This window comes from Apodemus sylvaticus, chromosome 3 (assembly GCF_947179515.1).
Source record: "Apodemus sylvaticus chromosome 3, mApoSyl1.1, whole genome shotgun sequence".
Taxonomy (NCBI): Eukaryota; Metazoa; Chordata; class Mammalia; order Rodentia; family Muridae; genus Apodemus; species Apodemus sylvaticus.
Genome location: NC_067474.1, coordinates 19,563,492 through 19,635,580, shown reverse-complemented (window position 1 = coordinate 19,635,580; position 72,089 = coordinate 19,563,492).

Below are 72,089 nucleotides of genomic sequence, written 5' to 3'. Positions count from 1 at the left end.
GCAGTGAGTAGTTAGGTTCTAATACTCGACATAATTTCCCTTTTTTTGATGAGGCCTGAAATTCAGGTAGAGTCGTAGATAGGTATATATGGGTGCTGCCCATGGTGCCATATTGCCTTGATTTCTGTTAGCAATGCTCCCACGTTTGCCTTTTGCCATCTGGTTATCTCTGGTGTTAGTTGGGCCTGCTGTCACTGGCTGGAGATTGCCCCTCCTGTGTGTGTGCCTATAGGCCTATCTCAGCCACCCTGGGTGAGCTGCTTTCTCCTGGCACAAATTGCTCTGGTGCTGTAGAGTTTCTGGGTGCAGGTGGAGTCCTGGTGAGGTGTGTCCCAAGTGATCCTCTACTCTGGTGAAACCTGCCTACCAATCTGTTGCACAGTCACAGAAGCAAAGCTGGCAGCTGAGACCCACTCTCTTGTGGTTTTATTTGGGTATGCACCTCTGTGGCCCCGATCAGCTCTGGATACAGGCTGTGCTGGCTGTCTCCTCCTCACTGGCTGCTGGGTGTATAGCTGGCTTCCTGCACTGCTTCTGCTGCAGCATCCTTACAGTTATTGTGCCATGCTATTGCTTGATGATGTTCACAGGCATCGTAGTTGTGTAGACCATTGAGAGCTTCCCTCTTTTAAAGCTTACATGGTGCCTTCTGATACCATGGAATCTAATCATCAGGATGGAGCATTCTGGTCAGTTCCAGCTCAGGGGAGTCTTGCTGAGTCCTGCTTCAAGAGTGCACAGTGTCTTTCTTCAGCAGTATGGATTTACCTTCCACCCCTGAACGGTAACCAAGGGCAACAAGAATAGGCTAGATGTTTTAAGAAACTCTTGGACAACACTGGCCAACAGCCTCAAAAAAAGGCTTCTCATACCTGGTATTGGGATTTTTGTTAATCATCCTTGTCTCTTGATGTGAGAACTAGCAGATGAGAAAAGATCATTAGGTCCAAGGCCCAGTTTTCAAACAATAATAGGTACAGGTCAGATTTTATTCTTTTACTTTGTTGACATTCCAGCAATATTTGTCTTTTGAATTTTTTAGTTTTTTTTCTGTTCATGGTGTGTGTGTGTGTGTGTGTGTGTGTGTGTGTGTGTGTATGTGTGCATGTGTATGTCTTTGTCAAATAGTGGCTGAGGTTACATTATTAGAGTCTGAGAATTTTGGAAACAATCCATTATGAAAACAAATTTGAACCAGTAAAAATGTCCTTATTTAATTTAATAACTGATATATCAGGGAGATAGCTGGGTTCGGGATCCATCCCATGTTAGTGAGGACAGGACAGTAGTGAGGACAGGACAAAAGATTGGGGAAGGGTAGGGGGAACCAGTCAGGCACATGCATATTATGTTTCCAACCATTTTCATACCTGACATCTCGAGTGAGTCATTACTCATCAAGTACCTCAGGTACATTCCTAATAACTTGGTCTGAATCAAGACCAATCAATTGGAGTCTCTCTGGCAGCTGCTGGGTTTCAGTCCCAACTGGGTGCCAACCCACAAAGCATATGTGGTTTAAGTTCATAGGAGGCATCTGAGACCAGAAGACATTTCTGAGAATTTACCTGTTTCTTAAAATTCAGCCTAGTACAAGATGAAGACTATATAAAAGATGGGGGTCTCTGAGCTAAGTGTCCCCCAATAATATAAGCACATGTTTGTGTTGTCAATTTTGTTCTGTTGATTTACATTTTTGTTTTTGTACAAATATTTGCTTGCAGAAATCTTATTTGTCTTTGACTGGTTTGGAAATTATGATTATGGCTTTGAAGAAGAAATCTGGAAGTTCTCCTTCTGTTTCTTGTTTGTTTTTGTTTGTTTTTGTTTTTTTCCTCTTGGATAGTTTATGCAGGATTGGATGTAGTTCTTTGAATGTCTGGCAGAATTCTGCTGAGAATCCATCTGGTTCAGGACTTTGTTTTTAAGCTGGAAGATTTATTATTTTAAATTTTTCTTTTGTTATGGTTCTGGTTAAGTTGTTGATTTTCTTTTGGTTTAATATTGGTGGTTTGGCTGATTCTAAGACTTCACCTATTTATTTTAGGTTTTCCAGCTTAATAGAGTGCAGGAATTAAAATATTCCTCTATAATATCCTGAATTTCTTTGGTGTCTATTGTAATGTTTACATCTTCACTTTTGACTTTGCAGATTGGCTTCTCTCTTTCTCTTCTTTGGTTAGCTGGAACAAAGGCCTTTTAGTTTCATCTTCTTAAAGAACAATCTCTTAGAGCTGGTGATTTTTTTTTTGTATTATTTTTTTGTTTGGTTGTTTGTTTCAGTTTTGCTGATTTCAGTGCTGGTGAACTGGTTTGTATTTGGTTTGTTTTTCTTTTCTTTTCTTTTTTTTTTTCAAAAGTTGGGAGTTGTATTATGAATCATTCATTTGTGTTCTCTCTGATATTTTTAATATAGCCACTTTCAGCTATAGATTTCCCCCATAGAACTAAACAGTGTTCCAGAGGTTTTGTTGTGTTTTGTTTTTCTTTTCATTTATTTCTAAAACGTTTTTTTTAAATTTCTTTCTTGATTCTTTCTTTGACCCATTCACCATTCAGTAATGAGTTGCTTGTTCTCCAGAAGTTTGCATATTTAAAATAGGATATTTTTTTCTGTCAATTTTAAGTTTTAGTGTATTTTAGTAAGATATAATGCAAAGAGTTATTTTAATCTCTTTGAATTTGCAAATATTTGTTCTGTGTCCTAGGATGGTTTTTGTTTTGTTTTGTTTTTGTTTTTGTTGTTTTTTTTTTTTTTTAGAAAAGCTTCTATGTGCTGCTAAGTGGAATTTTTGGTGTTTAGGTAGAATGTTTTTAAATGTCTGATTAGTCTATTTGGTGTATGATGTCAATTAATTCTGATGTTTCTCTCTTAGATTTTTTTCTTTTAGAGAAAGTGGGGTACTAATATCACATACCATTAATATACTGATGTTAATCTATATCTTTAAATGCAGAAGTAGATTTTTTATATAAATTTAGGTACCACAGAGTTTGGGGCATGCATCTTTCCTATAGTAATGTCTTCTTGGATGACCGTTCCCTTGATTAGAATGCAGAATCCCTGATTATCTATTCTGATTAGTTTTAGTTTCAGGTCTATTTTGTCAACTATGAGAGTGACTCCTACTCACTTCTTGGTCCTTCTTGATTCATTGATTTACTCTAAGGCAGTGCCTATCTTTAAAAATAAAGTGTATTATTTTAAGGCAACAGGTTTTGTTTTTTAATCCATTCAGTTGGCATATGCCTATAGATTGGATACTTGGAGCCATTGATATTTTAAATTAATATCAATATGAATATGTTAATTGTCATTATGCCATCAATTTTTGGTGGTTTCTTTTTGTGTGTGTTTTCTCAGTAGTATTTTATGTTTTAATAATTATGTTTTCATATTTCTTTTCACAGTCTTTCTGTTCTGTTGATTTATTTCTTCAGCTCAAAATAATGCTTCTTGTATTGTCTGTTTGGTTTGTTGGGTATAAATTATTTTAGTCTATTTATATTACAGAAATTCTTTCTCCTTCAATCATAACAGATAGTTTTGTAGGGAAAGTTAATTTAGGATGGCTACCATCGTAATTTAGGACTTGGAACTTTGTTCAGGCCCTTCTGGCTTTCAAAATTTCCATTGTGAAGTTTCTGCTATTCTGATGGATTTTCTTTTCTATGGCCTTGTTTTATTGTTTGTTTTGTTTTATTTTATCTTGTTTTGTTTTATTTGTTTTTGTTCTGTGTTTGTTTTTCTTTTGCAGCTTTCAATATGTGTTCTTTGTTGTGTATATTGAATGATATTGTACTGTGGGGTTTTTTTTTCTGGTCTTGTTTGTTTGATGGTCTGTATTCTTCTAGGATAGGAGTGACTTATCTGAGTTTGGGAAAGTTTCTTTTATGATCTTGTTGAAACTCTTGTTTATGCCATTAAGTTGGTATTCTTCTTTTTTATCTATCACTATAATTCCAAGACTTAGGGTTTTTTTTTCATAGTGTTCTACATTTTATGTGTATTCCTTTCCTGTGTTTAAAAGAAAATGTTACATGTTCCTTGCTCATTTGTTCTAGATCCTCTAACACTAAGACTTCATAGACTGTCTTCTGTGTGGCACGGTCTACTTGTAAGGTTTTCCTTTGAGTTTTCTAGTTGGACTCTTGGACATCTCAATTCTAACTTCATTTTAGCTTAAATTCCCTTCAATGTTTCTGTCTCTTGATTGAATCCTGTTGCCAAGTTTTGGACTGTGCCCATGATTTTCATCAGCATTTTGTTTGTGTTTTTTTCTTTTTTTCTTTCTTTCTTTTTTGGCTTCACTCAGGGATTTATTCTTCTTAAGCTCTTGATTTTATTGAGCATTTTCTTTGCATCTTCTTTAAACTCATGCAATTATTTAATGATTGTTCTTTTAAATTGTGTACCTTAGGGTTTATCTGTGATATCTCATTAGTAAGCACTTCTACATGACTGGTAGGGATTTGAGGGAAAATACTGTCTTGATCTTTCATTTTGTTGTTACTTTTGTAATGAGATCTCAGCACGTGGTCTTCCCACGTTAGCTCTGAGTTTGTTATAGATAGAAGAGGTTGGTGAAGAAAAGAAGGTCAGGGCAGGTTAGGTGGGTGTAGATTTTGAAAATTGGCTTGAGTAGAATGAAGTCATGTAGACAGAGGACTGGTATAGAGGACAGGCTTCCTGTTCCAACCTGCATTACGGGGATAGATCTGTCTGGATGGATACAATGTGTATCCTGTACACTTAGCTTAGGGAAAGGTAGTGAGCATCCTAGCCTAAGCCTTAAGATTCCTTTTTTTTTGTTTCTTTTTTGTTTGTTTTTTGTTTTGTTTTTTGTTTGTTTGTTTTTTGTTTTGTTTTTTTTTTGGTTTGTATAATTTTTTTATTTTATTCGATATATTTTTTATTTACATTTCAAATGATTTCCCCTTTCCTAGCCACCCCCACTCCTCGAAAGTCCCGTAAGCCCCCTTCTCTCCCCCTGTCCTCCCACCCACCTCTTCCCACTCCCCATTCTGGTTTTGCTGAATACTGCTTCACTGAGTCTTTCCAGAACAAGGGGCCATTCTTCCTTTCTTCTTGTACCTCATTTGATGTGTAGATTATGTTTTCGGTATTCCAGGTTTCTAGGTTAATATCCACATATTAGTGAGTGCATACCATGATTCACCTTTTAAGTCTGGGTTACCTCACTTAGTATGATGTTCTCTAGCTCCATCCATTTGCCTAAGAATTTCATAAATTCATTGTTTCTAATGGCTGAATAGTAATCCATTGTGTAGATATACCACATTTTTTGCATCCACTCTTCTGTTGAGGGATACCTGGGTTCTTTCCAGCATCTGGCAATTATAAATAGGGCTGCTATGAACATAGTAGAGCATGTATCCTTATTACATGGTGGGGAATCCTCTGGGTATATGCCCAGGAGTGGTATAGCAGGATCTTCTGGAAGTGAGGTGCCCAGTTTTCTGAGGAACTGCCAGACTGATTTCCAGAGTGGTTGTACCAATTTGCAACCCCACCAGCAGTGGAGGAGTGTTCCTCTTTCTCCACATCCTCTCCAACACCTGCTGTCTCCTGAATTTTTAATCTTAGCCATTCTGACTGGTATAAGGTGAAATCTCAGGGTTGTTTTGATTTGCATTTCCCTAATGACTAATGAAGTTGAGCATTTTTTAAGATGCTTCTCTGCCATCCGAAGTTCTTCAGGTGAGAATTCTTTGTTTAACTCTGTACCCCATTTTTAATAGGGTTGTTTGGTTTTCTGGAGTCTAACTTCTTGAGTTCTTTATATATATTGGATATTAGCCCTCTATCTGATGTAGGATTGGTGAAGATCTTTTCCCAATTTGTTGGTTGCCGATTTGTTCTCTTGATGGTGTCCTTTGCCTTACAGAAACTTTGTAATTTTATGAGGTCCCATTTGTCAATTCTTGCTCTTAGAGCATATGCTATTGGTGTTCTGTTCAGAAACTTTCTCCCTGTACCTATGTCCTCAAGGGTCTTCCCCAGTTTCTTTTCTATTAGCTTCAGAGTGTCTGGCTTTATGTGGAGGTCCTTGATCCATTTGGATTTGAGCTTAGTACAAGGAGACAAGGATGGATCAATTCGCCTTCTTCTGCATGCTGACCTCCAGTTGAACCAGCACCATTTGTTGAAAAGGCTATCTTTTTTCCATTGGATGTTTTCAGCCTCTTTGTCGAGGATCAAGTGGCCATAGGTGTGTGGGTTCATTTCTGGATCTTCAATCATGTTCCATTGATCCTCCTGCCTGTCACTCTACCAATACCATGCAGTTTTTAACACTATTGCTCTGTAGTATTGCTTGATTAGGGATACTGATTCCCTCAGACTTTCTTTTCAATATTGTACTTGAGGTACTACCTTGGGCAATTAGACAACATAAGGAGGTCAAAGGAATACAAATTGGAAAGGAAGAAGTCAAACTATCATTATTTGGAGATGACATGATAGTCTACCTAAGTGACCCAAAAAACTCCACTAGAGAACTCCTACAGCTGATAAACAACTTCAGCAAAGTGGCAGGTTATAAAATCAACTCAAGCAAATCAGTGGCCTTCCTATACTCAAAGGATAAGCAGGCTGAGAAAGAAATTAGGGAAATGACCCCCTTCACAATAGCCACAAACAGTATAAAGTATCTTGGGGTGACTCTTACCAAACATGTGAAAGATCTGTATGACAAGAACTTCAAGACTCTGAAGAAGGAAATGGAAGAAGACCTCAAAAAATGGGAAAATCTCCCATGTTCATGGACCGGTAGAATCAATATAGTTAAAATGGCCATTTTTCCAAAAGTAATCTACAGATTCAATGCAATACCCATCAAAATCCCAACTCAATTCTTCACAGAGTTAGAAAGAGCAATTATCAAATTCATCTGGAATAACAAAAAACCCAGGATTAGCTAAAACTATTCTCAGCAACAAAAGATTCCTTTTAGTAGGAAATGGCAGAGTATGACCGTGGGACTCTGGTTAGATCTGGCAGATTATGATAAATCGGTGATGGAAAAATATAGTTTGGAGTACATACCAGGATAGACCCTGGAGGTGCTGTCCTCACAAAGGGAGGTAGATGCAGGTAAGATCAGTCCTGGTGGGAGCCTGGAGCTCAACTGGCATGGTGAAGTTTTTATTATTGAAAGAACACAAGGGTGGTTTACGTTAGAGAATTAAAACAATTTACTGCAATGAAGATGTAATGATAGAAAGTCATATAATAATATTAATACAATGCAGAAAAATAATTTGATAAAATTCAGTGCCTATTTGATGGAAGCTCTCTGGAAATTAGAAATATGAAAGAAATTCTTTAGTATGATAAAATGTCTATAAAATGTATAGCTAATGGTATTTTTAATGGTGAAAAGTAAAAATACTTCTCTTTACAAAAATCAGAAAAGGAAAGATAGTTTGCATTGTACTAGAATCTCAGCCAGTGAAGTGTGGGTATAATGAAGGTAATATTAAATAAAAGCATAAAACTGATCATGTATGTCTATTTCTGTATCTACTTGCATGTACATGTATGTACATGTGTATGCATATGTATGGCAGTTCTCAAACTCCAGTTCCTAGAGGACAAAATGAGAAGGGATAGATGATATTTTACAGTGCATTGTATGGATTTCATTGCATGAGAGAATCTCAAAGCTTAGGCAGCCTGGATCTTTGATAGTGGTCTTTGATAATGGTTAGGAAACCCATCTGAATTTTTAGAAGCAGATATTACTTCCAATGCCATTTGCTATAAAATATCTTTCAAGAGGCTGGAAAAATAGTCACTATTTTTTCTTTTTGCATATGTTTCACTTATTTTTGAGATTAATACTTGTTTATAATAAAGTTTTCATCATATTTGCTGCCCATCCATCTCCTTTCAGATCCCCATTCATATTCCCTCCCAACATCATGCTCCCACTTTCTTGTTTTTCCAATAACAAAATGAGTCTAATTAGTGCTGTCCATATGCACACGAATGTGGGGACATCAACTGCAGGATGATCAACCTATGAAGGGCCACTACGTAAGTAAAACCAATTTCATTCTCTTCCCTAGAAGCTATTGTAAGTAACTCCTCAACTAGAGGTGAGATTACTATACCTGCCTCCATCCATGTGGACTCTCCAGCTTTATAAAGATCAAAAGTATATATAGCCATCTATCTATTTATCTCTCTATCTATCTATCTATCTATCTATCTATCTATCTATCTATCTCTCTATCTATCCATCTATCTATCTATCAAAAACTAAAAATCTAGAATAGTAAACTGTAACAGGAATTATTTAAAAAGGACCACACCACCAACTCTCCTGCCCCACCAGGCCTTAGCACCAAGTCCTGGCAGGTTCAGCTCAGAGCCATTCTTGCTGCTGCCACTGAACTAATATCTCCCAGCTAGTTCACACAGCATCCTAGCTGTGTTTCCTCTCTGTCATAGACCCTGTAAATGGCGGACCCAAGTTCCAGTAACCACAGGCTGCTAGTTCTCTGCCATCTACCAACCTACATTAATAGTAATCAAGTAAATCAAAGCTCTTAATGTTAAATTAGTTAGCCAATTGTATTTACATATATGAAACTCACAATTAAAAGATGCCAATTTGCAATGATAAAAGTCTTATCACAATTTCTAACCTTTAGATAAATTAATGTCTGATTCCATCATGAGATTCCGAACTCTCCAGCGCCTCTCTCTCTTCCCAGCTGGTGCATCTGCTCCTGACCTACCTACCCTAGCTCTGCCTCCTCTTTCGTCTCCAATCACAAGCCTCTCACTGCCTCAATGTGACTGAATAAGAAATATCTTGCAACATTTCACCCTTTCTGTTTAGTTTTAAAAAAATTCTCTCCAAATACAATTTGAGCACAGCTATACCATTTTGTAAATTATAAAGTGCAAGACAGACCTAACATCCAGTCCATCATCTCTGTCAATCAAACAGAACCTCTGTCATCTATTCTACCTTAAAAACTATAGTTTTATACCTGACGCATGTCTTGGCTGTAAATTATATGCCATCTGAAAACCATCTATTTAAATGTATATCAGCTTTCTCAATGCTAAACAGCTTGGGCTGTCTCTGAGACTAACAGTCTTCAACCCTATCAGAAATCCGAGAGTGAACAATAATAACTGAAAATATATAGGAAGCCTAAAACAACTTTCAACACTTAGCCAAATGATTGAGACCGCTGAAAACCTGCACAGTCCTTCTTCTTAAATGTTGTTGCATCAGCCTTCAGCCTCCCGGCCAGGGTCATCTAACAGGCTTAGAGAAACAGGAATTATTAAGAACTAGCCCCTTCTGTCTCAGCAGAAATCAAGCTGTCTTGACTCATAAAAGTGTCCTTTTACTGGACAGGATTTTGTCTGTAGATGAAGAGAGGCATTTTTGGTCTAGTGACTGTTTCTCCACAATCAAAGCAAACTCCATTGATGCTCAATTTCTTCTTTGAATTCAAGACAGGGAAGCTGTCAAGAGCAGACTAGTCTCAACAAGAGTGAATACATAACATTAAATGTCACATAGTGTGGATTTCTGACATTTTTGAAAACCAGCTATCTATGTAAAGTAATCTGGACAGTTGTCTGTTAACTATTTTAAGCTGTTTCTCATTAAAATCTTAAAAACACCCTAAAATAAACTCAGACCCATGAATTTGCTATTTGGCCCTAAACTCACAGGCTTAAACATCGCAGACATGTTGATAATTACAACCAAGAAGGACTGGGACTAAGCCCTGTACTTTTAAATTTTTTAGTATCAATAGAAGAAATTTATACCAATGGAAACTTTGATTTTGTATCAAAATGAATTTTGTACCAAATAATAACTTATGATTTGAACATAGTAATAATTATAAAATTTCTACCAAATGTGATTATGGCTATATAATCAATTCTATTTCCTCCCTGTTCCAAATATGATCATTTCTATATTCCCTAGAAAGACAACTTAATAATAATAATAATAACAACAACCCTCTCAGCTCCAAATCCTAGGGAACTGAGTTGACAACTCTTCATAACTTCTTCAAGCTGAATATTGGCATTGAGATATTGTGAAGAGAGGTGGGAATAGCTAGGAAAATAGGATTAAAAGTCTCTGATGACTGTGCCTTGACTGTATCCAACTGAAGTCTAGGACATCAGGAGTTCAAGTAGGTCAGTTCATCATGTCTGATGAAGAAATCACCAAGGCTGTATGTTCTGCAATATATAAATCTGAAAACAATATTTTAGTATCTCAAATATAGATTTTCTGTTTGATATTTTGGAATCCAGTCGTCTGGAGGTCTTTCTCTACCATTTCTAATCCAAATAGCTCTGCACCCACTCCTTCCAAATACCCAGTAAAGTATGACTCTTAATCTTAAATAGTCAACCAATTGTATTTATGCATATTAAACTCATGACTACTTGATGCCAATTTGCAATCATAAAAGTCTTATCACAATTTCTAACCTTTAGATAAATTTACATCTGATTCCATCTTGAGATTCCAACCTATCCAGTACCTCTCTCTCTCTTCCCAGCTCCTGCATCTGCTCCTGACCTCCCAACCCTAGCTCCACCTCCTCTTTCCTCTCCAATCACAGGCCTCTCACTGCCTCAGTGTGATTGGATAAGAAATATCTTGCTACAGCAAACAATAAGGAATTTGTGGTAATTTCAAGATTTGCTATAAAGTTTCCAATTATCAAAACAAACTGGTATTAACATGGGGATATTAAAATATATTAATAAGCTAGGAAATAGTTTAGAAATAGACATATACTCAACAAATTTTAAAAAGTCACTAAAGTAATTTTGGGAGGAGAGAAATTTTCCATAAGTATAAAGGAAATAAACATGTATGGTTAAATTATGAACTTCACCCTAAAACACTCATCTGATTCAAGACAGATTATAGATCTTAATATAAAATTACTATGAAGTCAATTCACTACTCGCTACAATATATAATGTAAACAAAAACATGTTTAGAAAGAGATGAGTACAGATCATACCATCTCCTTCTAATGAATAAGGACTTGGAAAGAAACTAAATGTCCAGCAAAAGAATTTTGAATTCAAAACATTCACACAACAAAATTCCACTCATCAGTCAAAAGAAACAATATATTAAATCATTCAACCATATGCATGAATTACTCAGATTGTTGTGCAAAGCCAGAGAGCTCAAACTCAAAGACAATAACATGTTAACATTTCTAATAAGTAAGAAATAACTTGCCATGGAAACAATCAAAACAGCAATTGCCTAGAATGCTGGACTGGCTGGCAAAGGACCAGGTGACATTTTGTGGTCAATGGAAATCTTTAATATGCTGTTACTGGTGTGAGTTATAAGATTGTACATATTTGGCAGAACTCAGGATTGTGTATTTTGTATATACTACATGTTATAAAGTTTTCCTTATATGTAACTATAAACAAAGCACAATCACCAAATTATTATATAAAGCCAATAGTACAGGTAAGCTGCCATCCTTCCCAAACTTCCACATTTTCTCACTATCTCAGTTGCCCATTCCTATGCCCTGTTCTACCAGAGAACCGTATCCAACTGGGTGGTGACTCCTTGTACTCCCAGAGACCAGCCTATGGCAGAGACTCACCATTCTACTTGAGACCACACAGACTAGGAGGAGTTCAGGTAGGCTGCCTGTCTGCCAGGTTCCCTCACTAACTCACTATTTGGTATGGCCCTCTCCCTATCATATCCGCCTGCACTCCTATTTGCCTTGCACTAGCATCCAAAATAGGCTACTTTACCCCCTTCCTTCCCCCCTCTCCATGTGGTAATGGCTGCCTCTACTTCTCTACTCCCTCCTTCTCTCTGTCTTTCTCTGTCTCTAGTACCCCCTTAACTCCCCTCCCCATGCCCTGAATAACTCTATTCTATAGTATAAAACAAAACAAAACAAAACAAAACTTTATTTAGGAAAAAAATCCAGCTAGCTAAAACAATCCTATAGAATAAAAAAACTTCCAAAAGTAGCACCACCCATATTTCAAACACTACTACAAAGCTAGTCGATACTTAGTTTTTGATAAAGACTCCAGAATTATACAATGGAAAAAAGCATCTTCAGCAAATGTTGAATGTCAGAATGGCTAAAATCAAAAACACCAGTGACAGCTCTTTCTATTGAGGATATGGAGCAAAAGGAACATTCAATCAATATGTCAATCCCTAATTGGAAATTTTTCTACCTCAAGACCCATCTATACCACTCTTGGGAATATGCCCCCAAATCATTCCATCCTACCACTTAGACACTTGCTCAACTGTTTATAGCAGCTTTATTCATAATAGCCAGAAACCGGGAGCTACCTATATGACCTTCAGCTGAAGAATGGAAAAAGAAAAATGAGGTACACTTATACAATGGAGCATTACTCAGCTATTAAAAACAATGACACCAAGAGATTTGCAGGCAAACAGAACTAGGGAAATAATCCTGAGTGAGGTAGTCCCTACTCAGAAAGACAAACATGGTATGTACTCACTTATAGGTGGATATTAGTTGTAAAGTAAAGGATAATCATCCTACAATCCTCAGACCCAGAAAGGCTAAGTAACAAGGAAGGATAAAAGGAGGATGTATAGATCTCCCAGGGAAGAGAATATAGAATATTACATATGGACTGGGAGCAGGTGGTAGGAGTTGGAGGGAGAGAGTGCTGGGAGAGAGAACTGTAATCACAGAGACCATTTGCAGCAAAGTAGAAACCTAGTCTAATGGAAATTCCCAGGAATCTATGAGGGTGACTGTAGTAAAGACTCCTGGTAAATAGGGGCCACAAAGTCTCACCTGGCCATCTCTTAAAACAAAGCAAGACTTCTAGTGGAGAGATTTGCGTTCCAATCCAGGCAACAATACCTACAATTTGTCCTGCCAACATGATGTGGTAAGGTGAAACTAGCACAGAATTGTGAGAGTGTCCAGTCAATGACTGGTCCAGGTTGAGACTCACACCATGAGGGAGCTCACCCCTGACACTGCCTGGAAGACCAGAAACAAGAAGTGGATTACCCAGAGAATAAAGATAGACCATACACGATTGGAAAAAAATATAGAAGTGATTTCTACGGATATTTTGTTATACTTAAGGACAAGAATCTGGCACAATTACTGTCAGTGAGGCTCTGTCCAGCAAGTAATGGAAACAGATACAGAGACCCACAGCAGAACATTAGGCAGAACTCAGTGAATCATGGGGAAGACAGGGATGGAGGATTGTAGGACCCAGAAGGGTCAAGGATACCACTAGAAAACCCACAGAACCAACAAACCTGTAGTCATAGGGGTTCACTGAACAATCAGGGGGCCTGGATGGGTCCAATCTAGGACCTCTGCATATATGTTACAGTAGTTTGGTGTTTTCTATGAGAGGGGTCCTATTTCTGATCCCTGTCCTCCAACTGGGTTGCCATGTCCAGCCTTAATATGAGGGTTGGTGCCTAGTCTTACTGCAATTTGATATGACTTGCTGGTGGCTATCCCTGGAAGATTTCCTCTTTTCTGAAGGGAAACAGAGGAGCAGAGAGGTAGACAGGAAGAAGAGGAAAGAGGGGAAGCAGGGGTAGAGATAACTATATGAAAGAATTAATTAATAACACACATTTATGTGTGTTACTAATTTATTCTTTCATATATACATGATTCATATATATGTACATTATATGTATATATGCAAATCATCAATATGGATACATATATACATATGAATAACATTCTTTTTGTTAGGTGCTAAGTCCTAGTTAAGGGATAAGTCCTTGTTTGTCCAGTGTGAAGCCCTTCCTAATTGAAGCTTCTATTTGCTATCAAGAGTAAATTCCTGGTCTGATGTAAACTGCTTGTAACTAGTTACTTTGTCTTTTTTTTCAACTTATTCTTCTGCTCTTCATTTTATCCTTATAATAAAGTATAACTACCAAGACCCTGGCTTCTGTGAATATCTTATGTCTCCTGTAAGGGGAGGGTTGATGGGGACGAAGAACTCTGGGACCTGGAGGTGGCAACATTTGGAATGTAAATAAATAATTAATTAACAAAAGAAAGGGGCTTCCAGAGGGCAATAGGTGGCAGCTTTCTCAAAGGCTGACCTTTGGGAAGACAGCAAGCTGTCCAGTCTGGGTTTACCCCAAATACATCTTGCTTTAATTTGGAAAAACAAAATGAAATACAAAGGGAGTAGCAAAAAAAAAAAAAAAAAAAAAAAGAAAGAAAGAAAGAAAGAAAGAAAGAAAAAGGAAAAAAAAGCAGTGCTTATAAATTGAAAATATGCTATCCCAAACCAATAATAACAAAATAATTTTCAAGAGCATGTTTAAAAAAAAACTCTAAAAACAAAGGCAAACTATTGATGTTGAGAACAGTAGCTAGGAGAGAGGGATACGAACTGGGGCTGAAGAGGTGCTCAGCAGTTAAGAGAAGGCATTTGCAGAGGACACTGCTTCAGTTCTAACACACTGTTTCAGTGGTTCATAGCCACCTTTAACTCTAATTCCAGGGAGTTTGACTCACTCCTCTGGCCTCTGTGGCCATTACACACATATGGCATAGTTGCAGACAAGCTGGTGCATATAAATAAAAAGAAATGTGTTTTAGAAATGCAAATTTTAGTAGCATCAAAGAGCCCATTTTTAACACTTTCAGAAGTAGTTACTGAAGACAATATCAAAAGGGCACAGGGAAGGTCATTTCTCCAAGTTGAAACAGCAGGAGTCCCTATTACTTCCAGAGCACATCATTTGCAGATGTAGATTTGGTTTCAAGAATAAATACTTTCAAAGATTTTGGACATTAAGATTCAGCTTTGCTTGATCAGAACTGATGATGTGGGGCAGGGGCTGCTGGTATTTAATACAAGCTTTCCTGTGCTATTATGGGTTGGCTGTCATGCTATGTTTTTGTTGTTATTGTTGGTTTCTGCATTAAACACTAACAGATGTAAACTTTGGAGTGCTGAGAATTGAAGCTGCCTTTCTAATGCTTTTATCTTTTATCTTTTTGAAGTTTTGCTGGCTGTGTTATTGCTTATTAAGGCAGATGTTATATACGAAATGAAACTGTGACATTGCCATCTCATTTGGGAGAGATAAGAAAGGTCTTGGTCCACCAGATGCCCAGAATTAAGAAAGGAAACCATCAGCTTAAGATCAGGATCATCTGCTGGAAACACAACAAAGCACATTATGGTTTCATGTCAACAAAATCAACATAATGAACATAATCAACATAATGCAGAAATCAAACCTGTTTAACGGTTACTTGTTTAACAGCTGTAATAGGTCCTCTGATGCACAAAAAAGTTAGTTTCCTATAGCGGCCACCAGAAACAGCTACATCATGGTGGACCTAACAATAGAAATTAATTTTATCCCAATTCTGAATGTTACAAATACAAAACCACAGGAAGGTCTCTGTGCGTTCAAAGATAACTTGGTCTACAAAGCAAGCTCTGGGATATATCCAGGGCTATCATATAGAGAAAGCTTGTCTCAAAAACCAAACAACTCCCCCAAACAACAACAATAAAAACACAAAAGCAAAAACAACAAAAAACATAACCCAAACCAACCAATCACTAACAACAAAAAGAAAGAAAGAAAGAAAGAAAGAAAGAAAGAAAGAAAGAAAGAAAGAAAGAAAGAAAGAAAGAAAGAAAAAGAAATCCAAGACCTAGGTGACAGGAGTTTGTTTCCACTAAGGATTCTTTCTATGGCTTATAAATGTCCATCTTTCTAACTTTGCCTGTGTCTCCACATGCTTCTTACACCAGACCTCTGTCTCCTATATACTTTTGATAAATTATATGTAAGGGTATCTGTTTTGTTAGGTTATATCTAGAGACAAGTTCATTTTCACTTAGTAACCTTTACAGTCTCTGTCTCCAAATATTATTCTACTCTGAGGTACCAATTACAACAGAATATATAAATTTTGTGGAGGACACTACTCAATTCATAAAACTCTGATGCTCCAAATTCATATTATTTTAATATACTAATATATTTGGCTCATTCCAACAGTTCAAAAGTATTTAACCAATTCCAATATCAACATCAACTTTAAAATCAAGCCTAAATGCCACATATATATTTATTATCAGGAAAAACTCCTCTCCAGCTGTGAACTGGTAAAACTAGATAATTTATGTGCTTCCAAATGGAATGATGAGATGGAATAAGATAGCCATTATCACAAAGGAAAATTGACAGACATAAGAAATTAACAATGTTGCCAAGACATCTGAAAGCAAGGAAAAGTTTATTATATTTTAAAGCTCACCTAATCCTGCTTGGCTCCATGCTGTGTCTATACTGAGACCCTCAGTTAGGCTCACCACGTTTGTGCCTACTGGTCTGGGATCATAGTTCTAGAAGCAACAACTTACCTTTGGTACACCTACAAAGCTACCTTTCAAATTGATGGAAAAATAAAGGTATTTCAAGACAAACGCAGATTAAGGCAGTTCATGGTAACAGAGCCAACTGTGTAGAATTTCTAACTAGAATATCTTACATGGAAGAAGATAAAAGATAACTACTGATCAACAAATTAAACTTTGGAAAAAAACAAAACCAATCATGTTCTACTCAGCACACCATAACAGTTAGCAAACAAAATAAATTTCATTTTATATGAAACAAAGCGAATTGTTTTCTAGTTATATTTCTGTCATGGACTTTTTGAGTTTGGTGATGGGTAATTATATAAAATACATTCAATAATGAAATTGTAAAACTTCACATGAAGCTTCATAGATTCCATTTTGAATGTCATTTCTAGTTGTGTGTGTTTAGTAAGTTGTGTAATTGTTGAGTCTGGTTAATCATGGTGTGTGGTTGTTTTTTTTTTACATACATGCATATTTTTAATAATAAAGTTTATTTTAAAATTCAAATGCAACAATCAATTTCTTACAGTAGATAGAACTCAGGTAGAATCTGAAACCAATAGTGCAGGGTTTGCTCACTAATATGGTTGGATATGATGGTTTATATATGATGGAGTTCTAGACAGAAACTCAGAGCTCTCTTCACTTTGTCGCATAACCCAAGTAACTTTCCTCTCACTGTATACTGGCTGATTGACACAGAAGATATGTCAGCTTCATGGGAGAGTACTTGTCAATGCAATCTTTAGTCAGACAGAGATTATATTGTCATCATGTTAATACCATTAGAAGCAGGGTTAAGAACAGTACCTCTTATCTTTTACAACAGCTCTTTTATAGTTTCTAAGTATGGTAAATCTACTACAGACTATGAGGAAGGGCACTATATATTAGATAATTAATATTAAAGTAAGAAGACAGATGTAAGAAGCTTTTCTTTCCCATTTGTTTTTTGTTCCTTTTGTTTGTTTGTTGTTGTTGTTGTTATTGTTACTGTTTTGACTGCTTTTTAAAATAGGGAGCTTAATTCTTTACTTAGTATGACTTAATCCTAACTGTATTTTGGAATATAATCCTTCTCAAAGTACATACTTACTTCAGCGGTCTTATAGTTCTACTTGGCTTTTCCTAGCCTTTCTTAAGGGTGTGTAGTCTTCAAAAGGATGTTATCAACTCTTTAGAACTGCTACCTATTTCCTTGGCAGCCTTTATCAAATGGTACTTGTCTTGGACAGCTACTGAGTGCATTGACCCTGATGTAGTTAGAGAGACTGACATTGACACCAGATGGTATGCTAGACTCAAAGAATGTCAGAAGCAATGGTCTTCATAGCATACTAAGACAAGTTGAAATTCACCAGAAAATGAAAGAAAAAAGACAAGAGAAACTTTACTTCATAAATGGAGGAGTTTCCTTAATGCTCTTTCATTCTGATGAATAATTTATGAACAATGTCCCTAGCTCTGATCTGCTTGTTACATTGTCATTTTCTTCTCATATCCAGCTCTAAGCTTATGGTACTTTAAGGTCTCAAATGGTTCAGCATTTCAGACAAGTGGTGATGTTATTAGCTACTTACTGTCCCTATGCCATTTCTTTATTCTTTACTGTAGCAGTCACAAGATTTAGTTCATGTCTTTTTGTACCCATTTCCCCACCTCATGGCTTAAAACCTAAATCAGTCCCTTTAATTTCATTCTCTTTGTCAGCAGAGGACTTAGAAACCCATGTGACCTGCTTTGATAATGAGAAAGGAGGGGCATGATTGGGAAGTTTTTAAAATGGCATCTTGATCTGTAAGACATAAAGAAAGAACCATTGTATTTCTATGACTATGGTAGTGGGTGCTGTGGTTTGGTTGTTTTAAAGGTATACCCCAAAGATTCATATGCTAGGAGCCTAGTTTCCAGTAAGGTTAAAATTAAGAGATGGTGGTAACCTTAAGAGACTACTTATGCTGATTTAGTCCATTATGAGATTAATGATTTTCTCATGGTAGTTCATGTGAGCTGTCTTTGAAAGTTCCTAGAGAGGAGGTTACATAAGTATGCCTGGTACCACCTGCAGTTCTACTTCAACTTCTTTCTGCCTGTTCTCACTCTTCACCTACTGTGAGATGTTCATTTACCTCTACCTCTCTGTGGTATAGGATAGTCAGCTACAAGCTCCAACACAGTCTGGACTATCTAAGCATTCTCAGCATTTACTATGAAGCAGTTTCCTTTCTCCATACAACAGGCAGCACAGTATATTCTGCTATAACATGCAAAACAGACTATCCTATGGGGTAGTTATCTTGGTTGTGAAGATTGATGCCTGAGGTTGGCAGAGATGATAAATATCGAGAATCTTCTTGTTGGTGATACCATGAAGCTGTTTAGTAAACTATTTGCATTCAGAATCTAGAATTCTTTAATACAAACAGGAAAATCCCCATGGTGTTTCTGGTACTCAGCTTACATGATTTATTTTCTGCATTTTAAGAACATTCAAAATTCCTTACCCATATTATTTTCTGCCTCAAGATTCTCAAATGCTATTTACAAATTGTGGTAAGATTTTAAAATTCATCAAATATTTTCATACATCCAAGTATAATGTGCATTGAGATATTCATTTCAGAAACTTGTTTAAAACTAAAACGTGTACTAGGGAAGATGAGGGAAGAGTATCTTCTAGCATGCAGTGTAGTAAAATTGGCTTTATTCCAACTCATTCCTTTGGTGGTTTTAAATAGGAAAGGGAAATGTTATACCAAGGATGGGATGTGGAAAACTAAGGCTATCAGGATTTCATCAGAAGTTTGATAGAGAGAAGAACATCATGAAGGCAATGGGGTCAATGAGTGCTTAAACAATGATAAAAAGTGAAAGAGCTAAGTACTTAACTTGTTTTCTTGGAAGATTAAGAACTGTCACCTTAAGTTTATAAATGAAAAAGTAAAGGTACAGTTGTTCCATATCTACTGGGAATTGGTTGAGGCCCCTTGAAGAAACTGAAACTTAAACATACTTGAATCCCTTAAATGTTAGAAAATAAGCTACATGTATCATCTCATATACTTCAAGTTATCTCTAGATTGTCTACAATACCTGAAGCAAGGTAAATGTATGTATGTATGTATGTATGTATGTATGCATGTATGTATGTATGTATCTATATATATGTATATATATATATATATAGTTGCTATAGAATATATTGAATATTATTTAGGGAATAATGGTTACAAATGTCCTCACATCTTCCTTTCATATATTTTTCTCTGGTATTTTAAATCCATTGATAGTTGAATCCACAGAGTTGGAATCTGAGAAAGCAGAGGGGTCACTCAAAATTTCATTATTTCCAGAGTAAAATTATTCTTGTTCTTGTATTTGAGGGACTGGTGACCTTATTATTACCAGTAGTTAGTGCCAAAGTGCTTGCTGGTTTTTGTCCCTTCCTTCAGGGAAATAAAATAAAACACAGCAGAGAACTGCAGAAGTAGCCTGGAAACTTTATTTAAGAAAAATCAGGAGAAAGAATCAGAATTCACCGTAAGATAACAGTGATCCGAATGAGTGAGGGCGCTCAGGCCCCAAATTATTGCTAGGAACTTCCATTTAGAGAACTGAAGATGAGGAAGTTGGGTTACTTAGGAATGTAGGGAGGGTGGTTCTGTTTGTTTTTGTTTAATTAATTGATTAATTAATTTTACTTACTCACTTTACATCACGCTCACTACCCCACTTTTAGTTCCCCTCTCACATCCTTCTTTCAACTCTCCTCTGTTTCTTCTCTGAGCAGGTGCCACCCCATATCCCTGCACCCTGGCTAGGCTAGATACTTCCTCTCCCATTGAGGTCAGACAATGCAGCCAAGCTAGAGGAAAATATCCCATGTACAGGCAACAGCTTTTGGGACAGCCTCCATTCTAGTTGATCAGGACCCACATGAAGACCAAGCTGCACATCTACTACATATGTATGGGAGGGTTAGGTCCAGCCTTTGTATGTTCTTTGGTGGTTGTTCAGACTGAGAACTCCAAGAGTTCAGGATAGTTAACTCTGTTGGCCTTCCTTTGCAGTTCTTATTCCCTTAGGGGATGCAGTCCTACTTTCTATTCTTCTATAAGAGTTCCCAAGCTCCATCTACTGTTTGGCTGCGGCTGTCTGCAATCAGCTTCTGGGTGGAGGCTCTCAGAGAACAATTTGCTCCTGTTTGCAAGCATTATGGAGTATCACAACTGTGTTAGGGATTGGTGCTTGACTATAGAATGGGAATTAAGTTGGTTGGTTATTGGTTGGCTATTCCCTCAGTCCCTGCTACATGCCATGTGACTGCATTTCTTGTAGACAGGATGAATTAGGGGTTGAAAGGCTGTGTTGGTGTCTCTGTTGCTCCACTGGGGTTCGTGCTTGGCTACAGGAGGTGTCCTCTTCAAGTTCCATATCCCCAAAGTAGTGAGTTATAGTTAAGGTCACCCTCATTGATTCATGGGTGCCTTCCTTATCCCAGGTTGCTGTTTTGTCCTGGAGAGGTCTACCCTCCCTCCCCACTTCCTTGCCCATTAGTTGCAGATTTCCATTAATTTTCATGGCTATCTAGCCATCTCTTCTGGCTTTCTCTATACCTGATCCTGTACCTCTCAAGTCCCCTCCCCATTCACCTCCTCATCCCCTCTCCCTGGTGGTTCTGTTTTAGATTAATAAACTAGATCATTATTCTTTTTTTACTTCATGTATCCTTTCACACAATGCCACTCATTTTAATCATATGCTTACTCAATTATTCAAAGGTATAAGACAGTAAATAGGAGACTTTCCCTGAAAGTCACTTTAGGACAAAGTTCAAGTGGGATTGGCCAGTTCGTTATTCATATTTGGATGTATTGAGACCAGGTTGGAAGAGAAACTGTCTACTGTTGTTTATGGAAGAAAAACTTATCCTACTGTGCACAGAGAAATATTTGTATAACCTCATGTAGGAAAGGGTCTACTGTAATATATGTTACAGTTATATTTTTATAGAGGGGTGTCTATGTTTAGTACATTTTAGTGAAGGAGTTCAGTTGCCTAGAGCATTATTGATTAGGGGGACATATGACTCTCTCTGGGAGGGAAAATAGAATAAATTTTATGGAGACTAAGAAAGGGAGGTTCAGGTGAGAAGGGGTAGGAGAGATGGGATTGGGGGAAGGAATGAAAAGAGATTCAGCTAGAATTGCAGGGCATATGAGGGGCATTATGGAAATCTATTACAGTAGAAACTTCCTAAATATATATAAAGCTGATCCTAAAGAAGCACTCACATACAGGATTGAAGATCCAGAAATGAACCCACACACCTATGGCCACTTGATCCTCGACAAAGAGGCTGAAAACATCCAATGGAAAAAAGATAGCCTTTTCAACAAATGGTGCTGGTTCAACTGGAGGTCAGCATGCAGAAGAATGCGAATTGATCCATCCTTGTCTCCTTGTACTAAGCTCAAATCCAAATAGATCAAGGACCTCCACATAAAGTCAGACACTCTGAAGCTAATAGAAAAGAAACTGGGGAAGACCCTTGAGGACGTCGGTACTGGGAGAAAGTTTCTGAACAGAACACCAATAGCATATGCTCTAAGATCAAGAATTGACAAATGGGACCTCATAAAATTACAAAGTTTCTGTAAGGCAAAGGACACCATCAAAAGGACAAATCGGCAACCAACAAATTGGGAACAGATCTTCACCAATCCTACATCAGATAGAGGGCTAATATCCAATATATATAAAGAACTCAAGAAGTTAGACTCCAGAAAACCAAACAACCCTATTAAAAATGGGGTACAGAGTTAAACAAAGAATTCTCACCTGAAGAACTTCGGATAGCGGAGAAGCATCTTAAAAAATGCTCAACTTCATTAGTCATTAGGGAAATGCAAATCAAAACAACCCTGAGATTTCACCTTACACCAGTCCAGAATGGCTAAGATTAAAAATTCAGGAGACAGCGGGTGTTGACGAGGATGTGGAGAAAGAGGAATACTCCTCCACTGCTGCTGGGGTTGCAAATTGGTACAACCACTCTGGAAATCAGTCTGGCAGTTCCTCAGAAAACTGGGCATCTCACTTCCAGAAGATCCTGCTATACCACTCCTGGGCATATACCCAGAGGATTCCCCACCATGTAATAAGGATACGTGCTCTACTATGTTCATAGCAGCCCTATTTATAATTGCCAGAAGCTGGAAAGAACACAGGTATCCCTCAACAGAAGAATGGATGCAAAAAATGTGGTATATATACACAATGGAGTACTATTCAGCCATTAGAAACAATGAATTCATGAAATTCTTAGGCAAGTGGATGGAGGTAGAGAACATCATACTAAGTGAGGTAACCCAGACTCAAAAGGTGAATCATGGTATGCACTCACTAATAAGTGGATATTAACCTAGAAACCTGGAATACCCAAAACATAATCTACACATCAAATGAGGTACAAGAAGAACGGAGGAGTGGCCCCTTGTTCTGGAAAGACTCAGTGAAGCAGTATTCGGCAAAACCAGAATGGGGAAGTGGGAATGGGTGGGTGGGAGGACAGGGGGAGAGAAGGGGGCTTATGGGACTTTCGATGAGTGGGGGGCTAGAAAAGGAGAAATCATTTGAAATGTAAATAAAAAGTATATTGAATAAAAAAAAAGTTTTAAAAAAAAGCACTCACATAATGACGGAGATAATACCTCAACTCGTCATCTCTTGTCAAAAAAAGGAAACTTCCAATGCTGGGACTGGGTTTCATCCATTTGATTTGTGGCCTGAATGGGTTCCATGAAAATCCCCAAATAATCCAGGCTGTTGCCAAGCTAGTAGATTGCTCTCTACAAAACGGTAGCTAAGCCTGACTGCTGAAGACAACACCCATACAACTCACTGACCATGGAGAGGTCAAGTTAGTGGCTACATAATGCTTTTATCTCCATGTTCTAGTGCCTGTGATATGACAAAGATACTCTGTAGACTACCAAAAGAAAAATGTAAACACCAAAACAATCAAAACATCTTTCATTTATCATCTGTCCTGCAAAATATTCTAGAACAGGGATGGCACAACACATGTGAGGATAGCCAATCAATGACTGATCTGATTTAAGGCCCAGTCCATGAGATGGATCTCATACCTGACACTGGTTGGGTGACGAAGAACTAAAGACTAGATAGCACAAAGACCCAGGGTAAAAACAAATACTACTGCTTTGAAAAATAACAATAAAATGACCACTAATGATATTCTGCTATACTCATAGATCAGTGTCTTGTATAACCATCATCACAGAGGATCCTCCTACAGCAGATAGAAGCAAATACAGAGACCACAGCCAGAGAATGAGAGAGCATGGAACACACAGCTGTCTCTCTTCATAACTCAGAGAACCCTGTGGAAGGGGAGGCAGATAGAGTGGTGACGACAGAGGGGAGGGAGGATACCAGTAGAACAAGTTTTTCTAAAACAACTGAGCAAAGCTTACATGAGCTTGCAGAGACTGAAGACGCAAGCACAGAATTCACCAGGACTCCTGAATATATACCTGGCTTCAGTCTAGTTCTTTTATGGGAGACCTGAATGTGTAAACAAGCCTTTCTCTCATTCTTATGCCTTCTTTGGGGGGGTCTTTAATTTTTCTGTTAACTTATCTGATTTTGCTATGATAGTTTTTGTTTTATTTTAGTATATTTTATTTTGTTATGTTGTATTATCTTTTAGAAGCCTGCTCTTTTCTAATGGGAGACAGAAAGGAAGTAGATCCAGATGTGAGAGGTAATGAGGAAGAATCTAGCTAGAGTAGAGAGTAAGGTAATTGTATTTAGATTATATTGTATGAGAAAAGAATCTATGTTTAATAAAATGAAAAAATGTTTCATAAAACCTATGTTTAACAAAAGGTAAAAAAGTAGGTGAGGTGTGCATAGTCCAAACCAAGCAGAGTCCCAGGTTAGTAAACTATTCCCTCTGTTTTCCTTCCTTATCATCATAGGGACTACCCACCTCAACACATGTACGTTTTAGTAAAACCTAGAAGATATACTGCTTAATACTCAGAACTCCAGACACCTCACATTGAGAAAAACTGTAAGAAGAAACAGATCTTAATAGACCATTAAAAACCAAAACCAAACCAAAACAAACCACCTTAACATCAGCATACTATAAGTGTATACATACCCCAAGGATTACCCTGTCTCCAAGCAAGCAGAATCAGAAATGGAATTTTAAAAAGCAATAAAACATAAAGATAAAGTTGAAATAAATATGTTTTGTTAAACAGAGAACTTTGAAATTTTTAAAATTAAAATATGTAAACCTCTTTGGCTACCTTATGTGGCCTTGAGACTAAGGTATGCTGCCTGTATGCCTGTATTTCCCTTCATGACCCCCACCATTCAGGTACCCTCAACCTGGTTGGCTGCATGCCAGAAACACCACCCTTTCCTAGCATGCTTACTCTCCTTTGAGACTTATCAAATAACAGTCCAATGGCCTTGAGATCTTTCCAGCCATCACCTGTGAAATGAGGACCTTGGATGGTTATCTGTATATTACTAATAAAAATCTAACTTTTCCATTAATTAATTAATTAATTAATTAAACTTACATCCTGATGGCATGTTCCCTTTCTGTCTCTCCTCCCAGTTCCATGATCTCACATCCATCTGCCATTTTTCCCCTGGCTTCCTCTTCAGAGAAGGAGAGACCCCCCCATAGATATTAACCCACCTTGGCACATCTGCAGTAATGCCCAGGACTAGCCCCAGTGGTTCCTCTTTCTTGTTGGTTCTTCTTGATGCAGCGGAGCAGAAGCTCATCAGCAGTGGGGCTAAAACTTGGTGCTACTCACACCAGTCAGAATGGCTAAGGTTAAAAATTCAGGAGACAGCAGGTATTGGCAAGGATGTGGAGAAAGAGGAACACTCCTCCACTGCTGGTGGGATTGCATGATGGTACAACCACTTTGGAAATCAGTCTGGCTGTTCCTCAGAAAACTGAACATGACACTTCCGGAGGACCCTGCTATACTACTCCTGGGCATATACCCAGAGGATTCCCCAGCATGCAATAAGGACACATGCTCCACTATGTTCACAGCAGCCTTATTTATAATAGCCAGAAGCTGGAAAGAACCCAGATGTCCCTCAATGGAGGAATGGATACAGAAAATGTGGTATATTTACACAATGGAATACTACTCAGCAATTAAAAACAATGCATTCATGAAATTCTTAGGCAAATGGTTGGAACTGGAAAATATCATCCTAAATAAGGTAACCCAATCACAAAAGAATACACATGGAATGCAATCACTCATAAGTGGATTATTAATTAGCCCAGAAGCTCTGAATACTCAATACACAATTAGCATATCAAATGATAACCAAGAAGAAGGAAGGAGAGGGCCCTGATCCTGGAAAGGCTTGATCCAGCATTGTAGGAGAGTACCAGGACAGAGAAAAGGGAGGGGGGTGATTGGAGGATGTGGAGAGAAGAGGGCTTATGGGACATATGGGGAGGAGGGAACCGGGAAAGGGGAAAGCATTTGGAATGTAAACAAAGAATATAGAAAAATTTAAAAAAAGATATTTGCATAAAAAAGATATTTGGGGTTGCTGTAATACATTTATCTATCTTAAGTCTAAGTCATTTTTCTTCTGTAGCTGGCCTGCCTTCTGAGTTCCTCTGAGGAGAGAAATTTTGTAGCACCTCATCTGTTTAGCAACTAATCCTAAAACAGCAGGGGATTAAGTAAAGTAGCCTTTGTTCTATCTCCACAGTAACTACCAGGATCTCACTTCCAGCCAGCTAGTTGAAGTTGCAGGAAGAAAAAGGGACACTTTGAAAAGTGGTTTTAGCATTTATTTCTAAATTCTAAAGGGATTCCTATGAAAGAGCTTTAAGAAAAAGGGGAAAGGGTTTCATAAGAAAAGGGGATAGAGGTCCTCTCTTCTCTTTGTCCTCCACACTTACATAGCTTTCAGAATACATGATCACATAATAAAAAGTTCATCACAAATTTACACATAAATTCAAATCATAAATCAAGAAATTTACAGCAGAATATTTACATGCATATCAATTAGGAATAATTATCTGGTCAAATAGTTATCATCTGTCACGAGCTTTACAGGTTCATGGAGAATCAAAAACTCTAAGTTATTAGTGATATTTTGTTTAAATAAACCCAGTCAATGATTTATCTTCTGTTCTTGTACCTATAGTAAATCCTCAGTTTCCTTTTTATGATTTAGTTAATGGTTTTATAACCTCTGGGAATATGCTCTGAGTAGTAGATACCTGCTTGTTATCTCAGAAGCAATTAACTCATGATACTTGAAGACTGCCAGAGTTCTCATTGCAGTTTTGACATCAGAAAAGATTTAATAGCAGTCCTATCATAAAATAGTTTAATTATTACTAATATATTTATAGGAATCCTTATAGGCTCATTATTAAGAATTAAGACATCATCTATTTGTCTACATAGTATCACTACAAGACAGTACATCTTTATTGTTCTGCAGAGATCTGCTCAAAATTGTGGGCTAATACATAGCGTGTGTGTGTGTGTGTGTGTGTGTGTGTGTGTGTGTGTAGGAAAACCATAGTAGGAGCAGGAATCTTTAGTAAAATGAAAATCTCCTGGGCCTGACTGCAGGAGCAAATCCATTTTAGATTTTAATCCAACGTAGAACCCTCTCAGGTATATCACTGCTAGTTATTAAAGTCTCCTAGATGGCTCCTGGCACAGTATAACTAGGCCTATTTTCTTCTCTTGAAGCTATGTGAGGCTTCCCAACTAGGGCAAAGGGATTGAAAACTAGGCAGCTGAATCAAATACAGCTCCTGCTCCTACTGTTAGGAGTCACATATGTAGCAGATGTGTAGGGGCCTAGTTCTGTTCCATGCGTGCTCTCTGGTTGGTGATTCAGTATCTGTGAGACCCTACCGGCTCAGGTTAGTTGATTCTGTAGTTTTTCTTGAGGTGTCCTTGACCCTCTGCCTCCTTCAAGCCTTCCTTTTCCTCTGCCACAGGATTTCCCAAGCTCTGCCTAAGGTTTGTCTGTGGGTCTCTGAATCTGTTTCCATCAGCTGCTGGATGAGGCCTCTCAGATAAGAATTAGGCTAGTTTCCCATCTGCAGGTATAGCAGAACATCATTAATAGTGTCTTGGGTGGTTGCACTGGTGAGTCCATTTGACCTGACAGAGTGGAGGATCCAGTCCCGAGGCCTCTGGTGGAGCCTTCTGGTTGCCACCTCTGGATCAGGAGCAGCCAGAGCCACACGCCCCATCTCCAGATAGTGCAGAGGGCCAGCGGTATACCCAGAGGCCAGCTGTAGGGAGGCAGCTTGCACTGGTGAGTCCAGCATTGACAACAAGACCTACTAACACCAGTGAGAACTAGATGGCAAAAGGCAAACATAGGAATGTTACAAATAGAAATCAAGGCAATATGGCAGCAACTGAACCCAATTCTCCATTAACAGCAAGTCCTGGATACCCCAACACACCAGAAAAACAAGATTTGGATTTAAAATCACTGGTCATGATGCAGTTACAAGAACACATGAAGGACATAAATAAATCTCGTAAAGAAATTTAGGAGAAAAATGATCAAAACCTAGAAGCCCTTACAAGGGAAACACAAAAATCACTTAAAGAAATTCAGGAAAATATGGGTAAAAAGATAGTAGCCAATAAAGAGGAAATGCAAAAATCATTTAAAGAAATACAGGAGAACTTTGATCAACAGGCAGAAATCATGAAAGAGGAAACACAAAAATCTCTTAAAGAATTACAGGAAAATAAAAACAAGCAAGTGAAGGAGCTGAGCAAAAACATCCAGGATATAAAAATAGAAGTAGAAACAACTAAGAAATTACAAAGGGAGACAACTTTGGAGATAGAAAACCTTGGAAAGAAAGCAGGGGCCATAGATGCAAATATCAACAGCAGAATACAAGAGATAGAAGAAAGAATCTCAGATGCTGAAGATACCATAGAAACCATGGACTCAATGGTCAAACAAAAAGCAAAATGCAAAAAGCTTGTACCAAAAACATCCAGGAAATCCAGGACACAATGAGAAGGCCAAACCTAAGGATTATAGGAATAGATGAAAGCAAAGATTTACAAATTAATGGGCCAGAAAATATCTTCAACAAAATTATGGAAGAAATCTTCCCTAATCTAAAGAGAGAGATGCCCATGAATATAAAAGAAGCCTACAGAACTCCAAACAGACTGGACCAGAACAGAAATACATCCCATTATATAATAAGCAAAACCCCAAATGTACTAAACAAAGAAAGAAATTAAAGGCAGTAAGAAAAAGAGGCCAAGTAACATATAAAGGAAGACCTATCAGAATCACACCAGACTTCTCACCAGAGACTATGAAAGCTAGAAGATCCTGGGCAGATCTCGTGCAGACTCTAAGAGAACACAAATGCCAGCCAAAACTACTATACCCAGCAAAACTCTAAATCACCATAGATGGAGAAACCAAGATATTCCATGCCAAAACCAAGTTCACCCAATATCTTACTACAAACTCAGCCTTACAAAGGATAATAGGAGGAAAACACCAATACAAGGAGGGAAACTTCACCCTGGAAAATGCAAGATAGTAACCTTCTTTCATCAAACCCAAAAGAAGATAATCAATCAAATATAAAAGATAACATAAAAATGACAGAAAGTAATAATCACTATTCCTTAATATCTCTTAACATCAATGGACTCAATTCCCCAATTAAAAAAACATAGACTAACGGACTGGATACATAAACAGGATCCTACATTTTGCTGCATACAGGAAACACACCTCAGTGTCAAAGACAAACACTACCTTAGAGTAAAAGGCTGGAAGACAATTTTACAAGCAAATGGTCTTGGGAAACAAGCCAGAGTAGCCATTCTAATATCAGATAAAATTGACTTTCAACCTAAAGTCATCAAAAGAGACACTGAGGGACACTTCTTGCTGGTCAAAGAAAAAACACACGAAGAACTCTCAATCCTGAACATCTATGCTCCAAATGCAAAGGCACCCTCATTCATAAAAGAAACTTTATTAAAGCTCAAAGCACACAGTGCACCTAACACAATAATTGTGGGTGATTTTAACAATGCACTTTCCTCAATGGACCAATCAGGAAAACAGAAACTAAACAGGGACACAGTGAAACTAATTGAAGCTTTGGACCAATTAGAGTTAACAGATATATATAGAACATTTCACCATAAAGCAAAAGAATATACCTTTTTCTCCGCGCCTCATGCTATTTTCCAAAATCAATAATATAATTGGTTACAAGACAGTCCTCAACAAATATAAGAAGATCAAAATAATCCAATGCCTCCTATCAGATTACTATGGAGTAAAAGTGGTCTTCAATAGCAACAAAAACAACAGAAAGCCCAAATACACATGGAAACTGAACAATACTCTACTCAATGATACCTTGGTCAAGGAAGAAATAAAGAAAGAAATCAAAGACTTTTTAGAATTTAATGAAAATGAAGACACAACATACCCAAATCTTTGGAACACAATGAAAGCAGTGCTAAGAGGAAAACTTATATCCCTGAGTGCCTCCAAAAAGAAAATGGAGAGAGCATACACTAGCAGCTTAATGGCACAACTGAAAGCCCTGGAGCAAAAAGAAGCAAATTCACACAGGAGGAGTAGAAGACAGGAAATCATCAAACTCAGGGCTGAAATCAATCAAGTAGAAACTAAGAGAACCATAAAAAGAATCAACAAAACCCTTTGAGAAAATCAACAAGATAGATAAACCCTTAGCCAAACTAACCAAAGGACACAGAGATAGTATACAGATTAACAAAATGAAAAGGGAGATAGGACAACAGAAACTGAGGAAATTCAAAAAATCATCAGATCTTACTACCAAAGCCTATACTCAACATAACTGGAGAATCTGGAGGGAATGGACAATTTCCTAGACTCATACCGAATACCAAAATTAAATCAGGATCAAATAGATCATCTAAACAGTCCCATAACCCCTAAAGAAATAAAGGGGGTCATAGAAAGTTTCCCAACTAAAAAAAGCACAGAACCAGATGCCTTCAGTGCAGAATTCTATCGGACCTTCAAAGAAGACCTAACACCAATACTCTTCAAACTGTTCCACAAAATAGAAACAGAAGGAACATGACCCAACTCGTTCTACAAAGCCACAGTTACACTGATACCAAAACCACACAAAGATCCAACAAAGAAAGAGAACTTCAGGCCAATTTCCCTTATGAATATCTATGCAAAAATTCTAAATAAAATTCTTGCCTACCGAATCCAAGAACACATCAAAACGATTATCCACCACGATCAAGTGGGCTTCATCCCAGGGATGCAGGGATGGTTCAATATAAGGATATCCATCAATGCAATCCACTACATAAACAAACTCAAAGAAAAAAACCATATGATTATTTCATTAAATGCTGAAAAAGCATTTGACAAAATTCAGCATCCTTTCATGCTAAAAGTCTTGGAAAGAACAGGAATTCAAGGCCCATACCTAAACATAGTTAAAGCAATATACAGCAAACCAGTAGCCAATATCAAACTAAATGGAGAGAAACTTGAAGCAATCCCACTAAAATCGGGGACTAGACAAGGCTGCCCTCTCTCCATATCTTTTCAATATAGTACTTGAAGTTCTAGCTACAGCAAGTAGACAACATAAGGAGGTCAAAGGAATACAAATTGGAAAGGAAGAAGTAAAATTATCACTATTTGCAGATGAAATGATCGTATACTTAAGTGACCCAAAAAAACTCCACCAGAGAACTCCTACAGCTGATAAACAACTTCAGCAAAGTGGCAGGTTATAAAATCAACTCAAGCAAATCAGTTGCCTTCCTTTACTCAAAGGATAAACAGGCTGAGAAAGAAGCTAGGGAAATGACACCCTTCATAATAGCCACAAATAGTATAAAGTATCTTGGTGTGACTCTAACCAAAGAAGTGAAAGACCTATATGACAAGAACTTCAGTTCTCTGAAGAAGGAAATTGAAGAAAACCTCAGAAAATGGAAAAATCTGCCATGCTCGTGGATTGGCAGGATTAATATAGTTAAAATGGCCATCTTGCCAAAAACATTATACAGATTCAATGCAATCCCCATCAAAATCCCAACTCAGTTCTTCACAGAGTTGGAAAAAGCAATTCTCAAATTTATCTGGAATAACAGAAAACCCTGGATAGCTAAAACTATTCTCAACAGTAAAAGAACTTCTGGGAGAATTAGTATCCCAGACCTCAAGCAATACTACAGAGCAATAGTGTTAAAAACTGCATGGTGTTGGCACAAGGACAGTCAAGTGGACCAATGGAATAGAATTGAAGACCCAGAAATGAATCCACACACATATGGTCACTTGATATTTGACAAAGGAGCTGAAAACATCCAGTGGAAAAAAGGTAGCCTTTTCAACAAATGGTACTGGTTCAACTGGAGGTCAGCATGCAGAAGAATTCGAATTGATCCATTCTTATCTCCTTGTACTAAGCTCAACTCCAAGTGGATCAAGGACCTCCACATAAAACCAGACACACTGAAACTAATAGAAAAGAAACTGGGGAAAACCCTTGAGGACATGGGCACAGGGGAAAAGTTCCTGAACAGATCACCAATAGCTTATGCTCTAAGATCAAGAATTGACAAATGGGATCTCATAAAATTACAAAGTTTCTGTAAGGCAAAAGACCCTGTCAAAAGGACAAAACAGCAACCAACAAATTGGGACAACATCTTCACCAACCCTACATCTGATAGAGGGCTAATATCCACTATATACAAAGAACTCAAGAAGTTAGACCCCAGAGAACCAAATAACCCTATTAAAATGGGGGTACAGAGCTAAACAAAGAGTTTTCACCTGAAGAAATTTGAATGTCTGAGAAATATCTTAAGAAATGCTCAACATCATTAGTCATTAGGGAAATGGAAATCAAAACAACCCTGAGATTTTACCTCATACCAGTCAGAATGGCTAAGGTTAAAAACTCAGGAGACAGCAGCTGTTGGCGAGGATGTGGAGAAAGGAACACTCCTCCACTGCTTGTGGGTTTGCAAGATGGTATAACCACTATGGAAATCAGTCTGGTGTTTTCTAAGAAAACTGGACATGACACTTCCAAAGGACCCTGCTATACCTCTTCTGGGCATATACCCAGAGGATTCCCCAGCATGCAATAAGGACACATGCTCCACTATGTTCATAGCAGCCTTATTTATAATAGCCAGAAACTGGAAAGAGCCCAGATATCCCTTAATGGAGGAATGGATACAGAAAATGTGGTATATATACACAATGGAGTACTATTCAGCAATTAAAAACAATGAATTCATCAGTTTTTTAGGCAAATGGTTGGAACTGGAAAATATCATCCTAAGCGAGGTAACACAATCACAAAAGAATACACATGGACTGCAGTCATTGATAAGTGGGTATTAATTAGCCCTGAAGCTCTGAATACTGAAGATGCAATTAGCATATCAAATGACTCCCATGAAGAAGGAAGAAGAGGACCCTAATCCTGGAAATGCTTGATTCAGCATTGTAGGGGAGTACCTGGACAGAGAAAAGGGAGGGGGAAAGATAGGAGAATGGATGGAGAGAAGCGGAATTATGGGACATATAGGGGGGAACTGGGAAAGGGGAAAGCTTTTGGAATGTAAACAAAGAATATAGAAAATAAAAAAAACTTCATTTAAATATATATGTACTTATAAATTTCTATGTAAAAAAAAAATAGAAGAACCTGCTCTGAGGAACAAAAAATTGTGTCTTGGGTGGCCCTTTCAGGTTCTGTGTCCCCTATTTCTAGCAGTCTTCACTAGGCTCACCTTCACAGATTCCTGGGAATTTCCATTTTCCTAGGTTTTTGGCTAGTACCCGAGATGCTCCTGCATCCCAATTCGCTCTTCCTCTGTTTTCCCAGACTTGAATCCTCCTGTTCCTTCACCATCCCCTTTCCTACTCTCCTCTCTCTGTCCACCTCTAATGTCCATTTTATTTCCCCTTCTTAGTGACATTCATGCATTCTCCCTTAAGCCTTCCTTGTTAGTTTCTTTGGGTCTATGGATTGTGGTATGGTTATCCTGTACTTTATGAATAATATCTACATATAAGTACATACATGTTTTTCTTTTGGGGTTTGGGTTACCTCACTCATGATGGTCTTTTCTTAGCTCCATCAATTTGCCTGCAAATTTCATGACGTTCTTCTTGTTAATAGCCGAGTAGTATTCAATTGTGTAAATTTTCTTTATGCTTTAGTTGAGGGACATCTGGGTTGTTTCCAGTTTCTGGGTGTTAAAATAAAGTGGCTATGAATATAGTTAAACAAGTGTCTTTATGGTATGGTGGGATATCTTTTGGGTATGTGCCCAGGAATGGTATAGCTGGGTCTTGAGGTTGTGCTATTCCCAGTCTTCTGAGAGACCACCAAATTGATTTTCAAATTTGTTGTACAAATTTGCAATCCTTCCAGAAATGGAGGAGTGTTTCTTCTCCTCCACATCCTCAACAGTATGAGCTAACCCTTGAATTTTTGATCTTAGCCATTCTGATGTGTGTAAGATTTTAGAATCTCAGAGTTGTTTTGATTTTCCCTGATTACTAAGGGCCTTGAACTTCTCTTTAAGGGCTTCCCAGCTATTAGGGACTTATTAGTTGAGAATTCATTGTTTTGCTCTGTATCCCATTTTTTAATTGGGTTGTTTGGTTTGTTGATGACTAATTTCTTGAGTTCTTTATATATTTTGGATATCAGCACTCTGTCAGATATAGGGTTGGTGAAGATATCTTCCCATTGACAGTGTCCTTTGTCTTACAGATTTTCAGCTTTATGAAATTCTATTTACTAATTTTTGATTTTACTGCCTGAGTGGTTGTTGTTCTGTTCAAGAAGTTGTCTCCTGTGCTGAATCATTGAAGGCTATTCTCCAATTTTTCTTTTATTATAGTCAGTGTATTTTGTTAGGTTGAGATATTTGATCTGCTTGGACTTGGGTTTTGTTCAGGGTGGTAGATATGTATCTATTTGCATTGTTCTACATAGAGACATCCAGCTAGACCATCACTTGTTGAAGATACTTTATTTTTTCCACTGTATGACTTTGATTTCTTTGTCAATAATCAAATGTCCATGGATATGTCAGCTTACTTTTGGGTCTTTGATTCTATTCCATTGAACAACCTGTGTTTTTATGCCAGTGCCATGTGGTTTTAATCACTATTTCTCTGTAATACAGTTTTAGGACAAAGATGGTGATATTTCCAGTTCTTTTATTGTACAAGATTGTTTAAGCTATCCTAGGAATTTTTATTTTTCTGTATGAAGTCAACAATTATTCTTTCAAGATCTCTAATGAATTTTATTGGGAATTGTTCTGAATTTGTAGATAGCTTTTGGTAGGATGGCCATTTTTACAATGTTAGTCCTACCAATTCATGAATATGGGAGATCTTTCCAACTTCTGAGGTCTTCAATTTCTTTTCTCAAAGACTTGTAGTTTTTGTTGTACAGGTCTTTCACTTGTTTGCTTAGAGTTACACCAAGATAACTTTTATTATTTGTGGAGATTATGAAGAGTGTTTCTCTAGTTTCTCCCTAAGCCAGTTTATCATTTGTATAAAAGAGGGCTACTGATTTTTTTTAGTTCATTTTCTATCCAGACACTTTGTTAAAGGTGTTTTCTAGATGTAGAAGTACTCTGTTAGAATTTTAGGGGGTTACTTATCTATATTGACGTATCTGTGAACAGCAATATTTTGACTTCTTCCTTTCCAACTTATATCCACTTGGTCTCCTTTACTTGTCTTATTGCTCTAGCTAGGACTTCAAGTACTTTATTGTTTAGATAAGGATAGGGTAGAAAATCTTGTCTTGTTTTTGATTTAATGGATTTGATTTGAATTTCTCTCCATTTAATTTAATATTGGTTGCAGGCTTGCTGTAAATTTTCTTTATTGTGTTTAGGTATGTGTCTTGTATTCCTGATCTCTCTGAGACTATTAACCAACCTTAAGGGGTGTTGGATTTTGTTAAAGGCCTTTTCAGCATCTAATAAGATGATCATGTGGCTTTCATTTTTTCTTTCAGTTTGTTTATATGGTTGATTACATGGTCATATTTTCCTATGTTTAAGTTTCCCTGTACCTCTGGGATTAAGCTTTCTTGACCATGGCGGATGGTGTTTTTGTTGTGTTCTTGGAAAATCCAACATCTTTCATAATAAAAGTCTTGAAGCCTAGGCATTTAGAAACATGTATCAACACGCTAAAGGCAATATATACCAAATCCATAGTCAATATTTTTTAAATTGAGAAAAATTTAAAAAATTACATTGAAAACCAGGAACAAAGGAAGGATGTCCACTCTCCCTGCTACTATTGTTTAATATAGTACTTGAAGTATTTGTAACAAAACCAATCAAGAAACAGTGAAAGTGTCAAGTTATTATTTACAGATAATAGGATCCTATATGTAAAATGCACCACCAGATCAAAACACTAATAACTGATAAATATATTTATCAACATACAAAGAATACATGCTAGAATCAGTAGCCATACTGATTGACAAAGATACCAAGGAAGTGATCAAGAAAACAATATCATTTAAAATAGCCTTAAAAATATCCTGGAATAAATTTAATCCAGGCAGTAAAAGACTCCTATACTGAAATGTTTGAGACACTGAAAAAGGAAATTGAAGAAAATACCAAACGCCCCAGTGTGTGTGTCTTTGGGGACATTCTTTTTCATCAAAAAGAAAAATAAGTTAACTAGAAACTAAAAAAAAAAAAATCCCCATCTCAAAATTAAACAGAGGCACTAATTTTGTATAAATATGCCATAGGAAAGATGAATTGTAGTTGATTTATCAGCTAGTGTAGTTTTCATCAAGATAAAGATTGAGAAAGAAGAATATGGTTTCTATGTTAAAAAAAGTTAAGAGTAAGAAATACCATCACTAAATATAATATCCAGTGAAGCCTTCGTGGAGAACAGTGATTCAGGCAATGCCTGTTTTTGTTTTTTGGATTTAGTGCTGCTAGGTTTGCTCAAATAGAGCTGAGAACCACTAAAATGTTGACACTACATTTGCCCACTCTGGTGAGTATTTCTTTGAGATAAGTGACTCAGACCTGGTACAGGTGTGTAACTCTGTAGAAGCAGGTGGGTTACATGTTAAAGAACAGTGTGGAGCACCTAGTGAGACTGCTGTCTCAAAATACAAAGGAAAAAGCAAGCTGGAATGGAACCAGCTCTTCCAGTATTTTTAAGGCCCAAGTTCAACCCACATTACTGCACAAACCACCCCAAAATAGTGGCGCTGGGCATATAGGAACAAGTGTTTCCGAGTTCCTACGAACTCAAAAGACTGTTCACAGCACCTATCTCCAAAGACAGACTGGATTTTTCTGCTGCTTGCTGCTGTAGTTAAAGCAAAAACTTACATGTATTGTTGCCTATAAGTGTTTGCTTCCTGTAGACAAGTTTATTGTTGGTTGCTGTTACATTCTTGGTGTTGTCATTGTATTTTTGTATGAACTTCTCTCTCTCTCTCTATTTAATTTCGTCTTCATTTACATTGCCTATGGTAAAACCATTCCCGATTTCCCCCTCCTCAAAGACCCTTAACCCCTCCTCCCAGCCTTGCCTCCACATATATGCCCCTCCACCTGACCCACTCCCACCTGCCCCACCCCTCGATTTCCCTCTGTTGAGCCTTTACTTGACCAAGGACCACTCCTCCCACCGATGCCCGACAAGGCCTTCCTCTGCCACATTTTTGGCTGGACCCATGTGTACCCCTTGGTTGATGGTTTAGTCCTTGGGAGTCCTGGGGCTTCTGGGTGGCTGAGATCATTGTTCTTCCCATGGGGCTGTAAACCCCTTCAGCTCCTCCGGACCACCCTTGTATGACCTTATCCCTTCCTCATGCTTATTTAACTTTATATCACTAAGCCACCTAAATATGTAACCTACTACCTGGAAATAAATTTTTCTACAGTTGTTATTATATTTTTCAAAATTAGCTACAATTTCCAATTCTCCTTACTGAATACTTTCTCCAATTATTTGAGGATATATATATATATATATATATATATGCTGTGTATCCTGTATGCATGGGTTTGGTTCTGTTTCTAGGACTTTAACTGTTTCTGAAGTATCAGTATTTCTTGTTACAATAGATTTATGATGAGAATGAATAAGGGAACACGGACTGTGTTTTATTTTCCAGGACTCTGTAGTCTTCTTCTCAGAACTTAACACTTTACCCTCAATTTTAAATCTTTGGTTACTCTTTCCCTCCTTCTGTTATATGTGAGCAGTGCTTGAGGGGCAGTATATATATATATTTGAGAAAGGGAAAAATAACTTTTTTTTTAAAAAAAATGTATAGTACTTCCTCCCCCATGGGAAAAGATGAGCTTATTAAATCATTCAAATCCTTTGTTTTATTTTTTCATTGAGGTGAAAGATATCTAAGCCTATCTAGCATTCATTTTTGAAACCTCAACTCCTACTTCCTAAAGGGAGAACAAAAGCCCATATCTACACCATATTTTGTAAAATGCTTGTGTAAATTAATAAAAATTAAATTTGCCTCTCCAGGGCTTCCATAATAAAAACTGTGAGACTTGAAAAAATTTAATTTCATTGTTGAGATTTGGTCTTTTACCATGTATTGTAATGTTAAATGATTGTCTCAGGGTACATAGATCAATTGATACTAAGCCAGGTAATCTTGCCTAGCAATTCACCCCTGACTGGTCAATAAAGATACAGCTTGTAACTAGGCAGAGGAGAATTAGGCAGAGCTTGAGTTCCTAGGCTTGGGATCTGAGTCAGGAACCAGAAAGGGAGAGAAGGAGAAGATGGTGGAGAGAGGAGAAGACAGCATGGAGTAGGTGAACCATGAAAACATGGTCATGGGGGCTGGCCAATTGGAGTTAAGAGTGGCGCAGAAGGAACATGGCAAGTTACAACTTGGAGTTATTGATAGGGAAGTAGATACTAATAGCTTAGAGGGTAGATACCTGCCCAGCACTAGTGCTTTAAAGGCTTATTATAAATATGAAGGTTGTGCCTCATTTATCTGGGAACTGAATGATGTAAGGCAGGAGTAGAAATCCCTGTTTGAGATTAAATATTTGTAATATTTCATTTTGCCTTTTGGTTTTTTTTTTTGTTTTTAGTTTTTGAGATTATTATATATCACTTCCTCCTTTCTTTTCCTCAGTCTACCCCATCCATCCATGATCCCTTCTTCCTATTTTTTCAAATTCCTATTAAAAACTGTAGGACTTTTAAGAATGGTTTGCTGAGGTCTGAGTTGTTATAGGAACTGCCTGTTTTGTTTTAATATTTTTTTTATAGCCTACGCATTTTCATGGTGTAGTTGCAATGGGCAGGTGCCACTGTGATATGATGGTGAGTGTGTGGTCCCTACAGTCCTATACCTAATATTTATATTTGCTAATTGTCTGAAATCACCCTCTTACCTTTTATATTTCTGCTCCACTATTCTTGACTTGAAGATATATAAAGTAATACTTTGAGTCTAGGCTTTTCAGTTACTTGTGTGATATGTGTTAATTATCCTTATTGATTTTCTTCATTACCTGAGTTCTATATGCTATCTATTTGAAGCAGAGTATGGTTTTCCAAATTATACCCATCCACCCACCCAACTCTCATTAGTATGAATGGTTTTCAAGTTTAATTTTTCTTGATTTTTCTAAGTGATGTGGATAACCCACAAATAACAATGTGTTTCTACTTACAACAGTTAGAATTTCTGTATATTCACACTGATTTCCACTGGATAATCTTTACAGACAAATATCAATGATATATCATTCTTATGGAAAGAGGATGATTCTATTAAATATGCTTGTAGCTGATGTTTTTTAATATAATTATAATTGTGATTATCATTCTTAGAAATAATAAAAATAAAATTTAAGTCTTATAAATTGTTTTGTTGGCATTTTTTGAATAATCAGGTTAGCCTCCTTAGATACAAGAATTTATGTAAATTGATAAGTAGTGGCCATCCAACATAATATAACATATTTATATGCATATTCCCATTTCAAGGTGACTATGTTTGCACCACTAGTGTGATAGGCATAACCCGAGTCCATCCTTAGTCAAGTGTCATCTTTTTATTTCCTTTCCATGTTAACTCTGAATTCCATTCCTATCCTACCAGATCTTTGACCACAGATAAGACTCGTGGTTTCTCCCTGCCATGTATGCCAAGGTACTCTGGAAGCATTGCAGTGATGGTCTGCACAGTCAGTCTAAGGGCAGGACAACCTCTATCCCTGATCTGCTACTCCTGTGTTGCTTTGGATCTCAGAATATTTGTAAGCTGAAAACACCAAATCCCTGATCTTTTTCTCTGTAGCTACATTTTGAATCTCTTTCTCTTGTGTGGCTTTGACAGGTGGAAGGAATTTTTGATCCACAAATTGCACTCCCTAATTTTCTGAGCCTCCCAGAGGTGACTTCCTGCCTAAGGCAAAGCAGCAAAGTTTCTACTTCATTTCCTTCCAATTGGAACCAAAATGTAATTACAACTGTTATTGTAGAAGGGTGAAGAAAGAAAAGAGACAGTTTTTGTCTTTATTCGATGTAAATTACCTATTTTATTAAGAGCTTCTGCATCTATTTACATAACTGAAAGTGTCCATCATTTTCTCTTGGGCTTTTGTCAGCTTCTAATATCAATGACTCTAATAAAGTTGGGAGCTCTGAATCCTTTCCAATACTGGGCAGCACATGGTGATCAGGATTAATGATGTATTATAATCCTAGAGGTTTGATGTTGTATACCATCTGGACCTGGAAAATATTTTAGGATAGGTCCTTGACAGGTATAAAGCCTTTTCATAATTATTAGTCTCGAGGTTTCAGTTTTGTTGTAGTCTTTTTCATGCCTAAATTATAGTGAAATGTGTAACTATTGGTTTGTGGGAGCCAGTGGTCACTTGCAGCCTCCAGACTCTTCGTAGCAAATTGTTTCTACCCCTCTGACCAGCTGGATTATGTTACTGCATGAAGCTAATTAAACCTTTCTATAGTTCACATATATTCAGACAAACTGGGCTTATCATTTCCTTTAATTATCTCTACTACCACTCCAAACACAATTTTCTGAATATTTATTGTTAAAGGAGAAAGTGGTGGGACATAATTTTGAACTGAGGGACTGTGTTCACAGTTCACGTTGTAGAGCTGTAATTGGCAGTCCTACCGTGGTTTCTATAAGACAATGCTATAATTGGAATGAAAGTAGTGACATTAGTGGGCTGCAAATTACTGCTAGATCTTTAAATAATGACTTTTACAATAAAGAGAAAACACAGTAAAAATGAAACTGAGTCGGGAGCCCAGAAATTGGCTTCACTAGTTGAATTCTAGAAATCTCATTATCCCATTCCCCTACTCTTTGAAATACTTTTGTAGTAGGACTGAAGCCAGGGGAAGAGTTCAGCCAGCTAAAAATGATGTAGAGCTTTACACTTACACAAAATGAAGCACGGAGAGTAAAGCTACGTGATCTTTGCAAACTTCATAGTTGTTTTTTTTTTTTCAGTAGGTGGCAAATTTTGCCTATTTTTATTTAGAGACATTAAATTCAAGCAACTGAATTTAAAGTAGAAGATGTTTAAACCTATAGGTGTATAGGCTATAACCTAAAACTTCTGTTGCTGTGATAAAATAGTTTGACAAAAAAAAAGCAACTCAGAGGATAAGTTGTGTTTGACTTAGAATTCCAGGTTATGGTCCATTATTGTGATGCAGTCAAGTCGGGGAGTTGATGCAGCTACTCTGATCTCCATGGTCAGGGGCAAAGAGAAACTAATACATGCCTGCTCACGGTACTTAGTACTCATTCTATACTGACACAGTCGAGGAGACCCTGCCCAGGGCATGATGCTATCTGTCTACAGTGGCATCTTCCCACTTCAAATAACGTAATCAAGATAATTATCCAAAACTGGGACTATAGTCCAACCTGATCTAGACAATTCCTCTTTGAGACTATCTTCTCAGGTGATTCTTCACTGTATTGACAATTAAAACTGTTTCCACCATTTTTTAAAAATGCAAGTTAAATCAGAGCAGATTGCTTTGAGTGTTAGTGCAATACAATTGACATACCACCTGTCAGATTGGACTATTCAGGATACAAGAGAACTGATAGGTGTTTCTCTACTTACAATGAAATCAAAATTAGCATTGAAAAATAGCATTTACATATGAGAGTTTTCTGCAAACCTGAGTCTTTTTCAAATAACCAGTTGACCATGTTGCAGTTAGTAAAATTGTCTCATGAAAGGCAATTTGTACCACTTTAGAAAGAATCAAACTGGAACTAAGTCCCTACTATTTGGAGTTTGCAGCTGGCAGATGAAGAACAATCACACTCCAGTCTTTCAGCAAGATCCCTCTAGACACTTCTAAGTATCTGGGAGTGAGGGCTATGTCTACATAGAAAATGGACGTATTTTGCCATTATATGTGTGTTATACCTTATATAGCACAATGTTTCAGTATTTTCCCTAACTTCCAAACTACTGCATTCTCAGGGCTATTCCAAGATAATGCTTATTTATTGGGCATCTCGCTGTAGCAAATCTTGGACTACATTGAAATAGACCAGGTCAGATGTTACTTGAATTGTCTCCGGAAGCTGTTCAGTGAGTGGAAGTAACTGAAGCAGGTGTCTCTGACCACTTAAAGATGAAAACAACTAATTTTGACAAACTCATTTCTTAGAGTGATCAAGGGGGTGACTGCTCTTTTCCCAATGTATAAATCAATAAATTATAACACTATGCATACCTTTTATGATTTTTTCCAGGATATTTGATATTTACCAAGCAATAAAATTTAGGAATTCAGAATCACTGCAGCAAAGTATGTGAATGCTTTTGCAAAATTTAGTCAGAGGGTTTGTGGTGGTTTATATTGGCTAACGACATGACAGAATCTAGAATCTCCTTTAAGACAGGCTCTGGGCAAGTTTGTGAGGGATCTCCTAGATTAGGTCAATGGATGTGTGTGTGGGTGACAACCTATCATTGGCTGGGGTCCTGGACTGGACTGACAAGTAGGAGAAAGTAAGCGGAGCATGGACATTTGTTCCTTCTGCTCTGTTTTCTGAATATGAATGTAATATGCTCAGCCTCCGTCCTGCTCCTGCCTCTGTGCTGGCTGTGCACACTTCCATGGCTTCCCCAAGACTAAGAATCTTTAACTGTAAGCCAAACCAAACTCTTTCTTCTTTAGTTTGCTTTTCTTGCATATTTGATCACATTCATTAGAGAAGCAACAGAAAACAGACTATTCAAATTATATGTAATTAAATTTTAGCTATTTTTTTTAATATTTTTCATTTCAGAGCTAATAACATTAAATGTATCCATATGTTAATGCTACAGATTTCTCTGACATTTCTAGGGGTTTGAGTATATATCATCATTGTTATTTGATGTATGAATGTAATTCACTAGTAGTTTGAGTCTTTTCACATTGAAAACATTTACCTTTGTTTTAGTGTCAAGTCTCTGCTTGTCATGGGATGCACTTCATAGAAATATATGCTCTCCTATATTTATTTTAAAGTTTTCCTTATTATTAATGCTGCATGCATACTTATACTACAATATATGTTTTATATAGTTATATATTTATTTATGTTTCTTATCATAAATGCTATTTTAATTAGTGCAAATAGCTGGTCTTTTATCAAATCTGAATGCCATTGTCTTTAAAAAGAATTCAATTCATTCCAATCAGTTGTGACAAATTTAGGGGTTAGTTTTATTTTCCCAGGATTCTTTGTGTTTGCTGTTAATATGTTAATATGTTCTCATTATTTCTCTATTTATTCATGTAATTACTTACTTTTTCTAGATTAATTAAATAAACTCATTCTTGGGGTAACAGGACCTGGCAAAGCCAAACAGTGTTGAGAGCAAGTACTGCCAACAACTGGCCATGGAGGCCTCAGTGTGGGGTGTGGGGCTGGAGGACAGCAGGGAGCTCTGCCTCACTGTAGCAGGAGAAGACAAAATACCAAAGAAGGTGGTGAGTGGAAGAGCGCCAAGATAAAGTCCAGTGCTGGCCTTGGAACTAGCCGCACACAGTAGGTGCTTTGGCTCTGGGACAAGAGAGTCATGTGACCAGGGTCAAGTCCGGTGCATGGATGTGGTAGAGATGTTTCCAAGCCTCAAAAATCTCTTCCTGAGCTCAGCAGGAGTTAGGAGTGTTCCCTCCTTGCTCTGAGACTACATATCCTGATGCTTGCAGCCTGTACGACCCCGATCTCTGCCACCCTTGAAGTAGTCATGCAGCTTGGTGGCCAGATTACAAGTTTAACCTCTCTCCATGTAAGAACATGTCCAAGGAGCACCTGGAATTCCTCTTCATGCAAATGAAGCCTTCCCAGCACCTGGTACCAACCAACATGGCACACTCACCCTGAAACCCCCACTCACTCTTCAAGCTCTTGTTATCCACAACAAAGGGGAGTTGTTTCACTGAAAACCTCCTAGAGAAGGTTGTTTCTCTCCAAGGTTCCATGGAGCCCACATACCTGGTTAAACCTAAGAGCTTTGAGTCCCAGCCTGGTGCTCAATGGTGTCTGGATACAGAGGGCAGAGGCAGATCCCTGAGCAGCCATTTGGCTGTTCCATTACTTAACGTGAGCTTGCTAGGGATGGTATGGGCTACCCACCAAAAAGAGTCAAGGGCAGGGTTTATTAGCTTGTGCAGATCTGATCCATGTCAGAGACACTAAATCAACTGCTTACCTCTTCCTGTTCTCCTGGCTACAGCTGTGGCCCCGGGTGTGTGTAGTACTGCAGGAATCCCACCACAATCAGCCTGGGTCTTTATGCTTTTAGCCTCAGGATTTCTTTCTTTTTACCTTTCTGGGAAGGGAATGGAAGTCTTTCAATTCACTTGCAGCTGAGAAGTACAGAATGATACGCTCCTGGGGGAGCAAGCCTGCAGGCAGCATTGGACGGCAGCTGCCAGTGCTTATTGGTTTAAAAAGAGAAAAAAAACCCTCTGGTAGCATCCTCATAGCTTTAGCCTCCCTGTAATTTTCTCCCTTTCTTAGAATCACTTTGCTTTCTGTTCTCCATCCAGCTTTATTTGGCTTAATTGGCAACTGCAATTGTATTAATATAGAGCTATATACAGTTGAAGTGTTCAGTGCAATGTTTGGCTACACACATAAGTCGTAAAATCAATTCTGCAATCACGGAAATTAATCCATTTATCACCTGACACAATCACCCTTGTACTTGAGTATAAGAGCGGGAAGGCATTTTCTGTTGGCATCTGTAAATGGCCCTGCAGGCTCTGATTAGCTTCTCCCACCGCGTCAAGCCGGCATTGCTGTAAATTGCTCCTGTGTGATGGTTTGTATATGTTTGGCCCAGGGAATGGCAGCATTAACAGGAGTGGGTGTGTTACAGTGGGGATAGGTTTAAATACCCTCAACCTGGCTGCCTCAAATTGCATCTTCCACTAGCAGCCTTCAGATGAAGATGTAGAACTCTCAGCTCTGCCTGTACCAAGCCTGCCTGGACGCTGCCATGCTCCTACATTGATGATAATGGACTGAACCTCTGAACCTGTAAGCCAGCCCCAATTAAACGTTGTCTTAATTGTGCTGTCTGCTCACAGTAGTAAAACCCTAAGACAGTCTTGTGACTGAAAATGTTTGTCCTTTGATGAACATTGCCCCATTTCTCCTCCTGCTAGTACCTGATTCTCTACTTCTGTAAATAGATTCTGTAGATTACACATAGAAATGAGATCATGCCCATTTGCCTCTAGGACTGACTGACTTTGGCATAAGTCCTCATGGCTGGTACTAGTTATTGTTGTCAGAATTTTCTCTACTTCTTCCTTTCCCTCCTCCTCCTTCTTCAATGCAGTAAATTTCCATTGTAAATGCCACCATAAAGCCCAATGCCATATTTTTTTCACCAATTCAGTATCTAACAGACACTTAATCTCTGAATCATTTTATAAACTTCCTTTGTTTGAAGGAAACAGAATAAGAAATTATAGTTAGTCTTATTTTATAACAAAATTGTCATTTTGCCATTTGGGATTAAAATATTCATAGCTGATAATTTCTCAGGTAAAGGATGAGAATTTTTTATTCTAAGAAGGAGATTTAAGTGAGTATACAGAATGTATGTAGTCAAAGATAACTTACTTTTTATCTGTATTGGAAATCATGAGGAAAAATATATTATAGGCTAAAAACCTCTAGGTCTGATGACAGACAGATATAAGGTCACCACTTTGAAAAGGAGAAACACAACAGCAAGTCACGTTCCTCCTCTGTGGGAAAGCATCTTTGCCTCCCAAAGGGCAGCGGCGTGAATCTCTGCTGCTCCCAGGCTTTCTATCCGCACTTCATTTTCCATAGACTACACTCTGATTATTAATATATTTTTCTCTTTCTTTTTTAATCTATTAATTTCTTTAATAAATAGCAATGAAACTTTTCAATTTACAGTGAATAATGGTGTCATTTGAGGTTCTATGTGTGTGCATGTGTGTGTGTGTGTGTGTGTGTGTGTGCACGCATGTGCATGCTTTTAACTTTTTTCTTTTCACTGATATAAGTGAGTTTATTTTTTTAAATTTTTTTATTTATTTTCTATATTCTTTGTTTACATTCTAAAAGCCTACCCCTTTCCCAGTCCCCCCGCCCATATGTCCCATAAGTCCTCTTCTCTCCATCAATTCTCTTGTTTTTCACCCTCCCTTCTCTCTGTGCAGGTACTGCCCTACAATGCTGGATCAAGCCTTTCCAGGATTAGGGCTCTCTTCTTCCTTCTTCATGGGAATCATTTGATATGCTAATTGTATCTTCAGTATTCAGAGCTTCAGGGTTAATTAATATCCATTTATCAATGATTGCATTCCATGTGTATTCTTTTGTGATTGAGTTACCTTGCTTAGGATGAACTTTTCCAGTTCCATCAATTTGCCTAAAAAATTCATGAATTCATTGTTTTTAATTGCTGAATAGTACTCCATTGTGTATATATACCACATTTTCAGTATCCATTCCTCCATTGAAGGATATCTGGGTTCTTTCCAGCTTCTGACTATTATAAATAAGGCTGCTATGAACATAGTGGAGCATGTGTCCTTATTGCATGCTGGGGAATCCTCTGGGTATATGCCCAGGAGAGGTATAGCAGGGTCCTCGGGAAGTCTCACACCAAGTTTTCTTAGGAACCACCAGACTGATTTCCAGAGTGGTTGTACCATCTTACAATCCCACCAGCAGTGAAGGAGTGTTCCTCTTTCTCTACATCCTCGCTAACACCTGCTGACTCCTGAGTTTTTAACCTTAGCCATTCTGACTGGTGTGAGGTGAAATCTCAGGGTTGTTTTGATCTGCATTTCCCTAATGGCTAATGATGTTGAGCATTTCTTAAGGTGCTTCTCCACCATCTGAATTTCTTCAGGCGAAAATTCTTTGTTTAGGTTTATACTCCATTTTTAAATAGGGTTATTTGGTTTCCTGGGGTCTAACTTCTTGAGTTCTTTGTATATATTGGATATTAGCCCTCTATCAGATGTAGGGTTGGTGAAGGTCTTTTCCCAATTGGTTGGTTGCTGTTTTGTCCTTTTGACGGTGTCCTTTGCCTTACAGAAACTTTGTAATTTTATGAGATCCCATTTGTCAATTCTTGATCTTAGAGCATAAGCAATTGGTATTCTGTTCAGGAACTTTTCCCCTGTGCCAATGTCCTCTAGGGTTTTCCCCAGTTTCTTTTCTATTAGTTTCAGTGTGTCTGGTTTTATGTGGAAGTCATTGATCCACTTGGAGATGAGCTTAGTACAAGGAGATAAGAATGGATCAATTTGCATTCTCCTGCATGCTGACCTCCAGTAGAGCCAGCACCATTTGTTGAAAAGGCTATCTTTTTTCCACTGGATGTTTTCAGCTTCTTTTTCAAAGATCAAGTGACCATAGGTGTGTGGATTCATTTCTGGGTCTTCAATTCTATTCCATTGGTCCACTTGCCTGTCCCTGTGCCAATACCATACAGTTTTTTAACACTATTGCTCTGTAGTGCTGCTTGAGGTCTGGGATACTAATACCCCCAGAAGTTCTTAGACTGTTGAGAATAGTTTTAGCTATCCTGGGTTTTTTTGTTCTTCCAGATAAATTTGAGAATTGGTTTTTCCAACTCTGTGAAGAACTGAGTTGGGATTTTGATGGGGATTGCATTGAATCTGTATACTGCTTTTGGCAAGATAGCCATTTTACTATATTAATCCTGCCAATCCACAAGCATGGCAGATTTTTCCATTTTCTGAGGTCTTCTTAGATTTCCTTCTTCAGAGACCTGAAGTTCTTGTTGTAAAGATCTTTCACTTGTTTGGTTAGAGTCACACCAAGATACTTTATATTGTTTGTGGCTATTGTGAAGGGTGTCATTTCCCTAACTTCTTTCTCAGCCTGCTTATCCTTTGAGTATAGGAAGGCAACTGATTTGCTTGAATTGATTTTATAACCTGCCACTTTGCTGAAGTTGTTTATCAGCTGTAGGAGTTCTCTGGTAGAATTTTTGGGTCACTTAAGTATACTATCATGTCATCTGCAAATAGTGATAATTTTACTTTTTCCTTTCCAGTTTGTATCCCTTTGACCTCCTTGTGTTGTCTAATTGCTCTAGCTAGGACTTCAAGTACTATATTGAAAAGATATGGAGAGAGAGGGTAGCCGTGTCTAGACCCTGATTTTAGTGCGATTGCTTCAAGTTTCTCTCTATTTAGTTTGATGTTGGCTACCGGTTTGCTGTATATTGTTTTAATTATGTTTAGGCATGGGCCTTGAATTTCTGTTCTTTCAAAGACTTTTAGCATGAAAGGATGCTGAATTTTCTCAAATGCCTTTTCAGCATCTAATGAAATGATCATGTGGTTTGTTTGGTTTTTTTTTTTTTTTGAGTTTGTTTATGTAGTGGATTCATCGATGGATTTCCGTATATTGAACCATCCCTGCATCCCTGGGATGAAGCCCACTTGATCGTGGTGGATGATCGTTTTGATGTGTTCTTGAATTCGGTTGGCAAGAATTTTATTGAGTATTTTTGCATCGATATTCATAAGGGAAATTGGCCTGAATTTCTCTTTCTTTGTTGGATCTTTGTGTGGTTTTGGTATCATTGTAACTGTGGCTTCGTAGAACAAGTTGGGTAGTGTTCCTTCTGTTTCTATTTTGTGGAACAGTTTGAAGAGTATTGGTGTTAGGTCTTCTTTGAAGGTCTGATAGAATTTTGTACTAAAGCCATCTGGTCCCGTGGGTTTTTTTTTTTTTTTTTTTGGTTGGGAGACTTTCTATGACCCCTTTCATTTCTTTAGGGGTTATGGGACTGTTTAGATGATCTATTTGATCCTGATTTAATTTTGTTGTTTGGTATCTGTCTAGGAAATTGTCCATTTCCTCCAGATTCTCCAGTTGTGTTGAGTATAGGTTTTGGTAGTAAGATCTGATGATTTTTTGAATTTCCTCAGTTTCTGTTGTTATATCTCCCTTTTCATTTCTAATTTTGTTAATCTGGATACTGTCTCTGTGCCCTTTGGTTAGTCTGGCTAAGGGTTTATCTTTCTTGTTGATTTTCTCAAAGACCCAGATCCTGATTTTGTTGATTCTTTGTATGGTTCTCTTAGTTTCTACTTGATTGATTTCAGCCCTGAGTTTGATGATTTCCTGCCTTTTACTCCTCCTGGGTGAATTTGCTTCTTTTTGCTCCAGGGCTTTCAGGTGTGTTATTAAGCTGCTAGTGTATGCTCTCCTCATTTTCTTTTTGGAGGCAATCATTGCTATGAGTTTTCCTCTTAGCACTGCTTTCATTGTGTCCCTTAGATTTGGGTATGTTGTGCCTTCATTTTCATTAAATTCTAAAATGTCTTTGATTTCTTTCTTTATTTCTTCCTTGACCAAGATATCATTGAGTAGAGTATTGTTCAGTTTCCATGTGTATGTGGGCTTTCTGTTGTTTTTGTTGCTATTGAAGACCACTTTTACTCCATAGTGATCTGATAGGAGGCATGGGATTATTTTGATCTTCTTATATTTGTTGAGGTCTGTCTTGTGACCAATTATATGGTTGCTTTTGGAGAAGGTACCATGAGGTGCTAATAAAAAGGCATATTCTTTTGCTTTAGGGTGAAATGTTATATATATATCTGTTAACTCTAATTGGTCCAAAGCTTCAATTAGTTTCACTGTGTCCCTGTTTAGTTTCTGTTTTTCTGATCGGTCCATTGAGGATAGTGCAGTGTTGAAGTCACCTACATTTATTGTGTTAGGTGCAATGTGTGCTTTGAGCTTTAGTAAAGTGTCTTTTATGAATGAGGGTGCCTTTGCATTTGGAGCATAGATGTTCAGGATTGAGAGTTCTTCTTCATGTGTTTTTCCTTTGACCAGCAAGAAGCATCCCTAAGTGTCTTTTTGATGACTTTAGGTTGAAAGTCAATTTTATCTGATATTAGAATGGCTACTCTGGCTTGTTTCCTCAGACCATTTGGTTGTAAAATTGTCTTCCAGCCTTTTACTCTAAGGTAGTGTTTGTCTTTGACACTGAGGTGTGTTTCCTGTATGCAGGAAAATGTAGGATCGTGTTTACATATCCAGTCCATTAGTCTATGTCTTTTTATTGGGGAATTGAGTCCATTGATATTAAGAGATAGTAAGGAATAGTGATTATTACTTCACTCTAATTTTTGATGTTATTTTTTATATTTGATTGGTTATCTTCTTTTGGGTTTGATGAAAGAAGGTTACTATCTTGCATTTTCCAGGGTGAAGTTTCCCTCCTTGTATTGAAGTTTTCCTCCTATTATCCTTTGTAGGGCTGGGTTTGTGGTAAGATATTGGGTGAACTTGGTTTTGTTATGGAATATCTTGGCTTCTCCATCTATGGTGATTGAGAGTTTTGCTGGGTACTGAAATTTTGGCTGGCATTTGTGTTCTCTTAGAGTCTGCATAAGATCTGCCCAGGATCTCCTAGCTTTCATAGTCTCTGGTGAGAAGTCTGGTGTGATTCTGACAGGTCTTCCTTTATATGTTACTTGACCGTTTTCTCTTACTGCCTTTAATATTCTTTCTTTGTTTAGCACATTTTGCGTTTTGATTATTATGTAACAGGATGTATTTCTGTTCTTGTCCAGTCTGTTTGGACTTCGGTAGGCTTCTTGTATATTCATGGGCACCTCTCTCTTTAGATTAGGGAAGTTTTCTTCCATAATTTTATTGAAGATATTTGTTGGCCCTTTTAATTGTAAATCTTCGCTTTCATCTATGTCTATAATCCTTAGGTTTGGCCTTCTCAATGTGTCCTGGATTTCCTGGATATTTTGGGTTACAAGCTTTTTCAATTTTGCATTTTCTTTGATCGTTGAGTCCATGGTTTCTATGATATCTTCAGCATCTGAGATTCTTTCTTCTATTTCTTGTATTCTGTTGTTTATATTTGCATCTATGGCCCCTGCTTTCTTTCCAAGGTTTTCTATCTCCAATGTTGTCTCCCTTTGTGATTTCTTAGTCATTTCTACTTCTGTTTTTAGATCCTGGATGTTTTTCCACAGTTCCTTCACTTGCTTGTTTGTTTTTTCCTGTAATTCTTTAAGAGATTTTTGTGTTTCTTCTTTCACGACTTCTGACTGTTGATCAAATTTCTCCTGTACTTTTTAAAGTGATTTTTGCATTTCCTCGTTATTGACTACTATCGTTTGACCCATATTTTCCTGAATTTCTTTCAATGATTTTTGTGTTTCCCTTGTAAGGGCTTCTAGCTTTTGATCATTTTTCTCCTGAATTTCTTTAAGAGATTTATTTATGTCCTTCATGTGTTCTTGTAATAGCATCACGACCAGTGATTTTACATACAAATCTTGCTTTTCTGGTGTGTTGGGGCAACCAGGACTTACTTTTAACAGAGAATTGGGTTCAGATGCTGCCATATTGCCTTGATTTCTGTTAGTAACGTACCTACGTTTGCCTTTTGCCATCTAGATCTCACTGGTGTTAGTTGGTCTTGTTGTTAATGCAAGACTCACCCTTGCAAGATGCCTCCGTGCAGCCAGCCTCCAGATGCACTGCTGGCCCTCTGCACAGCTTGGGGACTGGGCATGTGGCCCAGGATGCTTCTGATCTAGAGGTGGTGACTGGAAGGCTCCTGCCAGAGGCCTCCGGATGGATCCTCCACTCTGCCTGGTCAGAGGGAGTCACCAGAGCAAGGTGTCTCCCTGAGTTCGGCCTCCAGATTCACCGCAGGCCCTCTGCTGCATGCTTTTAACTTAATTAATGTATTTATCTCCTGTTTTTCAGGGTTTTTTGCACAGATATGTCTCAAATACATCTGTGCTTCCCCCAAGTGAGTGCAGCAATTTTCTTTTCTTTTTTTTTAATTTTTCTTTTTTTTTTTTCTATACTCTTTGTTTACATTCCGAGTGTAGCAATTTTCATGCAAATCTGATTTGGGTTGCGAACATTCTTTTCAGCTCATGGACTTCTTGTGGTCCCAGTGTTCCCAGTGCCATCCCCAGCCTCTCAGCATTGTGTTCTCTTTAGCATATTTTGTTTCTACTTTTCTTTCTTTCTTTCTTTCTTTCTTTCTTTCTTTCTTTCTTTCTTTCTTTCTTTCTTTCTTTCTTTCTTTCCTTCCTTCCTTCCTTCTTTCTTTCTTCCTTTCTTTCTTGTCTTTCTTCTTTTCTTTTTCTTTCTTTCATGTTTTTTGCCTTTCTTTCTTCTTTTCTCTCTCTTTCTTTCTCTCTCTTTCTTTCTATCTCTTTCTTTCTTTCTTTCTTTCTTTCTTTCTTTCTTTCTTTCTTTCTTTCTTTGTTTCTTTTTCTTTCTAAAATTGAAGTCTCAAAAACAATGCTGAGTGTTTTTAGAAAACCCAGTGCCAAGAACCAGTTCCAGTATGAAATTTCAAACATAAGAAGCTGAAAATGAACCTCCCGAGAAAAGCTATATCAACTGGCATCCTACACAGTGTCAGAAGCTCAGCAGGGCTATAGTGTTTGGAAAAGCTGGGACAGTGTCTGCAGCCATTGATATACTGACTGGAGAGTCACAGTCTGAGATGAAAATAGGAACTGCTCACTGTGGCTTTTGAAAGGTGTTTTAAAAATATTTATTTAATATGTATTCATGCTTTCTTGTATGTATGTATGTATGTATGTATGTATGTATGTATGTATGTATTATATGTACCACAGAGGTCAGAAGAGGAAATCAGTTTCCCTGGAATTGTCTGTGAGACCCTAGTCACCATGTAGGTGTAGAGAACTGAACATAAGTCCTGTTCAAGAGCTGCTTGTACTTCTAACCACTGAGCTACCTTTCTAGCCCTTGCTGTGCCTTTTTAAAATCAACATTTAAAATAACATTTAACTATCACACAGTGAAGCAGACATGTGTTGGATCAAGAAAGTGTCTAAAGACTTGAGACAAGTGGAAGGCTTGGAATGAATGTCCTCTGCAGGAAGAAGTCAAGGACAAGGGAGCAGAAGGGAGATGTGAGGATGCAGGTCGGCCTCCCGGGAACTTGCTTTCACTCCCTCTGTTTTTCCATCTCTGCTTCTTGTCTCCAAGTCCTCCCCACATCATTCACTGTGGAACAATAATATTTATAGTGAACTGATAGATTTTTTCCTGTGATAAACACACATGGAACAGGCCAGTGTGAAAATTAAAGCTGCTGTCTTAAAAACGTGTAGGCTTACCCACTCAGCGTAGGGTTTCCTTGTCTGCACCTTCTCAGGTCTGTCAACTTCCAAGCCATTTCCCTAGCTGAACAGTTATGCTCCTTACTTATCCACTCTGTCAGCTATGCTAACACCCCAGCCCTGGTTTGGCTTTCCTTGATCATATCTCTGCTCCCTTCTCTCCAGCTGATTTCTTATTCCCATCTTCATCTTCTTGGCTGATGCTAAAACACTGGCATTTTCTTTCAGAAAATGAAAAAGAGAAATTCATTGTGGCAGTGCTGGGGGGGGGGGGGTGTAAGTGATCATGTACAAGTTCTCCCGAGAGTAATGCTATCTGAATGCATAGCTTCCATCTGTTCTGCCAGTCAGTGTCCATCTCTACCTACCATGCCAGCCAAAGATTTGGATGGATCAGTTCTCCCTTGGTTTTGAAAATGAGGTTGAAATAAAACAAATACCTATTGCTTCCACTTCCTTAAGCCAGGACAATGTCTAAATGCATTCTAAAGACTTATCCTCATACCAATAGATGAATGTAGCTCTCACTCATCAAACAGCTTCTTTGTGTAGTGGGTAGAGACTATTACAGAAAACTACAGTTAGTCACAATGCAGAACTCAGTGTTTCTCACAAACCCAATTGGTGTATGTATAACACAACTCTTGCCTTTTTTAATTAGATATTTTCTTTATATTTCAAATGTTATTCCCTTTCCATGTTTCTCCTCCAAAAACCCACTATCCCCTCCCCTCTACCCCCTGCTCACTAACCCACCCATTCCCACTTCCCTGTCCTGGCATTCCTCTACACTGTAGAAACAAACCTTCACAGGTCCAAAGGCCTCTCCTCTCATTGATGCGTGACCAGGCTATCCTCTGTTACCCATGCGGCTAGACCCTCCATGTGTACTTTTTGGTTGGTGATTAAGTCCCTGAGAGCTCTGGGGGTACTGGTTCGTTCATATTGTTGTTTCTCCTATGAGGTTGTAAACCCCTTCAGCTCCTTGGGTCCTTTCTCTAGGTCCTTCATTGGGGACTCTGTGCTCAGTCTAATGGTTGGATGAGAACATTCACCTCTGTATTTGTCAGGTACTGGTAGAGCCTCTCAGGAAATAGCTATATTAGGTCCTGTCAGCAAGCACTTGTTGGCATCCACAATAGTGTCTAGGTGTGGTAACTATACATGAGATAGATTCCCAGGTATGGCAGTCTCTGGATGACCTTTCCTTCAGTCTCTGCTACACATTTTGTGTCTGTATCTCCTCCCATGGGTATTTTTATCCCCCTTATAAGAAGGACAGAAGTATCCATACTTTGGTCTTCCTTATTCTTGAGCTTCATGTGATCTGTGAATTGTATCTTGGATATTCTGAGCTTCTGGACTAATATCCACTTATAGTGGGTGCATACCATGTGTGTCCTTTTGGGATTGGTTGACCTCACTTAGGATAATATTTTCTTGTTCCATTCACTTGCCTAAGAATTTCATGACTTCATTGTTTTTAATAACTGAGTGCTACTCCATTGTGTAAATGTACCATATTTTCTGTATCCATTCATCTGTTAAGGGACATCTGGGATCTTTCAGCTTCTGGCTATTATAAATAGGGCTGCTATGAACATAGTGGGGCATGTGTCCTTATTACATGTTGGAGCATCTTCTGAATATATGCCCAGGAGTGGTATAGTTGGGTCTACAGGTAGTAAGCACTATGCCCAATTTTCCAAGGAACCACCAAACTGATTTCCAGAATGGTTTTACCAGCTTGCAATCCCACCAGCAATGAAGGAGTGTTCCTCTTTCTCCACATTCTTGCCAGCATCTGCTGTGAAGTCCTAGACAGAGCAATTAGACAACAAAAGAAGGCCAAAGGGATACAATTGGGAAAGGGAGAAGTCAAAATATCACTATTTGTGGTTTATATAATAGTATATTTAAGTGACCCCCCCCCCCCAAATTTTACCAGAGAACTCCTAAACCTGATAAACAACTTCAGCAAAGTGGCTGGATATAAAATTAGCTCAAATAAATCAGTGGCCCTCCTCTACTTGAAGAAAAACAGACTGAGAAAGAAATTAGAGAAACAACACCCTTCACAATAGTCAAAAATAATATAAAATACCTTGGTGTGACTCTAACCAAGCAAGTGAAAGATTTGTAAAACAAGAACTTTAAATCTCTGAAGAAAGAAATCAAAGAAGATCTCACAAGATGGAAAGACCTCCCATGCTCATGGATTGGCAGGATTTATATAGTAAAAATGGCCATCTTGCCAAAAGCAATCTACAGATTCAATGTAATTCCCATCAAAATTCCAACTCAATTCTTCATAGAGTTAGAAAGAGAAACTTGGAAATTGATCTGGAATAATAAAAAACCCAGGATATCAAAACTCTTCTCAATAATAAAAGAACATTGGGCAGAATCACCATCCTTGACCTCAAGCTGTACTACAGAGCAATCGTAATTATAAACTGCATGGTGACCTTGTACTTTTTCCAATGGTTGGTTGGGAGCACTCACCTCTGTAAGGAGCTAGAGAAAGGACCTAAGGAGCTGAAAGAGCTTGCAGCCCCATAGGAGGAACATTATGGACCAACCAGTACACCCAGAGCTCCCAGGACGGCCTTTTTGGACATCAAAAGGAGGAGAATCTTGGCCCTGAGAAAGCTCAGTGCCCCAGTATAGGTAATTACCAGGACAGGGAAGCAGGAGTGGGTGAGTTGTCTAGCAGGGGGAAGCGGGGATGGGATAAGGTGTTTTCAGAGGGGAAACCAGAAAGGGGATAACATTTGAAATGTAAATAAAGAAAATATCTAATAAAAACTAAACCTGCATGGTATTGACACAGTGATAGGCAGGTAGATCAACAGAACAGAATTGAAGACAGAAATGAACCCACACACCTATGGTCACTTGATATTTGACAAAGGAGATAAAACCATTTCCATTTGTGGAAAAAAACAGCATTTTCAACAAATGGTGCTGGTAGAGGAATGCAAATTGATCCATTCTTATTTCCTTGTACAAAGCTCAAGTCCAAGTGGATCAAGGACCTCCATATCAAACCACATACACTGAAGCTAATAGAAAATAAAGTAGGGAAGAGTCTTGGGCACTTGGGCACAGGGGAAAATTTCCTAAACAGTACATCAATAGCTTATGCTGTAAGATCAAGAAATGACAAATGGGACCTCATAAAATTGCAAAGCTTCTGTAACACAAAGGACTCTGTCAATATGACAAAGTGGCAACCAATCCTACATCTGATAGAGGACTAATATCCAATATATACAAAGAACTCAAGAAGTTAGACTCCAGAAAACCAAATAACCCCATTAAAAATGGGGTACAGAGCTAAACAAAGAATTCTCAATTCAGGAATACAGAATGGCTGATAAGTACCTAAAGGTATGTTCAGTATCCTTAGTCATCAGGGAAATGCAAATCAAAACAACTTTGAGGTTCCACCTCACACCAGTCAGAATGGCTAAGAACAACTCTTACATTTAAATCTCAGAAAAAATCTCGGAAGAGAGGATGACAACAGTGTAAGTTCCAGAACATCAATATCCTACTACAAGACAGAATCTTCTATACCTGACCAGGAAACTACACACAGAAAGTCCATGAAATCTCAACAATAAGATCACCTAAACAAGACCTACATGATGACATCACCAGTCAACAGGCCAATGTGCATGGGGAGAAATCTGGAAAGGCTCAAAACTTAGATGAAGAGCTACAGGCAATTAGTTGCTTAGGGTGGAATAATCAGTTTTCTCCAGGGAAACACCCTTGGTAAGTTACCAAGTCCTAAAAAGTTCAGCCCTAAAGACATATGAAGCATTCAATAGGGATTTTTGTTGTTTTGCTTAGTTTTGGTGTGTGTGTTGTGTGTGAGTGTGTGCGTATGTGTGTGTGTGATACTAAGTAAAGAAGAAGGTATGAATTTGATAAGTAGGGATACGTAGGAACAGTTGGAGAGATTGAGGGGTCATGTTGTAAATGTCATATCTCTATAAGCAATTCTCAAAAAGAAAAAGAGAAAGAAAAGTAAAGAAAAACAAGGCAAATTATACTGTGAAAAGCTGAATGTTGAACACTCTCTCGAAATGTCTGACTCCGACTCTAAAGTGGGCTCGGTCCAGTCACTTAGTTTCTTAGTAAGGCTCTGATTCATGCAAGCACTGATGTGCCTTCTAAGTACTACAGCCTTGGGAAAGCCTGGAGGGAAAATCTTAAAAATTTGATTTTGTCTGGACACTGACAGTACAGACTTTCTAACTAGATTGGCAATACTGCACACACACACACAAAGAAAAGAAACTGGAATGATTTGGTAGGAAGGTTACATTTCAAAATCTTTCTGGAGTTAATGATGATATAATAAAAGTACTTCTCCTAACCACAGAGTGTTAGCATTTTAGGACTCAGCAATCTGGGAATAAGGAGCCAGTTGTACAATGCATGGCTTCTTCTTAAATATTTCAATCCTTCTATTCAGAGTCTCTTTCCTCCCTTCCCCTTGCTTCCCACTCCTCCCTTCCCCTTCCTTTTCTCTCATCTTCTTTCCTCAACATCTTTCTTTCACTTAATTTCAGAGCTTTGAACCTGTAGTTGTATGATAAAATAAAAAAAATTCAAATAGCCGTTTTCATTTAATATCTGCTATGCCACATGAAATAATATGTATGTGGATAAAACTTAAAGAAAATAGTATGTTAATGACTACACATTAGCTGTAGTTATTTTTCATATGATGCACATTTAATGTTAAACCAAGTTTGTTTTCTTCAGTATTTATGTTTAGCAAAATGCCCCCTCAGTAGACTGTAGAACTGTCCTAGCATCATTTACTGCTGGTGTCCTTTTCTCAGGCAGACTGCATTCTGGATTTCACATCAGGTCTGTGTGTGCTGTCGAGGTCCCCCCAGGCATCCCTCTTAGCAAAATCTAGCCCTTGGTTTTCCACCCACTGATGCTTTCCTCTCACTTTCTTGTGGAGCAACTTATCAGTCTGTTGGCTCAAGTTGGATCATTTTGTTTAACCACATGTATTTATTTGAAATGAACTTTGGACTCAAGCAATGCCCATGTCAGTCTGTAGGCTATTTTCTTGAGAAAGGCAAAGATGGCTGGTTTTGCTGATTTTGTAGCTTGAGAAAAACCAGACACCCAACATAGAAGAACACTGAAAAAGTGTTGCCTTTCTCTGTGGAATTCTGCCAAGTCTGGAATGGGGTTTCTTTGTGTAAGTCTTTGGCTAAACTGTTCTGATATAATCTATAGCCAAGTCCCTTATCCTTTCCTCTCAGTAGGGCACTTTCTTACACTACAGAGCCCTTTCTCTGTCAATAAGGCAGTTTCTACTTGTGGGCTTTTTCTTGAATTCTATGTTTAGAGCAAACATGTACCAAGAATATATGACCATGTCTAACCCCTAAAAAATATGATTTGATAGTAATTTCAAATGCTCATAGTTAGGATAATTCTCAGTATTTTGTTTATTTTTAGCATATTTGTCATTATTTATTACTATTTATATCAAGGCATCTACCTTGTTAGGAAGAAAAAATATTTGAAGGCTTACTGGGATATAGGTCAAGTTTTCTATCCCTATGTTTAGATACAGAGGAAGACACAAAAGATACTTTTCTAATGTTTATCTCAAGAAATGTAATATGATTCTCTGATGTCTTGATTAAATAGTATTAATGAAAAATAATTTATTTGTGATAATTATAAAAGTACAAAAGTAATATCTTTTCTTGACTTTTGTTTGTTTGGTGCTTATGATCTTATATGATCCTGCATGTCCCCAGGCCCATCTGTTAAAGATTGCTGTAGTTGGTGGCATTACTTAGAGGTGGAGCCTAATGAAAGTTTGTGCCATGGGAGAGACAGCATGCTAGGGTCATTGGGACCCTAAACTCTTCTTTTTCTCCCTCTGCTTTCTGCATTGTAATGGGATGAATAGCTTCATCATGTTCTCAGCATATGTTGTGCCACTGTGGACGAGGTGCAATAGGCCCAAGAGATTAAGGACTCAAACTACTGCAAAGACCAAATAAGCCTTTGTTCCATAACAAGAAGATGGCAAGTGCATCCGATTGTTTGATAGAATGTGGAATTTTGTCTCTTAATGAATTAGTTATTGACAATGGCATAGAGACACTGAAATCTTAGTAACAGTTTAAGAATAAATATCATACTCAGGTTTTTTATTAGATAAAAAGCATGTGAAGGTCATAAATGTCTCATGGCTCAAAGATTTAGTACTTATTAAGTCTGACAGGAATTTAGGCCCAGTTAAATTTAAGACACATTAACAATTATAAACAGAAAGCATTTGGCCTGGAATATATATCATAATTTCTTAATCCTTTCTTATGAAGTCTTGTAAAGTATATTTCTCTTAACCAATACAAATACTTTATCTTTGTAGTTGGGCTTTGAGCAATATTTCCAAGATATGTGTTAGGTCAGGACTTTGTACAAAGATCAGCATCTTGGCAATGAGGGGACTGGGCTGACTCAATGGCAACGCAAGGATGCTTTCAAAGAAACTTATTGGTGGTAAGAGCTCCTGATGTGGAGCACATACAATGCATTTTTATGTGTGGTAAGTGATGCCACTATAACTATATAAACATGAGAACATACAGCAATGGTATCAAAAGCAGTCAACAACACCACAGTTCACCTCTGTTTTAGCTAACAAATATAGCTCTCAAAGGAAATGGAACTACAGTGTTCAGCATTGGAATTCCTTCCCACCATGCATTTTAGGAGTGAAAGGAACTTGATTCCCTTCTCATGCTGCAGCCACATATAGATGATTCCTACTGGTCCTGGCTGGCTCTGAGTCTCATCCTCACAACAGGATCCTCCCAATGGCAAAATTCAAACTTGGATGAATACTCTTCATAATAAAATGTTGACATCTATATTCCAAATGGACACCTTGAGGGTGGAGCTGGAAAATGTCTTTAATGTTTGAGAGCATTTCTATGGATGAAATAATTTACTCCTTGGTTTGTCACCCTAGAGTTTGGTGGATGTTGCCTGAGGTGTGCTCCGATTATTTGAGGAAGTCACAGAATACATCGATGTCTCAGACATCATGTTGAATTTAGGTTGCAAAGTATAGGCCAGCATAGTACATTCTGTTTTTCTTCTTAGGTGAAAGGAGAAAGCTTAATTTTAAATGCAAATGTATTTGTTTAATCAAAGCTTGGCATGGTCCATCATAAGTAATGGCAGGAACAGGGTCCATTCTCTCCAAGGGCCATAGAAACAATGGGATCAAAGGCTTACAACCAAACTACTTACAAACATTGACCATCCTGTGTGAGTAAACCCAGCTCAAACCTCCACAAGTGAGCAAGATTGTTTCTAGGCAAAATTCAAACTTGGATGAATACTCTTCATAATAAAATGTTGACATCTATATTCCAAATGGACACCTTGAGGGTGGAGCTGGAAAATGTCTTAAATGTTTGAGAGCATTTCTATGGATGAAATAATTTACTCCTTGGTTTGTATATGCTGATTCTAACTCTGAATCAAAGTGGCTTTTACTCTATTTCTGGAAAAAGAAGTGCAAAAGATCATTGCTCTTGCCATCTATTCTGTACAAATTAGACATTCTTTGTCTTTATTAGACAGCACTTTGCACATGTTGATTTTCAGAGGTCTCATGGAAGTACTCTAGAGAATCCATGGCTTATTGTACCATACAAAAAGGATTGTGTGACTAATTTACTGCTTTGTTGGGATGTCCTGTGATCTCCACAAGCCTCTTAGCTATGGGATTAAATCCAAAGCTCCTGTCAGCTCTTATAATAGCTGAAGATCTTTGATATTAGCCCACTTTCCCAGAGGAATGCCTGAGGAAATCTACATTCAAATAATTTATTCACATACACCACACCAAAGTGATTTTTCCAAGAACATTTCTTACATCAAAAAACTACCTAATGACGACTAGCCAATGACTTTATGTAATTAGACAAATGTTAAGAGTGTTCTTTTGTTTTATTTAGTACCATTTATCAAGGTTTGCATAGCCTCATTTCTGGCCGTTTTAAGTGGAATGTCATTCAGTACTTAATGTCTAATTGTATACTTGAAGAGCAAGTTAAAGAGAGTTGAGACTTTCAGGACAAAGCATGGCTGTGGACATGTTCCGTCACACCAAGCCCAACTGATAAGAATACTGAATTGACCTACACAATAGAGCTGCAACAAAAGTATTGTTTTCCTCAAGGAAGGACAGAACAAAAAGTGAAAATGTACTGAAATGGCCATTGAACCTAAAACATAAATTCAAGATTTTCTGGGATTAGTTGCTTTAAACATTTGTCATCATTTTTAAAAATCTAACTGTGTTATTTTTCCAAATTAAAAAATGTTGTAAACATTTGCAAATAGCTATAGATGCCAACTGCTAAGGAAACAAAATAAGGAAGTGTATTGTTCTATCTGCTAGGATACTCAGGCTTAAGTATCAATTTCTCAATCAAAGAGAAGAAAGAGGACAATATATTCATGTAGAAATCATCTACTGCATGAGATGCATGGAGAGAATATACATTTTAGAGGCTGTGTATATTTATTATTGTATCCAATGGAAGTTACTGAAGAACAGAATAGAGAAGGGGTGACAGAGTTTCAAGGGTATATCTTGGACACAGAAATTAAATTACCATTCATAAGAAAATTTCCAGGAAAACTGCCGAAGAACAAGGATTTGAAAACACAATATTTATTTTAACTTACATTATCTTGATATAGTATCTTACCAAGGATATGGGTGTTTAGAGAGAAAATACATAACATCCAACCAGTTTGAAGGATTTAAAACTCAAGATATGAATGATTTCAAACACAGCTAATGAACTTCATACATATGGTGTCTAATGTAAAATGTCCCAGACAAATATTAGCTTTCTTTACAGAACATTCTTGCTGTATAGTGGTCAACCTAAAGATGAATCTTCCCTAAGCAAGGAACATTTCTCCCTTGAAGTCTTGTGATTGTCATAGAAAAACAACTAACCATTGGGTGAGTATTTTTTTTTTAATTTATCTGGAACCTGCCTTAGAGTCTCAATAGAGTTTTCCAGGAAGTGTTCAGGGACAGCAAACCAAGATGGAACCTATTGTTCATCTCATTGCAAATTCCTCTATAATAAGGTAAATGAATGAAAATCTGTGTGTATTTTGTTACTCTAAATAAATTATTCAGAAATACTTGTCAAAACACAATAAGAAGCAAGAACAAGTATAGGGGCCAGTATTATTGGAGGTATAATAAGCACATTTTTAATTATAAAACATATCTCTTCTGAGCAGGAGTTAAGGGAGCTTACTGAAACAGCATGTCTTAGAGAATGTTATAAAGGTCTCTCTTTCTCTCTCTCTGTCTCTCTCTGTCTCTCTGTCTCTCTGTCTCTCTCTCTCTCTCTCTCTCTCTCTCACACACACACACACACACACACACACACACACTAGTCAGGCACAAAATAGTCCTTTGGTTTCATTTTAAAATTAGATCTGTTTCTATGAAGAGGAATGCATATATGTGTAAGTTAACCTATGTGGGAAAAAAAGAGTTTTGCACTAGAGGAGAGGTGTCCAGTTAAACCCAGAATACAACATAGGGGAAGGTAGAGCTGCAAATTTTATTTCTATTTGTTAGATGGAGAGATGAAATACAAACTGAACCCAAGCTGTGGTAAATGCATATCTTGGGCTGAGCCCAGAGCATTTCTTTCTTTGTTCTAACTATCCCTAAGCCTAGACCTGGAAACTTCTAGCCTCAATATAATCTAATCTTTCAAGCTGACTGATTCAATCTGGCTTCTCTCTGCTTCTAACTGCATTGCTTTGCCTGGCGTCATACTAACTTCATTCTAATCTTCTGGATGCTTCTCATTCTCTTGTTCATTATGTGTCTAGCTTGTTCTCTCTGCCACCTGTCTTTGTAAAACTGTTCCACTAACACTGCCACATACCCACCTCTTTTCCTGTACTGCTCTTTAGACAGTACAGGAAAAAAGTTACTTTAGTAGGCTGTCCTTCCTGGGCTATTCTCATGTAAGTGGGGGTGTATTCTATCTCTGATTCACTTTGTCAAATCCTTTTCTGATTTGTCACTCTTTCTTTTTCAATTAGACATCACTTTCAAACAAGATCACTTCCTTCTACAAACTAATATTATCTTTACTGTTAGGGATTAAAGGTGTGTACAAGGGATGTGCCTGTATTCCATCCTGGTCATACTGTAATCCAGAGCATATCTGCATTCCAGTAGGGTCACATAAACCCAGAAGATCTTTGGATATGATCTTTGGCCAGAGCAACCATGCTTCTGGATTAAAATTCCTCTATGTAGGCCTTACATCTGGAGAGTAGGATAGTGTCATTAGGCACAATATTGCTATAAGTCAACATCAGTAGTAAGGTGGGTACTGTTTAAATGACCAGCAGGATTTGGGATGGATGCATGTGGAAGACAGTCACCAGCTGGGGAAGAGTGCCCAATGAGGAACCTGGTTGAATACATAGTTCTTCTGAATCTGACTCAGAAGATCTCTTTGCTTGTGTTTTACAAAGAGTTTTACAGAGAGGGTTCATATACCTGGCTAAGGTCTTTATCAATACTCTAGCTGGGGAGGGGGCAGCTGGAGCACAACTTTGAAGTGTAAAATATCAAGAATATTATGTATTCCTTAAGAGTCAGCATTTAGTTATACCAGGAATTATAAAATCTGTCTTCCTCATTCTACTATCTTGTGACCCTCTGGTTCTCTGTTCATGTGTTTCCTAAGTAAATTATTGAAAGATGTTACTTCCAGTTCATTCCCAAGAGGTTGTTTTAATCTGAAAATAAATGATCCTATTGAAAAAAATCTCCTTCTTCTGGTGTAATCATCTGTTTTCTGCCATGAGTTAGGTATTTTTTGGAATGGCATTTACCCTTCTAGATCAGCCTTCTACTTCATCATTGTAACAATGCTTCTAAGGACTTCTTTCTAATATTCTTGAGTAGTTCTATTTGGAATTAATCAAACAGGGAGAAGAAGAAGAAGAAGAAGAAGAAGAAGAAGAAGAAGAAGAAGAAGAAGAAGAAGAAGAAGAAGAAGAAGAAGAAGAAAAAGGAGGAGGAGGAGGAAAATTAAGAGTAACAACAACAACAAATGTCACAGATAAGAACTATGGATTTCCAGAAATCTTTTAAAGCATTACAGTAGATGAGCTACAACAAAATGACCTCTGAGTCAGGACCAATACTTGCAGGAAGAAACACAGGAAGATGCCCATGCAGTATTTTTGGAATGGCCCTGAAAGATTTCCTGCTATAAAACACAGCTACTCTCACCTTAAAGCCACCCATCAAAACAGCATAATAGATAGAGACCCTGGCTTAATGTTAACATCAGATCTGTTTACATGAATAAGAACACATATGTAAGACTCCCCAAGCAGAAACCAGAGGCTCAGATAAGCTGACATTTGACAGTAGAGGTGGGCATAGAGGACCTACATTTTGAGGGACCATGCATCTTCTGCCAATACAAACCTAGATAGTGCACAGAAAGCTGTGGCAGTAGAATTGCAATGGTTTATAGTGAGGCTAGGTTTTCTGAGCCAGGACTTAACCAGTTAATATCAGCACCTGTTCTCATCAGAATCCAGGAATTCCATATCACAGGTTTCTGTCAGTGCCCTTAATTTAAGGCTATGGGAACTGTTTCATACAGAAAGGCCATTAGGACGTCACCACCACCAAGATGAGGCCATTTTATTTCCTTCTAGCAGGGCTGCAGTGGGCAGAGCCAGGCTGGTGGCTGATCCTGGTGACAGGGACTGACAGGTAGAAGTGGAGACACTCTGAGAAGCTGACTCAGAAAGCTCTGGATTTGACGCACAGTTCTGGACCTCTCCCATTCTTACAAGTGCCTAGCAAGTAATTTATGAATCAAGATGTATGTGGTACTGTGTTCCAAAATGAGCTTCAGGGAATTGGCTCCAGGCTAGCTGCTGTTCATACTGAACAGAGAGCAGATTGATTGAGATTGCTTCAGGGACAGTACATTCTATTCACTGGCCAGAACTAAATTACCTGAATAGAAGCTCAGCTTTAATCCCTGGTGTAGATAAAGAGCAATTTGCCCTTGCCTCGGGAAACATGCATTCCATCAGCCCAATATTTCAGGACTTTCTCTTTAAGATGCCTTTCATCTTGATTTATTTGCTGTCCTTGTCTTATGATTTAGACATGGAGACACTTCTCATTAATATTATTCAAGGTGACAGAAAAAATGCCTCCTCTAAGCTCAATGTTTTTGTTTTTTGTTTCTTTATAGATTAATAGAACTTTATAAAAGATTAAATTTGTTCCTCCTGTCATCCATGTACATTTTTGCATACAAATGAATTTGATTTTTTTCTCTTTTGAATATTTTCTTCTCTTTGCCTCTAAATAGATATGGCCATCTAACAATTTCTTTCATGCATTCAGCCATTTCTCAAATATTTGCTATTATCTAAAATATGCCAAGAACTCTATTTAAAAATGGATGTCAAGGAGCATGTTTTGTTTTTATTTTATTTTTCATTGCTTCTTTGAATTTGATATTATGTACCCCAATCCCACTCATCTTCCTGCCTCCTCATACCCACCCTTTGCAAGCTTACCAAAGAAACAAACAAACAAAAAAAACCTCATAGTGGAAGTTGTAGTGTGTCAGTGTGTCACATAGTATAACCTTTTGTTCACACTGCTTTGCTTGCAAATGTTCATTGCAATGAGTCATCAGTCTGGTTTGAGACCTTTGGCTATACTATCAATATTGGAACCTCACTGAGACTCATTTCTGTCATTTTCTTGTTGCCCTGTGTCAATGTGATCTTGCAGCATTGGATCTGTAGGACTGGCCCTTTCATGAGTTCTAGCACTTTAGCTCTAGGGTTGATGTTGATGTGGGCTAACTCAAAGCCCTGTATCTGGAAGTAGATGGTAGCTGAGTAGATTAGCACTCCAATTCTTCTGCAACCAAGCCACCAGGGACAGCTATCCAGTACTACCCTGGCTAGCTCGTCCAATGCTGCAGCCAACAAGGAGCAGAGCTAGCTGTCCTGCTTTCATGTCCTGGCTGTCTCACTAATGCCCATGACAGCAGGGTTGACTCTACTGCACTGCCCAGGTGAGTTACAGGGCCATCTCTCTTTAGTGCTGCAGTTGGTAAGGGGGAAGGCAGGTTCTCCTGCTCTCATGACCCATGGCCAGCCCTCACAGGTGGTGAGGGGAGAGGATGGGGGACATTAGGTCATCTCTCCCTCATCCATGCTACCACATGGCAGAAAAGCAGCAGGACCACCTTTCCCACGTTCACACCCTCAGGCCCTACCTATCATAACTCCCATAAAGGCCAACTCTACTGTGCTTCCTGGAATAGGTACAGGCTGTTTTTTCAAGTGCTGCAGCTAATGAGGGGTTGGGCCAGCTCTCCTCCTTTCTCATGGTCGGGACCAGCTACCCAAGATACCAGGCAAGAGGTGGGGCCAGTTCTGCACAGCCCTCTGATAGCAACACAGCCCCAGGTGGCAGATGAGAAAAGAGGTATCTATGTGGCTTTTGGTGATAAGAGACTTCCCCCTTCACACCTATCTTCACTGCCTACCTAACCCAACCAAACCCTACCACACTATTTCTTTTTTTTTTCCTACCACACTATTTCAGGGCTACCAACCCAGACATAGTTCTCAGTGACAGCACAGGCCTGGACCTCATTCTGGCCTCAGGTGGTATTACAAGCTACTCACATCAGGCTGTTCTTACTATACTTGAGTCTCCACTTCTGCTTGAGTCTCCTCTCTCCATTGCGTACACATCCTTCTGCTTCTCTTTCTCTTCCATCTCTATACCACTCTCTTCCTCATCTTAGTGGCACCCGGAGCATCTGGGTGTCTGAGGTTGTCTCAGGAATGCTATTTCCTAACTGTGCCATGTGGCAAAAGGTTGTCTCAGGCAGGCTCACTACCCAGGCTGCATGGCACAAGGTTGGGAGTCATCTCAGGCATGGTCTATGCACCTGGGCCCAAGAATGTATGTTTCTAAATTAGAAGGTGACATACTGAAGTAGTGAGAAGATGGACATAAGATATTTTAAATCTTTAATAGAAAAAGGAATATATATATATATAATTAGTATATATTAATATTATATATAATTTATTATATTAATTTAATATATTATTAGTATATATTGAAATATAATAATATATTATTAGAATATAATATATACTATGTATTATATATTATGTATAATTATTAGTATATCATAATAATATATAGCGTATTATTATAATATATCTATCTATCTATCTATATATATAATTAGAACTAGATTAAAAAGATAGGATAGGATTTATTTGATCATTTTAAAAGGAAAGAACTGTGACTGGAGAGAAGGCTCACCAATTACAAGCATTAGCCTCCTTTTCAGAGGTCGAGGGTTTGAGTCTGAACACACACACAGTAGATTAGGTCAGTCCAGTGCCCGGGTATCTAATACCATCTCTGCCCTCCATGGGCAGTGACACAAACATACACACTGGCAAAACACTAATACATATACAAAATTCTAAAAAATTTAAAGATGAAAGTCAATTTAGGTCTGATTCTCAGGGTTTTTGGGGGGGGGAGGGACAGGGTTTCTCTGTATAGCCCTGGCTGTCCTGGAACTCACTCTGTAAATGAGGCTTGCCTCGAACTCAGAAATCAGCCTGCCTCTGCTTCCCAAGTGCTGGGATTAAAGGCGTGCGCCACCACTGCCTGGCTGGTTTTAAGTTTTAAATCATTATTTTATTCAAAGAAGAGTTTTAATTAATTTACATCTTAAAAGCAAATTGAATATTATTTAGTACCTCTTCCTTCATTTTTATACTAATATTTTTGTATTTTTCTAATTAAATAGCCATACACATAAAGCAGAATTGATAATGAAAGTACCATAGCATAACCACACCAGCATCTAGCAACTTGTTTTTGGTTGTGGTATTTCTTTTTTTAATTTTTCTTTTTTGGATTTAATAATTTATTATTATTATTATTATTTATTTTATCAGCACACTGTAGCTGTCTTCAGACACAGCAGAAAAAGGTATCAGATTAGATTACAGATGGTTGTGAACCACCATGTGTTTGCTGGGAATTGAACTCATGACCTTTGGAAGAGCAGTCACTGATCTTAACCACTGAGCCATTTTTTTTCCAGCCAGAATATATTTATTTGCTCTATAAAATAAATGATATGATATAGTCATTATATATAGTAGTTTCAAAATAATACTAATGTCACTATGTATTAAAAGTCTCAGAGAAATCAAGGATACAAGGAATATATTTAAACACAATAAAGGCAATATACAGCAAGTCTAAGCCAGCATCAAATTAAATGGAGAAAAACGTAAAGCAATTCCAGCAAAATCAAGGACAAGATAGGGCTGTCTTCTCTGTCTGCATCTTTTCAATAATGAACTTGATGTTCTAGCTAGAGCAATAAAGCAACTAAAGGAGACCAAGAGGATACAAATTGGAAATGAAGAAGTCAAAGTATCCCTATTCACAGATGATATGATAGAATATATAAGTAAGTCTAAAACTGTATGAAATAACTCCTAAAGCTGATAAACACCTTCATTAAAGTGGCAGGATACAAAATTAACCAACCAACCAACCAACCAACCAAACAAACAAACAAAACCACTAGCCCTTGTTTCTTGTTCTCTTCTAAGCAACTATTTAACATAGTGGCAGTTCACAGCAGTAATAGACTCTCATTTACAGCTGAGAGCTTTTTATTAGTAGAGAATTAGAGGGGAGAGGATAAAATCAGAATAAGCCTGTAATTCATTGAACTTAGTAAAATGAATACTTTCTAATGAAATCACTGACTGTATTGCTCATGTGTCCCCTGGTCTGTGGAGTCCTTGAGTAAGGAGCTGATGACATGTATTTTTTGTCAGCTGAAGGCCATGGGGCATCAGTCCTTTGCTGCCTATGCAAGGATGGCTCTGGGACTATCTCTGTTCATGGTTACTGGAGATCCAGCAGTTGTTCTGTTGGTTTATACTACTAAACATTTAAGTTGAGAGATAAAGTCTAACAAGAGTAGCCTATCTAAAAGCCAAGAGAAACTTTCTTTTATTATGAACATCAGATGTAATGTTTCCCCACCAATACATACTTGGGTTGGTGTTTCTCTAACAAAAAAGTCTTATTTATAATAGTCAGAAGCTGGAAAGAACCCAGATGTCCTTCAACAGAGGAATGGATACAGAAAATGTGGTACATTTACACAATAAAGTACTACTCAGTTATAAAAAAGAATGAATTCATGAAATTCTTAGGCACATAGATGGAACTAGAAAATATCATCCTGAGTGAGGTAGCCCAGTCACAAAAGAACACACATGGTATGCATTCACTGAGAAGTGGATATTAGCCCAAAGGCTCTGAATATCCAAGATACAATTCACAGACCACATGAAGCTCAAGAAGAAGGAAGACCAAAGTGTGGATAGACTGGTCCTTCTTAGAAAGGGGAACAAAATATTCAGGGGAACAAATATGGAGAAAAGGTATAGAGCAGATACTGAAGGAAATGCCATCCAGAGACTACCCCCACCTGGGGAACCATCCCATATATAGTCACCAAACTCAGACACTATTGTGGATGCCAAGAAGAGCTTGCTGACAGGAGCCTAATATAGCTGTCTCCTGAGAGGCTCTGTCAGAGCCTGACATACATATAGAGAGATGCTCATAGCCAACCATTGAACTGATCATGGTGTCCCCAATAGAGGAGGCAAAGAAAGGACTGAAGGAGCTGAAGGGGTTTGTAACCCTATAGGAAGAACAGCAATATCTACCAACCAGAGCTCCCAGGGTCTGAACCACCAATCAAAGTGTACACATGAAGGGACCCATGGCTCCAGTCCTATACGTAGTAGAGGATGACCTTGTTGGGCATCAATGAGAGAAGAAGCCCTTGGTCCTGTGAAGGCTCGATACCCCCATGTAGGGGAGTGCCAGGTCAGGAGGCAGGGGTTGGTGGGTGGTTGGGGGTATACCCTCATAGAAGCAGGAGGATGTGGAATGGCAGAGGGGAGTCTCTGGGGGGGAGGGGAATTGGGAAAGGGGATAACATTTGAAATGTAAATTTAAAAATCCAATTAAAAATGTGGTCAAAAAATGCCTGTGAAAATGTTTGCATCTGGTTATAACATGCATTTAGGTTTGCCTCATTGAGTTGCTGCAAAGTCAATCCCAAGATCAAGAGTAAAGATGCCCATCCATTTTGGGCATGGACAAAGCTGCCAGACATTACCAAAGCTGAATAATTCTTGGTCCACTTCTACATTAAATCTTGTCTGGGCATCAAAGGGCATATTTGTTATCTCAGGAACTGGTATAGATTTAATTTGTTTTCTTTTGGTTTTGTTATGTTTGTAATATTTATAGGAAGCTGATGATGAATATACTTATTGTAGATATGACTGGTCATTAGCAACTGGATGCAGACTATCAATAGTTTAATTTATGTGTCTTCTTTTAGGCTTCTGTCACCTCCTTGAATCATGCAATGCCATTGTTCTTCCTTGTCACATGGGCTATGTTGGGTATCTTGGGAATATCACACAGCAAGTCAGTACACATGCCTGAGAAATAGTTAATTCAGAACCAATGACACAATTGATGAAAAGGTTTATCTGAATGTGATGGGATGGAAAGCTTTATGTCCCAGGGCCTGTGGCTCACAGAGACAGTACCCACCTCTGGGTATGTGGACCAGGACTCTGCTGGGATGATGACCTCTGCACAATAAACTTTTTCCTCTAAGATCATGTGTTCAGCATGGTGCCAGCACAGGGAGGTATCAAAGTTCAGCTGGGCTAGGTTTCAAGACCTGTATCTGAGACTGTTGTCAGTATCTTGTCACTGTTAGGATTTAGCATGAAGCTAAGTTCTCAGTAGATATCTTTTCTAAAACTTCACTTTATATATGTGAATGTCTACGTACCACAGTGTTATAGATGGTTAAGCCATGTGGGTTCTCTTAACTGCTGAGCAGTCTCTCACCAGTACATGGACAGATTCTTGACAGGTGTCGGAATCAGCCATTTCCAACAGCATAGATAGGGATGTCCATACTCCCAAGACTGAAAATTTGCAAGGTTGTTTTGTGAGTCAGCACTATCCAACCATTGCTTCCCTCTCTGTTATACCAGATTATTAGATATCCTGCTAGGTCTTCATGCAGGTTCCCCAAAATATTGGAGTGGGGGTTATTCCTGACTCTTTTGCCTGCCTTGTGGATACTGTTCACCTAACTGGGCTGCCTTGTCTCGTTTTAGTGGGAGAGGATGTGCCTAGTCCTGCAGTGAAGTAATGTGCCAGGGTGGACTGGTACCCGAGGGGGCCTTCCCCTTCTCAGAATAATGGAGAGAGGATGGAGGATGGTGAGAGGGCTGGTTTGGATTTAAAATGAATAAATAAATACATTAATGGAAAGAGAAAACCCCAAAGACATACATACATACTCAGAACTCTGCATAATCTCAAAAGACGCAACACTTGCCGGGTTCCATGGTCTTTTCTGAGGGTGGGCCAAGAAAAGACAGCTTGGTGTGTGTAATACCTCTAGGAGACACAAAAGACTTCACTGTCAGCAGACAGGGTAGCAGGAAAACA